Raw genomic sequence first — 72,089 nt, forward strand, 5'->3', positions numbered from 1 at the left:
CGTGCCAACCTCCTCTCTGAGCACTACTCTCATTCTCTTGAGCTAAGCCTATTCTATTGTAGTACTTTAAGTAAATTTTATATTTTCTTTTGTTATTTAACCATAAATCTTACATAATTTCTAATATTGGCTTCACCATCTCAGGCTTTTCCCTGTTAATTTGCAACAATCAGCTTTTCCCCTTTTTGATTCGTAACATTGGCTTGACCCAACGTGGTGCCTTAGTAGTAACATAAGTTATATTTTAGTTTTATTATATTTAAATATTTAGATATATTTGGTAACTGTGGCTATATACACTTATATTAGATAATCGTGTACTCAGTTAATATACCATCATACATATTGTGTAGTTTGTTAAGATACATTGGGACAGTACAATACAATCAATTTGATACATTTTAGTATATTCTAATGACTGTGGTCTGAACTTACTTTATCAATATTTGAGTATATTTTCTAAATTTAATATTTTGATATATTTGTGATTATTTTGATTATTTTAATATTTACTATATTGAATTCATTTTTTTTCCAAAATATTAATACAAATTTACATTACTATAATTCGACTTGTGTGGTAATTACTGTGGTCTTGTGTTGTGTTGTAGAGGTTCATTATTTGAAATATTCCCATTATGTCTTCATTTAAAGTAGAACATTTATTAGTTAGTGAGTTGGATTATGAACTCAAAATTAGGGGTATCAATATTGAGGATTTACCTAATGTTGATACAAAGCGCAAGGTCTTGCGTGGAGCCTTGAAACAGGAGGAGGGCAATAGGAGTTTAACTCAAATTTCTGCTGGATCGATTCCATACGAAGAACAACAGCAGGGAATATCCGTGACTCTCGATGACTTAGCTCAGAAAATAAGCGAATTTAGAGGAACGGTGCATGACAGTGAATATGGTCGACTAACTTCTCGCTTAGCACACATTTCAGGTCGTGTCCACTCGTTGAGTTGCAGTGATGAGGATCAACACTCCTTTAAAAGGTCTGTCTTGGTTATGATACTTACTTTGGAGGGTGAACTCGACTCTTTGAACCCTATTGCTTCATCCACTCCGAATGCTCCAATTAACATAGTCCCTAATTTTTCATATTCCAAACCAGTTCAAGTGCATAAATGGGGTATTACATTTTCTGGTCAAACTCAATACATTGATGTTATTTCGTTTTGAGAGCGTGTCGAATGTCTAAGGATATCTAGAGGTGTTTCAGAGGATGATCTTTTCGCTGCTTCAGCTGAACCGTTCACAGATTCTGCATTTACGTGGTTTATGAATAATAGGGGTCGTTTGTCTTGTTGGTCTGATTTGGTGCAGAAGTTGAAGTCTGATTTTCTCCCTTATTCGTTCCAGAATGATCTACTGGATGAGATCAAATCCCGTAAACAGAAACCTGGGGAATCGGTCACTATGTTTATAAATAATATTTTGGGTATGTGTAGTAAGTTAGATACCCCCTTATCTGACTCTGCAAAAATCAAAATTATCTTGAAGTGTTTGTTACCTTTCTATCATGCTTAGTTAGCCTTAGTGGATATCCACAACATCGAAGATTTGACTGATAAATGTAAAAGAATTGAAGAAACTTTGTCTTGGTCTTCACATCCTCCGACCTCATCTCGACCTACTTCAGGTCCTTCGTCCAGTCCTTACCAATTTCAAAATCGTTCATGGCATCAGAAATCTCGGGAGCGTAACATGTCAGTATTAAATTCTACTTTATCTTGTTGGAATTGCCATGAAGCTGGACACACATTTTATGAGTGCAGAAAACCAAGGACACATATATTTTGTCATGGTTGTGGGAGAGATAACACTCTCAAAAGAAATTGTTATAAGTGTTCGGGAAACGAGCAGACCGAGGCTTGTACCCTGAGCGTTTCTCAGTCTTCAATCCCATCAGGGAGTACAACCACCGTCGTGGAAGGAAATGTAGGTCAAGCAGGGCCCAGCAATTCAAGGTCAGGTCCTTCATCAGAGAAGCAATCAACAAAGCACAAACGCCACAAGTCGAATCAAGCAAAAAGATAACTTGGAAACCCAAAGCACTCCATTCTGACGTTGTTCTCAATTCTAGGGTATCTTCTCCTTTATTAAATGTTAGGTGTAATTATGTTAATAATATGGACCAGGAAACAGTTCTGTCATCTGTACCAAGTTTTGATGTTTAAAATGATAATGATAGTTCTATGTTAGTACCTTATAATGACTTTTCTATATCTAGAGTCTCTGGCTTAGATATAAATTCTTTATTAGTTAAGAAATGTAACGATAATCGACCATATCTCCAAATTGAGATTCTAGGACAATCTTGTTTGGCACTATTGGATAGTGGCTCTAATATTTTATTATTAGGTTCTCATTCATTGGAAATGTTAGATAAAGCTAACATTAGCATATTACCTATTTCCTCCCTGCAAGTGTCAACTGCAGATGGAACAATTCAGTCTATAGTAGGTAAATTTGAAACTGAAATTTTAGTGGCTAATATCAGGAGAAACATTACTTTTTATATAATACCTTCTGTACAAAATTCCATAATTCTTGGCATGGATTTTCTGAATATATTTTAGTACCTTGGATTGTTCAGATTTTTCATTGTGTATATCTCCACTGAATTTATCCACTCTTACCGTCATCCATGATTTCTCTAATTTATCAGTTTCAGAACAGAAACAATTAGAGGCCATTATGTCCAAATTTTCATCGATCTCTTCGAAAGACAAATTAGGCCGTACCTCTCTAATTTCGCACACTATTGAGGTAAATACATCTACTCCATTTAGACAATATCAATATCCTATACCTCAAGCGTGGCAAGCAGACTTGGGAAAAGAGATTGATTCAATGCTTTCTTTAAATATTATAGAACCATCGACTTCTTATTGTAGTCCACTTTGGTTAACTAAAAAGAAAGATGGATCCTTCCGAGTTTGTGTTGACGGTCGTAAGCTAAATAGTATCACTGCTGACAGGGATGCCTATCCTATCCCCAGAATCGATGTCATCTTAAGCAAACTCCGGAGAGCCAAATATATCTGTTCTATTGACTTATCCAAAGCATTTCTACAAATTCCTTTAAGTGAAAAAAGTAAGAAATATACTGCTTTTGCAGTCAGTGGTAAAGGTTTATTTCAATTTGTTACTATGCCTTTTGGTCTTGTGTCAGCTCCTCAGACCATGTGTCGTCTGATGGTCCACAATTGGAACCATATGTGTTTTATTACTTAGATGACATTATAATTGTCACTCCTGATTTTGATTTACATATTGAAATTTTAGAGAAAGTGTTTTCTCGCCTTCACACGGCGAATTTAACAGTTAATATAGAAAAATGTAACTTCTGTCTTCCTAATCTTAAGTTTTTGGGATATGTTGTCGATAGTCGAGGTTTGCAGACAGATCCTGATGAGGTAACTGCTATCAAGGATTTTTCAATACCGAAAACCACTACCCAACTACGTAGGATCTTGGGAATGTGTGGGTATTATCGTAGGTTTATACCGTCCTACTCCACTTTATTGTCATCACTTACTGACTTCCTTAAAAATAGAAAAAAGGGCCAGAGTATTACCTGGACTTCTGAAGCCGATGATGCTTTCCGGCTTATTAAAGAAGCTCTTACTAGTGCTCCTGTCATGATGTCTCCAGACTTTAATGAACACTTTTATCTCATGACAGATTGTTCCAATACCGCTTCAGGTGGTGTCCTCTTTCAGATGAAAGACGGGGCGGAACACCCTACAGCTTACACTAGTAAGAAACTCAACAAGGCTCAGAATAACTATTCGACTACAGAGCGTGAACTCCTAGCTATTATTCATGGCTTAGAGGCGTTTCGGTATTACTTAGAGGGTCGTAAGTGTACACTCATTACCGATCATCGCTCTTTATTATGGCTACATTCCATGCGTAACCCATCACAACGTTTATCCCGTTGGATTTGCAAGCTATCAGCTTTTGATTACAACATTGTACATCGCAAAGCCAATGGTGTCGTAGTAGCTGATGCTTTGTCTCGTACTTTTGATATTAATATTCTCGATTTGTCTAGTTTAATTCCAGATGCATGGTATCAAAAGATGTTGGTTAGGGTTGCTCAAGAACCGGATCGGTATCCTGATTTCAAGGTGGAGAACAATGTTCTTTACAAACATATTGTTAGTTCCACAGAAGTTTTAAGTAATATGTCGGATTGGAAAATAGTAGTCCCCACAGCAAATAGGGATGAAATCTTGTCTACATTTCATGATAATGTGACAGCAGGTCACTTTGGTTTTTATAAAACGTATAAAACGTTTAGTAGAATAGCTGAATTATATTATTGGAATGGCATGCGGTATGCTATTAAACGGTATATAGCCCAGGAATATGCCACAAGCTGGATTAATGGGTTCCTTTAGGAACATTAACTTCCCATGGCAGATGATCTCTATGGATCTTATTGGACCATACCCCCGTAGTTACAATGGGAACACATATTGTTTGGTACTCGTTGATTAGTTTACAAAATTGTTAAATTTTTAGAGGAGCAAGTCTTCTTGTTATTTGGTGTTCCACAAATAGTATCGTGCGATAATGGTCCTCAGTTTGTATCTAAGGCCTTAAAAGACCTCCTCAGAAAATACAAGGTACAAAAGATTTTTTATAACGCTGCATATCATCCACAGGCGAACCATAGCGAACGTGTGAACCGCAGGCTCACAATACATCCATTCCATAGCTCAGGCTATAAGAACGTCTGTCCATGAGATTACTAAATGTTCTCCAGCTTATCTAAATTGTGGCAGAAACGTGCCTTTATCCGGTGATTATTTTGGTTTAATTTCAGACAATTCTGTAAATCTTCCTCAAATTTCAGAGAATCTCCACCGGTTAGATGATCTTCAACATCTACCCCCTATCTTTGCCGATATCAGGAAGAAGTTGAAATCTTCTTACCTTCGATCACGAGGTCATTATAATCTGAGGAAAAGAGACTTGCGATTCTTTGTTGGCGATCGAGTATTGAAACGGAACTTCGTTAAGTCTAGCAAGGGAAATGCGATTTCTGCCAAGTTCTGTCAGAAATACATTCCTTGTATTGTCAGTAAGGTAATTCCTCCTTTAGTCTATGAACTGAAAGATAGTTTGTCTAACAAACGTATCGGTCAATTCCACGTAAAGGATTTACTGCCAGATAATACTGTCAATGATTTGGACTCTTCATCATCAGAAGAAGACGTAACATAACAACCTTGCTTAAGTTAAGTCCTCCTTTTAATTTTTTTTTGGTAATACTTGATTGGTCCATGATTAGGATTTGGATAGGATTTTGATTTGAAAACCCCGAATAAATGCTACGTTGTATTAATTTTAAATTTTGTTACTACTAAATTTTTATTGATAGTTAAATAGTAATTTTTATATAATTATATAGCAAATACTGGTACAGAACTGTTATCCTTGGTACATAGTTGTTTTCATATGGTTTGAGTATGTTTTATGTATGTTGGTTACGATTTTGATATTTGTATTGAGAAAGTTAGTATAAAGTTTAGTATTGGTCTGGAAGGTTAGTATTTTCCATTTGGTCTATCAAGCCTTAATACTATACAGTTGAGGAATACTATATAGTTCATTTATGTTTATAAGGAATCGGAAACCAGTTGATTTACTAAAGTCAACCTCCGTCAATTCACTATACTATCTAAATATTTGTTGAGATACATAGATATACAAATTGTCAAGATTACTCATCTTTGGCAAATACTGGTGTTGTTTAACGGTGTAGAACGTGGGTTCGAAACCTGTCAACCTTATCAATTAGTACCTCGATAAGAGACGGATTTCATAACTCACGGTTTTTTTGTCGTTATGATATACACATCTTCCCATATGTTAGATTGTAACGATGCCCTGATCGTTTAACAGTTCGAACCGTAGGAGTGTCAATATTTGCGCATCCACTTCTACAACGTGACGGTGAAGGGAGATTCAGAACGGCTATTTAAGGCATGTGAATAGCGAAATTAGACAGTCTTGTAGCTAGCGCTCTAGGCTCCCTGACTCGCCGGTGTAGTGAACCAGCGGGCCATTCTGGACAGAGATAGTTGCGTATTGAGGATCATACTCTGTCCCTAACCAAGCGGAATCCATCGGTATTGCGTATTGAGCATTACCGTGGATCTGCACAGGACCAACCGGGACAGAGATTTCCGTATTGAGGATCATACTCTGTCCTTAGCCAAGCGGAACCCGTCGGCATTGTGTATTGAACATTGCCGTGGGTCTGCACAGCTAAATATTTTGTTTGCGAGCATATTCGGAGCTTTCGCTGAATTGAAGCGAAAGCGAGTATATTAGTAGTACTAATTAGTTTCTTTTCTTTTATAGACGTTTGCCGGGAATTCATTCAGCGCGGGACCCAGACGGAAACGTAGAATTCATTTTATTTTTGTTTTATAAGTATACAACGTAGAATTCCTTTTTTTTTAGTTTTTATTTATTGTATATATATACTTAATAGATTTATTTTTATTTCAAACCTGTGTTTTACTGAGTCTGTCGCCCCGAAAGAGCTACCCATCACAAACTGGCGCCCGAGCAAAAATTAATAACATGCCGACAGATAAAGACACAGACTCAGTAACAGGTACGTCGTGGATAAATCGACTTTGCAAAGAGGAATTGCAGAGCGAAGCCGAAAAAAGCGGCTTAGATCCCAAGGGAACCGTCGACGAATTGAGAGCACGACTCAGAACCTATTTTAAAAATCGTGAGGAAGCTACAGGAACAATCCCAAAAGAAAAAACTTCCAAGGGAACAGAATCCGACACACTGGCCCAGGAAATTTCGGGCATCCGAAGACAATTACAGGAATTAGCAATAACGAAACAAATGGGGCAACCAGAATTGCTAAATCAAGTACGAAAGTGGAACACACACTTCGACAAGAAACATTCGGATGCAATAGAATTCTTAGAGAGGATAGACGAATTAAGCTTGGCCTACGAGATCGATAAACAAGATCTACTAAGAGCATTACCAGAATTATTAGGAGACCACGCTTTGTTATGGTACAGAAACAATAACAAAAATTGGAAGTCATGGACAGATTTCAGCGAAGATTTTAAAAAAGCTTTCTATCCCAGGGGATATTTGCTACAACTAGAAGAGGAAATCCGAAACAGAAAACAGAGACAGAACGAACCAGTAGATAGATATATCACGGAGATTCAAACATTAATCAGACGAGAAGGATCTTTTTCTAAAAACCAAGAACTCGAAAGGATATACAAAAATTTGTTACCAGAATATAAGCTTTATGCTCGCCGCCGGGATTTCGGAAACTTAGCCGAATTACAGGATTTAGCCCAAGAATACGAAGCTCTAGAAGACGAAAAGATCCGAGCAAATCAGATTTGCCGTAGAAACTGGAGACGCACGGAGCAAGCAGAGTACGATGCGAAAACGGCATGCTTTAGATGCAAGATGCCAGGTCACAGCCGTAAAAACTGCAAAAACCCATGGAAAAAGTTTTGTTCGCGTTGCGGCAGAGAAGGGGTTTACAGCAGCGACTGCTGTTTCAGGCGTCAGGGAAACGAATTACAGACTGGAGAAACAAGGAGTCGTCCCAGTCTGTAAAACAAGATTCGACTCCATTCGTTTTCGCCGTTACACAGCCAGCAAGCAATGACATTCGACTGTTCGCATCACTAAAAATAGGGCAAAGAACATACAGAGCGCTCATAGACACAGGAACTACTAAAAATTACGTCGGGGATAGAATAGCTCAGATATACAAGGACTCTCTAGATAACTACAGCGGGAGAACAAGACTAGCAAATGGAGCGTCAATGGAGCTTAACCAGAAGTTGACAATTGAATGCGAGATCGATAAGTTACAAACCCGACAAACATTCATAGTAATGCCAGGGTTGACGGAAGATGCATTAATAGGAGTGGAATTCCTCAGGAACCATTCTATCGAACTTAAATTCGATAAACATACGACCAAACAATACATACAACATCAAGAAGAGACATGTAACACTTTAAAAGACTTCACTCAAAATACGGAGTTAGAAAGGTTCCTAAGAAAAGAACTAAGGGAGTTTGAGAATATAACAGGACCCACCAACTTAATAAGACACGAAATAAAATTGAAGAAAAAGTGCGATCCAGTCAAGCAGCCTTATAGGCGGCACAATCCCGCAATGCTACAGATCATCAACCAAGAAGTGGACAAGATGTTAAAAGAAGGAACCATTGAACCCTCCACAAGTGGTTGGAGTTCACCGATTGTACTAGTTAGGAAAAAGGATAACTCGTACAGATTTTGCATTGACTTTAGAAAAGTCAACGAACTATCAGATAAGGACGCATATCCGTTACCCAGAATATCGGAAATTCTGGATAGACTTAAGGAAGCAAATTTTATATCGACCCTCGATTTGAAACAGGGATATTTTCAAATACCCCTAGAAGAAACAAGCCGCCCAGTGACAGCATTCAGCGTACCCGGAAAAGGCCATTTTCAGTTCAAAACCACCCCATTCGGACTGCATTCCGCAGGAGCCACTTTCCAACGCCTACTGGATAAGGTAATACCTGCCGATATGGAATTCGCGTTTGCCTACTTGGATGATATCGTAGTAATATCTAAAACGCTCCAAGAGCATTTCAATCACCTACATGAAGTTTTCCGAAGACTGAAAGAAGCCAGATTACAGCTGAACTTCGAGAAATGCACGTTTTGCCAGTCAGAACTCAGATACTTAGGACATGTGGTTGGAGCAGATGGAATAAAAACCGACCCGGAGAAAACCAACGCTATAACCGGACTTACAGCACCGAGAAATGTGCGTCAACTCCGCCGGTTCCTAGGAATAACATCATGGTACCGCCGATTCATAGAGAACTATTCGACAATAGCAGGACCGCTAAACATGCTTCTGAAGAAGAAGATAAGATGGAAATGGACCGATAAGCAGGAAAACGCGTTTGAAGAGCTAAAATCAAAACTTACATCAGCCCCAGTATTAGCATGCCCCGATTTTTCGAAAACATTTTACCTGCAAACAGATGCGTCGAACTGTGGACTTGGAGTTGCACTAACACAGAAATACGACGGCCAGGATAAAGTAATTGCATATGCTAGTCGAACCCTCACACCAGCCGAGACAAAATATTCCACAACGGAAAAAGAATGTCTATCCATCGTGTACGGGATAAAGCAAATGAGGCCGTATATAGAAGGATACAATTTTAAGGTCATATCAGACCATCAGTCCCTCAAATGGCTGAAGAACCTTAAAAACCCGTCAGGTCGGTTAGCCAGGTGGAGTTTAGAACTGCAACAGTACGATTTCGAGGTAATATATAGAAAGGGAGTCCTCAACAAGGTAGCAGATGCTTTGTCACGACAACCACAAGAAAACCAGAGCGAAGAACCAGAGTCGGAATTATTAGCATCAGAACTGGAATCATGCAGTTGGTACGATAATTTATATAGGAATGTACTCCAGAACCCAGACGATTTCCCGGATTTACAAATATCAAACGGGAAATTATATAAACACGTTTGGAGCAGCCGTAATTTAGCCGACCCAGAGTTTAATAACCCATGGAAATTATGTGTACCAAGATATAAAAGGAAAGATATTTTGGAGGAAAATCATGACTCGACCACAGCAGGCCACTTAGGAATTGCAAAAACAATTTGCCGAATAGCGCAAAAGTACTATTGGCCTAAGATGTTTAAACAAATTGCAGACTACGTTAGAGCCTGTACGAAGTGCCTCCAATATAAACCGTCTCAAATGCAACCAGCCGGGAAAATGCAACCGTCCACTGTAGAAAAGCCTTGGCATACTGTCTCAGTTGATTTAATGGGACCATTCCCAAGATCTGCAAAAGGAAACATTTTCTTAATAGTCGTGCAAGACCGGTTTACCAAATGGGTCGTCGCTCAGCCAATAAAAGCAGCATCTACGAACTCAATCATCGACACTCTACGATCAAAAGTAGTCATGCAACTCGGTATCCCGAAGAAAATCATCTCGGACAACGGCGCGCAATTCACAAGCGGAAATTTTAAGGCGTTCCTAAAGTCCTATAACATAAATCACATTCTAACACCGCCGTACTCACCTCAATGCAATCCAGTAGAACGGATGAACAAAGTACTGAAAACGATGATAGCTACTTACGTGGAGGATAACCATAAAGACTGGGACAAATTCATACCAGAATTCTGCTACGCCATAAATTCGTCAAGACACGATTCAACAGGATTTTCACCAGCGCTTCTTAATTTCGGAAGGGAATTAGACACAACAGAGGCGACAAATGGACAAGATATACAGGGGTATGCAGAAAACTTAAACAAGTTAGAAGCGTTAAGAGAACTAGCAAAAGTGCACATGGAACACGCTTTCGAGGACCAGAAGAAACATTACGATCTAAGACGAAGAGACTGGCAGCCACATCCAGGAGATCGAGTCATGAAAAAGGAACACCATCTATCATCGGCTAGTGCAGCTTTCACCAGCAAACTAGCGCCGAAGTACTCAGGACCATACATAGTAACGTCAGTGATATCACCAGTAATAGTAAAACTGAAATTGGCCGATAGTAGTAGCCGCAAGCAGATGACGGCGCATGTAAAAGATTTAAAACCGTGGGGAGGAAAATTGTGATAAAGATACCGAGAGGGATAGATGACATCACAAGGCTGTAGACACCATATATACAAAAAAAAAGGTATGTTACTTTTTTTTTCAAAGAGAAGGGGGTGTAACGATGCCCTGATCGTTTAACAGTTCGAACCGTAGGAGTGTCAATATTTGCGCATCCACTTCTACAACGTGACGGTGAAGGGAGATTCAGAACGGCTATTTAAGGCGTGTGAATAGCGAAATTAGACAGTCTTGTAGCTAGCGCTCTAGGCTACCTGACTCGCCGGTGTAGTGAACCAGCGGGCCATTCTGGACAGAGATAGTTCCGTATTGAGGATCATACTCTGTCCCTAACCAAGCGGAATCCATCGGTATTGCGTATTGAGCATTACCGTGGATCTGCACAGGACCAACCGGGACAGAACTTTCCGTATTGAGGATCATACTCTGTCCTTAGCCAAGCGGAACCCGTCGGCATTGTGTATTGAACATTGCCGTGGGTCTGCACAGCTAAATATTTTGTTTGCGAGCATATTCGGAGCTTTCGCTGAATTGAAGCGAAAGCGAGTATATTAGTAGTACTAATTAGTTTCTTTTCTTTTATAGACGTTTGCCGGGAATTCATTCAGCGCGGGACCCAGACGGAAACGTAGAATTCATTTTATTTTTGTTTTATAAGTATACAACGTAGAATTCCTTTTTTTTAGTTTTTATTTATTGTATATATATACTTAATAGATTTATTTTTATTTCAAACCTGTGTTTTACTGAGTCTGTCGCCCCGAAAGAGCTACCCATCACAAGATCTCCTGATGGTATAGTTAAATATAATCTTTATATTATATATATTAAACATTTTAGATGTCTGTCTTCAGTGTACTCATTTTTTTTATCAAACTATGGATCATAAGTTATGGTATTCTCACTGTAGTTAACCGTTTAGTTTATTTAGCTCACTTAGTTTAGACATTTTATAATATAGATACCTTTAATGATGTTGTGGTATAATGGACAAATGGATATTTTAGTTAAAACCTAACTTTCCCTACAAATTCAAAAATATTGTTTAGCGACTAGAGACAACTTCAATCTGCAGTTTCATTTGAAATTGGTATACGCGCGCTCTAGTCCTGTTTATTTTAGTATGTGTGTCTGTCATCGACTATTTTATGGTTAGTACGTTAATAGGGATGTCTCCAGTATCTGATTTGCTTTTCTTCTGGCTATTCTTATCCATCTGTTGTAGCTTTATGCTATAGTTACGGAATTCCAGAAGAAGGTAGTTATATTTGTCTTAATAATTTCATACTGGTACCTATACCTTCATTAGTTCATATTAATAGTCATAACCATTCTTTTTCTTAGTATGTGGAACTTGCTGGTTATGCACGTTAATCTGGGGTTTAGTAATTTTCAAGGACATGAAAGGGAGTCCTAGGATGATGAGTTGGGATTCTTCCGGATGTTCGGCCTAGTCAACGAAATATTATTGAATGCCAGATTATTGCTGTATACTAATTAAGGACTATACGACTGATTATTTTCTATGATGGTTTGACTTCATAACAGCACGTGAACTGAAGATAGGTGAATTGTCTCTCACAATCCAATGTCGTCTTAGTCATTGTGTAGTCACCTGGTACACAGTATACTTTACCCTTTGTTATAGCTTAAGGTTACGTATTGTGTAGCAAGAAGTTTTAAATAAGCCTGATTGGTCTCATTGGATATATTAAATTTGAATCTGTTATCTAGGGTAGAATCGATTTTGGATCTGGCTCTTGCTACCATTGTTTTTTATTACATTGTTACATCCGTATTAATGTGGTGGTCGACATGTTCAATTTTATTTGAGTTTAGTTGTTATATTGCGAATGGTTATAAAATCTGCCTGATTGTCTTACCTTGGATATGCAATATATATAAATCTGGTGTCCCTTTTTGAGTCAATTTGGTCTATCTTACCCATTCAGCGATAATTATCTGAGTATGTGGAGTTACATTTGGTTATATTTGGTATGTATTTTGGTCACTCCTACCTTTATTGGTAGTAGAGTGTTACAACTTCTTTTACGAGACTCTTAAATTTGTGGTTATTTTTTAATCGTTCGAGTCTAATGTAAAAGTGGAAGTTGTTATTTATTTGGTTATATTTGGTATGTATTGTTTGTCACTCCTATCTTTATTGGTAGTAGAGTGTTACAACTCCTTTTACGAGACTCTTAAATTTGTGGTTAATTTTAATCGTTCGAGTCTAATGTAAAAGTGGAAGTTGTTAGATACTTTATTTATATTTGGTGTGTGTTTTGGTCACTCCTACTTTTAATGGTGGTAGAGTGTTACGACTTCTCTTACACAGCTCTTAAATTTGTGGTTATTTTTAATCGTTCGAGTCCGGTGTAAAGATAGAAGTTGTTGGTTATTTGGATTATGTGAGTGTATATTTTGTTTGCTCCTACTTTTAGTGGTAGTTGAGTGTTTGTGGAGTTGAAGCAATTATAATATGGGGTTTTATTAAATCCGCTAGATTGACTTCAACAACTTTTGGTTTATCAGTTATTAGGTAAGTCACAGATAAAAGACTCTGTGCAATGAATTATATGTGATCAGATCAGTATCTGAGTCACTATATAATGTAGTTTAGTATTCACACTAATGTTGAATCCCACAGTGTATGATTACTGTCAATTATTTTTAGTTAGTATTTAATTATTTAAATGTGGTTTCCACAGTTAAATCAACTTAGTATGTTTTTATTCAATATTTAAAAAAAAAATTACCTTTAGCTTTTCGTTATGCCCCTAGAGGCATGTTTATAAGTAACTCAGTCCACATGTCATTTAATAGCTACAGACCATTTAATGGGTTTATTATCTTCAATAATTGGGTTCCCAGTAAGAAAAAAAAAGAAAATGGCTTTTCTTTTTTTTTTCCCGAGTTGTAGGAGATTGTAACGATACGATCGTTAATAATCTAACATTTTGAACGCTAACAAACCGAATCCCTCCATTAAGTACTAATTTGCCGCCGTTAGAGTATGGAACCCACAAAACGATCTCATATTTCATTATTATGACTTTCGAACATCGATATCGATGATAAGATAATCGATTCCCTTGTCAAAAGGGGAAAAGAATAATGTTATGGCCATTTTGTAGCAGAACTTCCTGGAGATTAGTTGTTGAGTTGGGGCTGTTGAGGCTATAAAGCATTTCTGATTTTTATTTGTTTCCTATCATCTTTTATTGTTCAGTAAATATATAACTACATATACCCCAAATTGGTGTGATATTCAAAATTCACCCTAGTGCCCATCTCAAGATTTTCTTAGGATTGATCTTACTATCTTAGGTTACTACAGGCAAGCAAACGTGCCAACCTCCTCTCTGATCACTACTCTCATTCTCTTGAGCTAAGCCTATTCTATTGTAGTACTTCAAGTAAATTTTATATTTTCTTTTGTATTGGTTACATTCCCTTTTATTTAACCATAAATCTTACATAATTTCTAATATTGGCTTCACCATCTCAGGCTTTTCCCTGTTAATTTGCAACAATCAGCTTTTCCCCTTTTTGATTCGTAACAGAAGACGACAGTAATTTTGAAGGGGATTCAACACGTTCTGAGCGCTTTACTCATGAAAAGCTTAGCGATCTTATTAGAGATTTGAACCTTTCAAAGGATTCTTGGAAGTATACTAATTAGGCATTCTACAAAAATGAAAGAAGAAAATAGAACAATATCGCTGGTGCTAAAAAACATTAAGTATGACCAACATAAGCGGGCGATCTGTGTTTGTGATTTAAAGATGATGAGCTTTCTCCTAGGACAAGGTGGCTATAGAAAATATCCTTATTTCCTGTATCTTTGGGATAGCAGGGCTAATGACCAATACTGGAGTAGAAGAAAATGACGTTCTAGCGGTGTTTTAGTTCAAGAAGAAGCTAACGTAGTAAACGAAGCATTGGTCGACCGAGAGAAAATAAGATTACTTCTGTTACATATTAAACTAAGGCTGAACATTTGTGAAGGTCCTAGACCAGAATCGTCCTTGTTTTGAATACTTGTCCAGCAAATTCCCTGCACTTGGTAAAGAAAAATTGAAAGCCGGAATATTTGATGGGCCTCAGATACGACAACTTATAAAAGATTCACATTTTACAGAATCGATGACTGAAATTGAATGTAATGGATGGTGCTCTTTTGTGAAAGTTGTGGAAAATTGTCTTGGAAAAAAATCAAAAAATTACCGGGATATAGTGGAAGAAATGCTTAAAAATTTTTACAAAAATTTACATGTCATATGAGTATTAAAATTCATTAGTCCGCTCCACAGTCACTTAGACCGCTCCCCCAGAAAATTTTGGTGACCTTATTGAGGAACAAGGGGAACGCTTTCACCAAGGTATTAACACGATGAAAGAAAGGTATTAGGGGAGATAAACACTCACATGATGGCGGATTAGTGCTTGAGTCTTTAAAGAGGCCGTCCTTTTAAAGCCTTTGCAAGAAAATCCTATAAAAGGAACTTTTTGGGTGAAGCCGAATAACAGATTTGTGCTGCAATGCTGGTTAGGTTAGATGCAAAGTTTTTTTGGTAAATATGTGTAATGATTTATGTAAGTATCTCATTGTACAATAAATATGTTACTTTTTATTCGTTTTTTGGTTATTTGATGGGTAGCAGCACTACATATATGTAGGTAGTGCTGCGTTAAATTACCTTATATGTTAAAAATATGATGTGTTGTCGTATTTTCTCAAAACAATCTGATGGAGCAAATCTGGTGGCACATTTGAATTTAGCAGATCCAAATTACCTAGAAACAGTAAAAAAAATTCCGACAGCAAGCTGTGTGTTTACCAGTGAAATATATGAGTAAATGGTAAAAATTTATAAAATTCTAAAAAAAAAACAAAAACCTTATAGATGATTAGTAAATAGATACATACCGACTGTAATTAATAATAGGTACGTAGGTAATTATTCAAATTATTTACGGTAATTATTTCAATGGTTTGATAAGTAAAGCCCTTGTATATGTTGAGATAAAGGGATTTGATAAAAGGTTTGAAAATTTATTTTAAAAAAAAACTAAAATATTTATGAAAAAATGGGACAGAATGAAATAATTAAATAAAACGAATTTTTATAATTACATTAACAATAATTAAAACTTTGGCCGTTTATATGCATTCTTGTAATTAAGTAATATTTTGTTCTTATCTGCTTTAACGTGTATAATTTACTGTTCCTGTATACGTGTATAAACCAATTATCTGATTACTAACATACATATATACAAACTTTTTCAGTATTTACGAGTATATGAACTTTAGTCAATTATGATGACAGAAACATTTACGGTAAATATGTTAAAGAGTGCCATTTTTCTCGGTTTTGTTATTTCAGTACATTCAGTAGATTACTACACTGAACGTGATGTTAACGCTTATGAAAAATTATTAAAGGAAGCATTAGAATCTAGCAAAACTTATGAACCAGCAACCAGTTCTCTAGAATATAAAGCGTTGAAATCTGGACCTCCACAAGGTGCGTCTTTATAGTCTTATTTATTTAAAAATTATTTTTTCATCCTTTGACGTTGGTTTATTTTTCATGATCATATGTATTTCAGTCATTTTAACTATTGCTTTAAACATTCAATAAATTAATGACCCATTAATTTTTGCATCTTTTAATTGTGGCACTGTCTTTTTTTAATTCTCTTAACCTAATGTTCTTCTCTATATTTTCTTTGTATAACACATAAATTTTGTTATATGTCGGTTTTTTTATATCTCTATATTTCTTCTATGTGATATGTTATATATTTTAGTTCTATATAGTCTTAAAACAAATCTTTGAAATATTTCTCCCAATATTTCACATCGATAAATATATTAGCTGTGAAATTGTGTTTCCTTTAATTTATGTCTTCGTCTTCTACGTTGATTACCAATTCATTGTTATATGTTGCTATGTTTTTCCTTTTTATTCTAATTGCATTACTGCGTATATTTACTTTATTTGTATTTTACTCTGTATTTTTCTTTAATGTGTTTCTATCCAGATCTATTGAAGTTTTATTTGTTATGACTTTTTTTGCTTCCGTTATTTTAATATGGAGTATATGGTTCTATTTAATATTGATGTCACTATATTTTTCAACATAATTTATCTGTGTCTATGTTTCTATTTTGTTTTATACTATTATACTGTAATCAATCTACTTTTCTTCTTGACTTGTTACAGAGTATTGCTTTGTGAATATTTTTAAGATTGTATCTAGCGATAATGGGATATATATCGTGTCAAATAGGCTCTTCGAAATAGCTACAGTAGTTAATTTATAAATACTGTAGGTCTATATTTATTATCGTGGTACTTTCCGTCTGCATTATCTCCAAATTTATATTTTAAGATTCTTATATTTGACGATTTTCTCGTTGTAGTTAATATGCAGATTATTGATATTAGATATTGTCACATCAATAAAGATTGTTCTTTCTGAAACATATCAAGAACATCTAATTCTGGAAGTAATTTCTGAACGCAAAATGCGCAATTCCTTAATACTAGTTCGTTCCTAAGCAACTTTCAGGAAACAGTAAGGGAATATTCTCAACTTAGGTCAAGAATATTATTCTAGGATGGTTTGGAGAAATTTGAATACAGGAATACGACTGACGCGTTTAACGTTTTTAATTATAATATAATAGTAGATGTAGAGTATGGACATGTAAGAAGAACTAGCGACAGCAGATGGATAAAGAGAATAACCGAATGGAGCCCCATAAGAAGGAGGAAAAGAGGACGACCCCGAAAATCTTGGAGGAACGAAGTAGACGACGCCATGAGTAAGAGAGGCCTAAACGATGGAGAATGGAACAACGAAGACAGATGGAAACGGTTGAGCCAGGGAAGGCAGTGAATACTGTAGAATCAATAAATATATATAATAGATGTGTTTTTTATGACGCATTTTTAGGTACCTAATAATAAATGCGATTTCAGAAAAAATAGTATGTGTACCCCGTAGTAAGGGTCCGTGTGATAGAGGTGATACAATGGACCCGTCCTAGGAGGTCTAAGTGTCTGACGGGCTTATGAGTGGATCCTGACGTGGTCTACCATAACCATAACCATAACACCGTAGTAAAAAAACTGAATCAAAAAAATATAAATGATACAGAAATATCCGAAATAAAGTTTTCATCAAAATATGCAACACAGCAGCAACTTCATTTTTTTAAATGAAGAAGAGGACAGTCTAGTAAGTTACCTTGCTACTTTCAAATTCGAACATTTGCATATGAGTATGATTTAAAGCTTGAAAAAAATGTGCCAAAGTCATCGTCGGAAAATCATTTTGCTGGAATTGAGTGGATGAAAGGTTTCTTGAAGCGTCACAATAATTTATTTTTGCGATAACCGGAGTCTACGAGTCTATTCAGAAACATCAGTTTTAATAAAGTTAACGTAGACATGTTTTTTGATAATCTAGAGACTGTTTACAAAGCGTACAAATTTACTAGTGATGGAATCGTGAACGTAAATAAAAGTGGAGTGAACACTGTTCTGCAATGCCAAGAGTAGTCGCAAAAAAAGGCTGTAATCAAGTGGGACAAGCAGTTGGAGCAGATAGAGGTGAGCAAGTGACGTTTGTTGGAATAATCATTGCCAATGAAAATGCTATTCCACCTCTTTATATCGCCCCACGAGTGCGATTTAAAGAGTCATTCCTGACGGAAGCTCTACAAGGCAGTTGGTATTGCTTCTTCAAGTGATTAGATGACCAACGAGGAATTGCTCGAGTTTTAAAGCATATTTAAAAAACATGCATTCTTCTAAGAAAAACCCTGCGTTAACACTTTTGGATAACCATAATACACATGCAACGTTAGATGTTATATTATATTGCAGAGAAAATGGTTTAGTACTCTTAAAGTTTTCTTCACATACAACCCATTGTTTGCAGCCTCTAGATGTGTGTGTGTATGTGTGTGTGTGTGTGTGTATTTGGCCCTTTTAAGAGTCATTGTGGTGCAGCATTCAACTTATGGATGTCTACACATCCGGGAAAAGATATAACAATTTTTGACATTGCACATTTAACAGCTCCAGCTTTTGACGAAGCATTTAATAGGAAAAATATTATTTCTGGGTTTTTAAACACTGTGTATTATCCCTTTAATAAAAATATTTTTTCCTCAGAAGATTTCTTAGGAGCTGAAGTTACGGAAGTTACGTGATGTATCGCAGCGAGATACCACAACTGATGATTGTCTAAATTACAGTACACTCTCTAATTCCGAAATGCCTTCTACATCAACATCGGCAAATGTTCAACCACAAGTCAACAATAATTGTCAACTTGTTTTAACTACGGAAAAAAAGTTCCAAAATTTTAATTATTCCTAATGTAAAACTTACTCCGAAACAAATTCATCCATACCCAAAGGCCGTGAGAATAAGTTCTAAGAAGGGAAGAAAGAAAAAAAATTCAACCATTCTGACCACTACACCAGCAAAAAATAGATTAGAAAATGAAAAAAGAGAAAAGAGGAAAAAGAGAAACGGGATCAGTTAAGAAAGTCTATATTGCTTATAGAAAAGAAAAAATCCAAATCCCTTAGTCTCACAGTTTTTGATGAGGAGACATGTGAAAGCGAAATTGAGAATTATTACGAACAATCAGATCATAGTCTTATGATAGTTGAGAATGAAGGTGGTAAAGATTTTGGATTGGATCTTACGAATATCGAGAATGGGGATTGTATTCTCAATAAATTTGCTACAAAAAACACTCAAATTCTTTGTTGGTTAGATCGAAAAAGAACTAGAAGAGTCAGAATTTTTATTATTTTTTTTTAATGACGCCGCGACAAGATTTTGTATTTGCAGATCAGAAGGATGGGAGTCACATTTCTGCAATCGATATTATGAGAAAATTGCCAGCTCCTGAAAAAAAAATTGGGTCAGCAAGATCCAGCCCCTTTTTTATTTTTTCCGTTAATTTTCATGGGTATAATATGGGATAATTAATGCATTATGTTAAATAAATATTAAAAATTGCACTTTGCACTTTGCCAAATTTAAATGTACACAAAGACTCACAAATATGTGAATCTTACATTGAAAAAGCCGATAGTTTACAATGAATCTCATTTTGCAGTATAAATTTGTTTTTGAAATTTGTCCACATGTGCCACCCTCACCCGTACGTGGGGTATAATAGACATCAAAGCTTGAATTTTACATGTGTTTTTAAAGTGTCAGATGGTAAATTACATTTCGAAATTTTGTTTTCTATAAAAAGAATATAAGTATAACTTAAATTTGTAATTATTAAATAAATTGAAAATAAACAAATTGTCAAATAAAAATTATTTGAGTTTATTACAATTAGTAGTAGTAAAATATAACATAGAAAATATTAATTTTTATTATTATAACAAGAATTACGTACTATAATTACATGTTGTAGGCACAAGTTCTTTTTACAAATTTTACAAAAATATTTTGATTTTCAGTCGTTACCACGAGGACATGAATTACATCTTTATCTTTTTTTTTTTCAATACGTGGGAATTGTGATTTCTTCTTTGTCGTATCCTCTTAATCTCTTCAATCTACATCTTATTTTCTTGGGAATATTTTTATTTTCTAGTCTTTATGATTGACAATCATTTAGCAAACGCATGCACAATTTTTTCAAGAATAATCGACGCCGCATAACTTTGTTATTTGTTGTTTTTACAATAAATAGCAAATGAATTTATACCTGCCACGTTCAAAATGGAAAAACATGTAAGTGGCCAATCATTTTTTGAATAAATTTTGAATGAAAATCACATGTTGTTTACGAGATATAAATAATGTCGGTTTACAACGTTCTTCGACGTCTTCCGATTTCCAATCTCCATCTCATTCTATCGTTCCATAGATCTTCCTCCATTTCTCTTTCCCTGATTTCCTTATTAACTCCTTCTCTCCAACTTCTTCTAGGCCTACCTGGTCTCCGCCTAACTCTTGGTTGCCATTCAAGAATTTGTCTTGGTATTCTATTCTCCGACATTCTCCTTACGTGTCCGTACCATCTGAGTTGTGTTTTAATGTCATCAACAATAGTATGTTGATTTCTCGGACTCTCTCGTTTGTTATTCTGTCGCGTCTGGAGATTCCCGCAAAGCGGCGCCAGAAGTCCATTTCTGTTGCTCTAAGCATTTTCTCTGTTCTGTCTTTTAGGGGCCACACTTCGCATCCATATGTTGTGATACTTTTTATTACGGTGTTGTATATTTTTCTTTTATTTTCCCTAGAGATGTTTTTATCCCACAGTACGCTGTTCAGTAAGGCTATGCCTTTCCTTCCCTGTGTATTTCGTTCCTTAATGACTGTCCTAAGTGATCTTTACTCCTAGTTATTTGTAGTCGTCACATAGTTTGATCTCTTGATTTTCCTCTTCGAGAAGGTTATGTTGATCTCCAGCGACTACATGGTATCTCGTTGTTTACGAATTTACGAGTATTAACTGTGAAGGTGTCTTTATCGGGCAAACCAGTCAACTGCTTCAATCCAGAATTCATTCTCACAAATATGACAAGAACAACGTCACTGCGCTCACAATACATGAAAATAAGGAGAAGCATAAATTTGACTTCGAAAACATAAACATTTTAAAAACCGAACAAAACAAACAGCAGAGGGAAATATACTAATCAATAGAAATAAAAAGAAATACCAACGCAATCAATGACAAAAAAGATACACAGAACCTAAATAAAATATATTTTAATCTGATTTAAATATTAATAAATATAACACCAAGTCATAGCATATCTCCACTTTACCTTTTCCGCAACCACTAACGCCCATATAAAAATAATTATATAATAATGACAGTAAACCATCAGATATCAGATATCCATTTTACTTCAGTCAATTCATTAATGTCAGTGTCCCGTTTTACGTTTTGGTAAGTTGTTTTTTATGTATTTTACAATAACTTTTTGTTCCTAATCTTGTACATTTTAAAAACTTGACAAAGGTAAAGGTTTCCTGCCGAAAAGTTGATTTCAATGGACAATAAAATCTAGTTCCAAATTTAATATTACTTGAACCTAAACACAAGAAATACTAATTTTATATTAAATATAGTACGGTTCAAGAAACTCATAAAACTCATATATATATATATATATATATATATATATATATATATATATATATATATATATTAATGTGATATTAAAAGTCAGAGATGCGCCAAACAATTAATTAGCTAATTAATTAATTAATTAAACTTATTTAAATGATGCAATTATGAATTTATCACATTATTTAATTCTCTTATCTCAGGGTTATATTCGTGCTTCAATATCTATGCTTTACATATGATAGGTAAGGTCTGAGGACTACCGGAATAATAAACATATATGATACAAAATTATATATTGAAATAAAATTCACACTCAAATATCTTAAACAAAAAATATCTCATACAATGATTATCAAAATTTTGTTCTACGTACGTGAACCTTCAAAAATTAATGTTATATACTATATAAATTAAAATTTCAAATCAAAATTGTTGTTCTATATCTCCTGATAAATATTTCTATCTTTTCTGAAGCCATTAAAAAAAAACTTTGTTGATAAAGGAAACACTGACGAATAAAAAAAAAATCTATCTCTCTGATGATGAGTTGTCCAAATCCTTGTTCCTTGTAGCCTACACTATCTATTCTTAGCAGTTCCCTAAGTAATCAGCAATCTTACAACAAATTATTGCGAGCCTCTCGTCTTCAATGATCTCCTTCAGATGCACGTATCGTTCAAAAGATAAACTTCTTCTCCTCTCGATAAACTGAATCTCTCGTTCCGGCCTGAACAGTGACTCTTGGAATATATAAGCAGAAAAGTATGAACAGTGACTCTTGGAATATATAAGCAGAAAAGTATGACTTACAATATTTTACTGGATCAGCTTCCGTCAGGATATACTTAGTCCACGAAAACTCACAAACATTCACTTCTAATGCTTACTATCATTTGGGAACCGCCAAAGAACTACGACTGTTCGTCTTGCACCCTTGGAAAACAACTGATGATCTTTTTTTCCTCTAAAATCTAGCTAAACTCTCATTCATCTATCTCTCCCACTTTTTTTCACTCTTTGCCAATCAAAGTTCGTCATATTTATCCCCATTTAGATAACAAACAAAAGTTTTTCCTACAATTATAAATTTCCTACAAACTATTAACATGCTAATCGGTTTCTACAAATTCTTAAGAACTAACGAAGAAATATAATTTCTAAATTCTACCCTATTGTCTTTATTCACTGTACAAGTCCATTTGGAAAACCCGGTCGTATTGTTCAATTCACTACGTTCACTCAAATATATTTTACAAAGAAAATAATTTATGAATATCTTAAATTTTGTTTACTACAGGTAATCCAAAGATAATGGACTTTCATTTCTTTGAAATATCTTTCATAGTTTATCAGTTGAAATATTTTGAATTATTATGTTTTATAATTTGAAATATATTAAGAGCAAACCAACATTATTTTTAATTTTACATAGCATAACAATATATATATATATATATATATATATATATATATACTTGCGTTTGTCAAAATTCTAAAATGTACAAGATTAGGTACAAGAGGTTATTGTAAAATAGATAAAAAACAACTTACCAAATCTCAAGTACTCCTGTAGTGATCCTTTCCCAAGTTAATATGCTCCTTTTCTAACTTGGGTGCACCGTACTGAAGACGACCAACAGTCAGAAATACGTATATACGGTTGCCTTCCATATTATACGCATATTCTATTATATTTTTTTCCTTTGTTGCGAGCTATGCCGATATCTTTCACCTTTGTTATATATGTATATATATATATATATATATATATATATATATATATATATATATATTTATATATATATATATATAATATATAACATAGATAAATAATAGAGTATTATAAAAATATAATACAAATAATAATAATATAATACAAAAATTGTACATACATAAATCGCAGTGTACAGGAAAATAGTACCTACTTCCTTTTTTATTATTGCTATCATAATCTCGCTATCTAGTTCGCGTTCACATCTCACTCTGACATCAGTTATTTTCTTTCTGTTTTAATTTTCTGTCAGTACCTATATAGTCTATTATGGACTTTACTTATCTACTAGGCTTTTCCCTGTATACGTGTGTATGTATGTCTTTGTGTTCGTAAAAGGTATCGCTAACACTGAGGTTATGTACTAGATCAGCGGTTCCCAAACTTTTTTGTACCACGCCCCTTTTGTTGAAATGAAAGTTTCTCGCGCCCCCACCTCTTAACAATAAATTGTATGGGCCTAGGAACAAAATAAAAACAAATAAGTATTACATAGAAAACAAAACATTTATTTATACTGCCATAAGATAAAATAATATCAATTTTCATATAATACAAAAATTATTATTAAAAGAAATATAGATGAGATGAATGTGCTTGCGTTTTCTTTATTAATATGCTTATTTGTGTCTGAGTTCTAGTAAGTGCACATCGCAAGTCACTAGCAGCATCAAGTTTATGCCTATACTTTGTTTTAATTGTCACAAGTGTTGAAAATTCTCTTTCGCATAAATAAGTGCGTGAAAAGGGCAAATATAAACGAAGAGCTTTCCGTGATAGACTAGGATACATTTGAAATATTTTAATCAAAATGAAAGTTTGTCCATTATATCAAAGTGTATTTGGCGGAGGAATCATGTTCTATTTTCAAAGTATCTTCTTGAAGTGATTCAGGCAGGGAGTCTATGTTAACATGGAACGAGTCAATTGACATTCTGAAAATACTATCGTCACAAGTGTTTGGGAAGTATTTCTGGAACTCTTCAATTAGGCTCTCCAAATGGTTTTATATTTGGATTTTCAAACTTGATCCGTCATAAATGTCGTTGAAGTGTGTTTCTTCTGAGATTGACTCTACTTTAGGGAAACTCGAATAATTGCAGGGATTTGATAACCTGCAGGGGAATATACATATTGATCGCATCAAGATTGGTAACTATATTTGAGTCTGCACCCTGCAGTTTTAGGTTAAGGCTGTTCAAAGAGCCACGCCTAGTTCATTTTGCTTTTGCTGTTCCAAGAAGGTAATTACTTCATCTCGAAGGTCAAATACCAATACAAATCTTGCCAACAGGTTTCCTTTTGAGAGCCATGGTACTTCTGTATAAAATAGCAGTGTTCTGTGATCACGCCCTATATCTTCACAAAGAGTTTTAGACAGTCGAGTATTCAACGCACTGTTTTTTTATGTAATTCACTACTTTAATACACAACTTTAAGACAGCATTCAGTTCATCTGAATAAGTTTCTGCTGCCAAGGCTTGCAGATATATAACACAATGTATCCCAGTCACATCCGCATTTTTCTCTCTTACTAATTGTACAAATTTTGAGCGAGAACCAAGCATTGAAGGCACACCATCCGTACATACACCGATCAGTTTTTGTTAAGAGAGTTCATGTTTGTCAAAAAAGTCTGACACTGCTTTCATAACATCAATAGCTTTTGTCGTGGTCTCCAACGATGTAGAAAAGAGTAGCTTGTCTTTCTTTCTTTCTTTCGTTTTCAATATACCAAACATAAACAATTAACTGAGAACGTTGTGCTATGTCTGTACTCTCGTCTAACTTAATAGCAAAAAAATGACGATTGTTTTACTGCATCAACTACCTGGTTTTGTATTTTTTCGGCCATATCATCAATGCGACGTTTTACTTTCTGGTTTCTATATAAACCAGAAAGTAAAAATCAGAAGATATCTACTTGTTTGAAGCCAAAATTCTAATTTTTACCTAATTTGCCTTCTACGATTTACAGAGCAAATCTTAAATTGCATTCCACATCATATCGAATCATCAAGTAAAGCGTTTCATGAACTGGCTTTTAATACTGAAAATACGAGTAAATTGAGATAAAGAAAAGACAGTAAAGATTTGATTTCAAATCTTTACCATCTTCTATATATCTTTATTTATTCGTATTTTAAGTATTAAAAGCAGTAGCAGTATTTGTAGTTAGAGCTAGGCTCTACTTCTAGATCATCCGACTTATTTCTCAGGATTGGTAAACATTGTTTAAAATTTTGTTTAATAGTAAGCTTCGATAACCCACACCGCCTCTAAGACCCATTACCGACCTCTAACCACCTTCAAACAAAAAAACCGTATATTGCAAAACTCAAATAATGGCAACTATTGCTGGCACTTGTAAGGTATATTAAAATAAACACGCCCAAAACCAACTGCTGATAGCACTAGTCTGACTAAAATAAAAGGTGGAAGTTGATAATCTTTGAGATACATGAAGCTCCTTCATGAAACTATTTGGAGAACAGCGGATCGAAGTAATCACACACATATTTATTTGTTAGACTGTAGAATTTATCTTTTAGTGTTATTGAAAATGTTGTGAAGCACTAACACCACTTTTTTTCTTTCATTTCATCCATTTTTCTCTACTTCTGCGCTACTTTATTAGATGAATCTTCATAAAGTTCCCTATTGCTCTGTAATGTAGATCCTAGAGAGGTACTTAAAATTTTTAATTTCTACAATCATTTCACCGTCCAAATTTTACCATTTTATTTGTAGTAGTATTATATTCTGAAGTTTCAGATTGGAGATTCACTTTATGTTCTACTAACTGTTTGTTCTTATTCCCTTACACAATTTTTTTACTAAAACTACATTGAATACCACTCTGAAATTTTGTTGTTAGTTATCTGATCCAATATTAATGAGAATAAATACAAAATTGAAATACTTTGCTATTACATAATTTGTATAAAACATCTCTCCTACAGCTACCTTAATATTTTTTTTTTTTTTCGTTAGTGTAACATATTTATATTAGTCAAACTGAGTTAGGCGTACAAAGTCTGTTGTGTCCTATAATATTTTAGTTGAAAAGACCTAGTCTTATAAAGAAGACTATCATCCTCTGCTGTAGCCCTTGCTTGAATCATCACCGTTCTTCTCAGCATCCTGTGTTTCCTAGTCTATTTACCTTAGCTTTGGTCTGCCTCGACTTCTTATTCATACCGGCTCGGCTGGGCTGTTAAAATCTTATTTATCATGTTCGATTTTGGGACTCGGTCTACATGTTCTTCCCAATGCAGCTGGTTTCGTTTAATTATTGTGATAATATCTTTTTCACCAAACTTATGCTTGTAGATATTCTACACTTCAAAGTTATATCTAAGCTTCGAATATTTTCATTTTTTCCAAACACTGATAGAAAGGATTCGTCTTGTTTGGATAGTGTTCATGCCTCTGATCCATATGTGAGAACGGGAACTATCGGTGTTTTATACAGTCTTAGACGAGTTTTTTTAGACAGACGTTTGTCTGTTTCGTTAATTATTACTACGTATGCTATGTAATCTTTAGAATCTGTACAATTGTATACTGTTTTTTATGCGCATTAAGACAAAATCAAGGATGAATATCTAAATACCCAAATTTTAAAACAGCATGCACTACTTCACCTAAAGTTTATCATTTCTTCAACACGAGATTTGCGCTGTCAAATAAAATGGATGAAAAGATTCCCTTGGTTGTCATATTCTGAATATAAAAGTAGGACATACTGTAGAATTTGCATCGTAAGGGGACGCTCGCTTAATGATGGTAAAATGAACCATCAGCGGTTTGATCAGATTATAACCGATCGTTCTTGCAAGTAGAAAAATGCACTAGAAATATTTAAATCTTATGTAAAATCAGGATATCACAAACAAAATTTGGAACTTGCGGTAACTACCTGAAAGTAATGTCTTCTCAGGTTTTTTAGTCGAGGAGCAGTTGTCTTCTGAATGAAAGAGACAGCAACAGGAAAATGGAAGAAAACTTGTTCTTATAATTAAAAAAGGAATAATTTTTTGTGGTTAACAAGAATGCCCTTTTAAGAGTTAATACTAATTTGGGACGGATCCACATTACACCAGGGTCTGAACAACTACTTTCTAAAGACAGTTTTTAGTTGTAGGTATACCTATTCCGATGAGTATCTTATTGGTAGGACCGTGTATTATATATTTGTAGCATTGCTGTATATATCTTCTATAATATTGGTTTTTAGAGAATATATTTAATTTTATGAGATTAGTTTTTACAATAGATAAGAGTTAGTCATGTTTCAACAACCAATAAAAGATGAACAAATGTCCAAATTGTCAGTTGTCGATTGTTAAAAATAAGAATATAATTAGTGGTATGTCGTGCAATTTACCCATTAATACTAAATATCTAGATATTACGCAAGAAGAGGTTATCAGAATAACTAGGTCAAAATCGATGTCACTAAGAGTCATCTGTAATAGTTGCTGTACATTCAAAGATAAGTTCAACGAAATAACTTATTAAAAGCTTATCATAGAATGTCTCCAAACTTGTTTTTGAAACTCTACGAAAGGTATGTCAGACCTCACCTAGACTTTGCAGTGTCAGTATGGTCACTCTATGTGCTTCTTCTTCTTAACATGCCATACACCAAAGTGCGTAGGCGACTATCTCATTACTAGAATTCTGTTCTTGGCGGCGTGTCACAGCTCGCCTGTATTGTGTATTCCTGTCCATGCTTTAATATTCCTTAACCAGGATAATTGTTTGCGGCCGGCTCCTCTCCTACCTTCGATCTTCCCTTGTAGGATTAACTGTGGTATTTCATATTTTGCTCCTCTCAATATGTGCCCAAGGTAACCAATCTTGCGTTTTTTAATTAATTCAAAGAGTTCTCTTTCCACGCCGGCTCTCTTAAGGACGTCATCGTTTCGAACTCTATCCACCCAAGGTATGCGCATCATTCTTCTCAATGACCACATTTTAAATGCTTCAAGTTTGTTGATAGATGTTTTTTTCAAAGTCCACGTTTCCATGCCATAAAGCAAGATGGACCATATTGACCACTTGACCATTCTGTAACGTATTTCGAAATTTAGGTTTTGATTACATAGGAGCGGTCTGAATTTCACAAAAGCTTGTCTTGCCATTTGTATTCGGGTTTTTATCTCTTGTTGTGGATCCGATTGGTCATTGATTGTGGTGCCAAGGTATTTAAAAGTTTTCACGCGTTTTATGCGATCGTCACCTATGCATATTATCGGGTTTTCTGGAGGGTTTCTGCTAATGACCATATATTTCGTTTTCAAAATGTTGATTTTGAGGCCATATTTTTTACCTATGCTATTCACCCTATCAAGTAATAACTGCTGATCTTCCAAATTATCAGTTATAATCACTGTGTCGTCCGCATAGCGTAGGTTGCTAATTGGTATGCCGTTCACCTTAATGCCTAATTCCGTGTCTTCTAATGCTTCCGCAAATATATTTTCAACATATAAATTAAAAAGCATCGGAGAGAGTATGCAGGGAGAGAGTCTTTCCTCATTAAAAAGTCTTTCTGCGTATTCTTTCCACGCCATTGCTATCTCCTCTTCTGACTCTATGTATTCGTTTCTGTCGTTGCGTATTCTTGTTCTGTGGTGGCTTTTGTGTATATTCGATATTTCTTTGATCTTCTTATGTAGTCCAAAACTATCTCCTTTTTCCTGCAATTGTTCTATTTCGTTGCACCTTTCCACCATCCAACGTTCTTTTGCTTTCTTAATTTTCTGGCGAATTTCTTTGTGTATCTGTTTGTATTTGTCTTGATTACGTTGTTGTTTATGTTGCCTTCGCTTTTCCATTAGATCCATAATTTCGTCCGTCATCCATTCGTTATGCTTTCTCTTTCTGATCTGTGTTTTAACTTCCCTGTTTACTGCCAGAATCGTTCCTTTAATATCATTGACCATCTCTTCGATATCATCATTTTGTTCTATTATTCGCATTCTTTCATTAATTTGATTTGCCTAACTCTTCTTCAGATTTTCGTCTCTCATCAGTTCTCTTGTATTTATAGGCGTGCTGGTGTTTGTATTTGTTCTCTTAATTTTTGCTAGTTTTAACCTCACATCTGCTATTAGCGGATTATGATCGGATGCAATATCAGCACCTGGATATGCTGCGATTCTTTTGATAGCGTTACGAAATCTTCTGTTTATTAAAACGTAGTCAGTTTGGTTTCTAATTATTCGATTTGGACGGTCTCCTGGTGATTTCCAAGTATATAACTTACGAGGTGGGAGCTGAAACCATGTGTTCATGACGACAAAACCGTTCTCCTGGCAGAATTCACACAGCAGGTCGCCTCTTTCATTTCTAACTCCAAGGCCGTACTCTCCAATTATGTCTTCATATCTTCCTTTACCCACCTTGGCGTTAAAGTCGCCCATTATTATGTTTATGTCCTCTTTCTTTGTTAGTCTTATTGCTTTTTCCAGATCTTTATAGAACTTAGTTATTTCTTCTTCTGACTTATCTGCTGTTGGTGCATATGCTTGTGTCACATTTATGTTTACTGGTTTGCCTGTCATTTTGATCAACATGACTCGTTCGGAAACTGGAACAAAATCTGTCACCGATTTACTGATCTTCCTGTCAAGAGCAATAGCCACTCCATGTCGGTGATGTCTATCTGTTGGGTCACTACACGAGTAATACATAGTAATCTTATCTTTCGTAAACTGTCCAGATCCAGTCCATCGGACTTCACTGACTCCCATATTATTTATTTTTAGCCGATTCATTTCCTTTATAAGGTTGTGTAGTTTTCCTGGTTCGTAAAGACTATTAACATTCCATGTTGAAATTCGTTGGATATCATCTATTTGGCACCGGAAGATTCTTCGCACCCTCTGACCATCTAAGGCCTGCCCGGGAATGAGGGCCATTGTTTTGTTTTGTTCTGCCATAATGAGATGAGTTATCCTGGGGAAAAGGTAGTGTTGTGGTATCCCGTTACTTTCAACACCGCAGTACCACAGCCATTCAAACTGTCCTAGTCATGCCTGTGGAATTCCAATAACAAGCCGGTCCAAGATAATTTTTTTGCGCCTTGCGTTAGTACTGGTGATCGCTGCTGCCCTTCACCAGGGTTGAGGACTAGGAGGGATAAATATGGAGGGTGTAGGATAAAGGTTATGGGACATGAGATTCCACGGTGTGGGATGGTAGAATATCATGAGCTAGCGTGGGCAGGGTCGCTAATCCCTGAAGTAGGTCTGTTTCCAGCGGGATCGTGAAAAGTACCCACCCGCTACCCCCTACCCACCCGCTACCCACTCTATGTGCAAAGGGACATAAATTTAATAGAAGAAGTACAACGAAGATCTAGTAAGCTACCTTTTATTTATGGAAAATTAAACTATGAAACCCAACTAAGAAAGCTCAAGTTGTCTACAATAACTCATAGATGAGAAAGAGGTGGTGCCATATCTACTTATAGAATTCTTAGGAGGGATTTTTGGGGAACATCAAACTTTTTTAATATTAACTAAGATTTTAGACAAAGAGGTCATAACTAAAAATTGAAAAAGGAGTCTTTTAAAACCGCTGACAGGCAAAACTTTTTAGTTAACCGAGATTTTAAAAAATGGACAGTTTTCTGTGATGGCATAGTAGAAGCCACTAGTTTAAATAGTTACAAAAACAAGTTTGATGAAAATTAACAGGATATTGTACCTAGTCTTATGTTAACTATAATTTTGTTTTCTTCTGAAAACTGTTAAAATGGTAAGGATATATTTGATATGATTTGTCTTCATTAGAATAAATTGTTTAATCTTATGTATACTTTATAATACAGTAGACTCCCTCTATAACGAGAACTGAAATGGCAGACTAATTACCTCGTTATAAGCGGATCTCGTTATATCCAACAACAATAATATTGTGCATACATATGAATATGTAGTTTTCTAAAACATTAACTTTCTATAGTGAAGCCATTCGGAGCAATAATATAAGATGCTAATAAATATTGTTTGAATGGCGTTTTTAAAACAAAGTTGTTTACTTTTATTGTCAATGAAATGCATTAAAACAAAAAAGAGTTATTTACTTTTACTGTCAATGATATATGTTAAAACAAAAAATCTGTATTCTGTAAATATGTATAAAGCGTATAAAGTTATTTTGTCATTTTTGACTGCTTTAAATTGTCCAGTATTCTATCTATCATATTTTCTAAAGATGTGAAACAGTTTTATGCTTCTTCATTTGCGTTTTGTCCTTGGATAAAGTTTCTGACAACCTTTAAAACACTTTCTACATCTTGTCTATTGGGACCCATATTATTAGGTGTGAATGGTCAACCCAATACAATGACACTTGTAAATCATAAATTTTACATTTCCGACTAAGAATCATAAATTGTAAGAAGTTTATTGCGGGCGGTCCGCAGTTAAAAAGGGTATTTATTTGCTATGGCCGGGCCAAAACGTAAAAATCACGTTTTGCAATCTTATTTTCTCTCGTTATAAGCAAATTTACCTCGCTATATAGGGTTATAGTTCAATAGAAATTTCACGGGACATCTAATGTACCTCGTTATAAGCGAAACCTCGTAATACCGTGTTCGTTATATAGGGAGTATACTGTATTTATATTTTTGTAATTGGCTATTATTGTAAGATTTTTTTTAAGTACGAATTCTTTTGGATATTATTTTTATTTTTGCTATGTTAGAAAATTTGATTTATATTATATTATTTAATTTAGTACTTACATATATTTTGGAATTTGGGCCACATAAGCTCTGCTTTGGCTCGATATCGTTGTATAATAATAATAAAATAATAATAATATTAAAGAAGAAAATAGGCATGTAATTATTGTAAGGACTCAAACTTTTTTTACAATATTGTATTATCATATGGTTTGTTTTTTTAACCAGGAGGAGTAATTCAAATTTACTGCCCCGTATTGCTGGTTTGTAATTGGTCCAACCGCAGGCAAATGTACTCCACTAAATTATGACAGTTTGACAATAATGACATTCATGAAATTTTAAAATTCAAAATTTATATCGACGATTTTTTGTATTTCCTGCATTATTTCTTAAATTTTTAGATTTTTCGTTTGCATTTATATAGAAAACAGTTCTTTTCATAACTATTTAGCGAGGTATTCGTGTTATAAAGATAACAATATGGATTCAATGCCAAGTACTAGTGGTAATGATCCTTCTCCATCTAAAAAACGCCGAGTTTATTTAGATCATTTATCATTATAAAAATATACAAATAAACAATAACTGATAATCCTGAAATGGAAATAACAGCTATGGCAGAGAATATTAAACAATCAGAATGCCCACTCTGCTTGAAAAAATAAGTACGCAATCTCGTTCACGCAGACGGAATCAGTCATGTTTTAAACGGACCCAGTGCTGTTCAGTGACATTTTATCTGGTGTGTATAGAAAAATTAACTCGGTTTAATTTATTTACGGCAACTATAGACATAATATGCACTATTTTATTCGTACTTTTGGTTGAAGAATAGATTAAATTATTTCAAATGTACTAAATTATTAATCTCTAAAAATTTAAATTACAGTTCTGTCGTAGCTTGTCACAAATTTCTCAATTTAAGTCTATGTTTCCGTTTAAAATATGGCGATCGTGTGCTGACAAACTTCAAAGGCGGCATCTGAGAGTGGGCATTCTGATTGTTATTTATTATGTGGCTATGGTAGCAAAAATAAAACACACAACAAGTTATTTTTGCAGAATAGTTATTGTTAAAATCAAGACTTACTAAAGTAATGTCCTAATTTTAGGTCTTGCGAATTCAATTATTTGAAAAACGTCTTCATATCAATCCAACATTTTTCATTGTAATATTTAAACATAAACAAAGTTGAATCGACCGAAATAATCAACTAAAAAAAATGTCTTCTTAGTTTACTTCCGCTGGTTAAAAAACAAACCATAGTACATAATAAACATAAACTGTGAAAATAATACTTGTGATCTCACTCTCATTTTATGTTTCATTTCAGATATTTTAAAATTAAACACTACCTTAAAAGTAAATAAAGACCTTATATTTACTCTGATTACTTTCTAGATGCTGGTGATTATGATTTTATTGTGGTTGGTTCAGGAACAACAGGATCCTTGTTAGCTAGTCGCCTCTCAGAAATTTCAGACTGGATAGTTTTAGTGCTGGAAGCAGGCAAATTTGGGAATAATGTTACTGACGTTACGGTAATGAGTTACAAAGCTACAATTATGAGTGATTTCAATTGGGGTTACTACAGTATACCACAGAGCAATACTTGTTTAGGTAAATATTTAAAGTGGTTCAAAGAATCCATCTAAGGTGTTTAGTTTTTAGGGTTTGAAGAAAATAGATGTCCGCATATTAGAGGAAAAGGAGTTGGTGGAACATCTCTTCTGAACGCCTTAATTTATACTAGAGGCAACAAATTGGATTTTGACACCTGGTGCTCAATGGGTAACAAGGGATGGTGTTATAACGAATCATTGCCGTATTTTTTAAAAACTGAACATCTCCATTGGACAGATCGGAATGCCCCAATTGATCATGCTTACCACAATTCCACAGGATTGTTGTGGGTAGAGCAACCGCTACCTAGAACCCAACATACTAAGGTTTGTAATAATAATAATACCTGTGGGAGAGGGTACTGTTGAAATAACCTGTATGAGTTTGTATCAGTGCGCGTCCCTCTGAGAATGACCGATACTCTCTGGATATTTTTAGCACCGATACCCAGAGGGTAGCAGAGGTATAATAGACGTGGAATAAAAACACGCTGGGCAGTAGGTATAAAATGCACACTCATGAAAATGGTGATAGATAAATAGGATCACTTCTGCAAATCTAGAAGGTATGTCTAGAGCCAGCGCTGAACGTGAGAGCATGCGTGACGTCGGTGGCAGGGTGTAGAGGAAGTGAGCCCTTGTCATACAATCAGCTAAAACCCAACAACAAGAACAACCACAAGGAAGCCAAACATTACCTAGAGCTCCACTCGCTGAAGGTGCTGCGCTAGAACATTAGCCGGTGCACTCAATCTGGATGACCGAAGCAGCGCATGAAATTGATTGTATATATAAACGAAAATATTTTGCGCTTCTATTACAAGGTAACAAACCTCGGTCAAGAAACGATTGGCTAGGCACAACATCTGTATGCCCAATTTTGCAGGAGTATCCAGAGATTCATATTCAAGAAGTAGTTGCAGGTCAAGTCAGCAATGCAATATATGAGCAGATTGCTGAGTACGCCACCGCTACCAAAAATAAATTCTTCTAAGAAACTAGATGAGCTATTAGAAATTGTAAATATTGAAAACCTCTTAAATATATCGTAAAAGCCCTTATCGAAAGGACTGATACCAGAACTGAAAAGAAAATGAAAATAAATCGTACCCAAGCCGAGAAAAAAATTTTGGGGCACTTAAATTTACACGACAGCTAATTATAACCAATGCTAGATATATTAAAAACACGACTTCAATTGTCATTGTCAATACTATAGTAATATTCCTTACGAACCATTTACCACTAAAAATGTTTCAAACAGTATCAAAAAAAAAATTCCTGGACCAGACGAAATTCAAAACTTTATCTGGTCCTTCGTCAAAACTTCAACTTCTATCTTTCAAAAGAATAAAATTTTTTTCTCAAAATTCAGCCAAGTAGCCATCAGGAGAGATATTTCCAGAAATGAAGAGTTTCCTATGCTAAATTCGCTATCAGGTACTTTTGGATACATATAATAAAAACGCAAGAATGGAACCTTTGGGGACTTCTGCTTTAAAAGTATATTGGATTGAAGAATAAATAAACATTTAACGGATGTTCTGGCATTAAGATAAGAAGAGATTACTTTTATAAATAGAAGCAACAACCCGATGTGCATTATTTTCGGGATCGATCATTCGTCATCGATCGATGCGGAATGATATACTTGCTCAAAGATTTTGGACATCAGGGATTATAGTCATATAATTGTGTTTAAGACTATTTCTAGATCAGATTGAATAAGAAAGCCTTTTTTCAATACAGAACACAACAAACACAACAGGCCTATAACCACTATAAACAAATTAGAAATGAAACCGAAATCAAAAATATAGAATTTGCTAGAAAATATCTACCAAAACAACACAATAGAAGTAAAAGTAGAAGAAGAACTAACCGACCCTATTAAGGCTGGCAATGGAATAAGACAGGGAGATTCCCAGAGTCATTTATTGTTCAACCTGATTATGGATGAAACAATAAAAAAGTATACCAAATGGGAGAAAAACAACTAAAAATAATGTGCTATACAGACGAGGCAATAATACTCTCTCAAACTGAAGATGATTTACAACGTATGCTGCACCAATTTAATATAACCCCAAAAAAATTTAACATGTTAATTTCCCAAAAAAAGACAAAATGCATGGTTACAACTGCAAATTTACTAATATGTAAATTGAAGCTGGAAGATCAGATAATAGAACAAGTGATGAAGTTTAAATATCTATGCATCACATTATCTAGCTACGGAAAGCTCGAAACTGAAGTGGAAGATAAAATAAATAGAGCAAACAGAGCCGCAGGCTACCTGAATGAAACAATACGGAGAAATAAAAATATCGGAAAAGAAATGAAGGGCAGAATTTACAAAACAGCCATCAGACCAATAATGACATACGCGACAGAAACACGACCTGACACAGACAGTACAAGAAGGATGTTAGAAACAGTAGAGATAAAAACACTTAAAAAAATTGATGGTAAGACACTGAGGGCCAGAGCTAGAAGTACAGATATACTACGTAGATGCAAGGTGGAGAACATCAAGAACTGGGTAATAAATAGAAGAGTAGAATGTAATGATCATACAAACCGAATGAAAACAAATGACGTAAAGACGGCAAGAGACGGTTCCCCAATAGGAAGACGATTAGTAGGAAGACAATGAAAGTGATAGAACGACAACTTATTGGAGGTACATTGAAAACAGATATGTCTATATAAAAAGAAAAAGAAGAAGCAGAAGCTTACGATATAGAATCCACCTGTTGTTAAAGCGGCATTCCTTTTCCTATTCACTTTTTTTACCTTGATTGTAATAGTTGCCTTTATTTTTAATAGAATTTTTAATGAACTTTTTATCCTTAAAATATATAATATATATATATTTAGATTAGATACAATATTTTTTAGATATTTTTAGAAGCAAATGAGCAAATGGGCTATAAAAACCGAGATTTAAATGGTGTAGATCAAAATGGCGTAATGGCTATGCAAATAAATACTAGAAAAGGCAGGAGACAGGACAGTGGAACTGCATTTATAAAACCATTTTTACACCGAAAAAATCTAAAAGTATTAACAGAAACTCTGGCTACAAAGATTATAATCCAGAATAAAATAGCAACTGGGGTTGAATATTTAAGAAATGGTGTATTATATGTAGCAAGAGCTAAAAAGGAAGTAATTGTAAGCGCTGGAACTATTAATAGTCCACAGTTATTGATGTTATCAGGAATAGGACCAAAGAAGCATTTACAAAAATTCAGTAAGTTTATAATTGGCTTAATTAACACATTTCAATAATTGTATTCATAATTTGGTTTATCAAACGGATTTGGCATCGTGAACCTGTAATTAGTATTAACTTACAATATTCTATCTGTATATATTAATACTGTCAAATATATTAGTACTTCTTTAATATACCATTAAAAGTTAAAATATAGAAATAACAGCAACTAGATTAACACAAAAAAACTTACTTTCAACCTCATTATTTAACATTGTGATAAAAGGAATAAAAAGACTTGCCAAAAATAATGCAATCTGAATGTGAGGTCTTAATTTGAGGCGTATGCTAATACCATAACGGTTAATTTCCCAGTTCGGACTTTAAGTTCTTCAGATAAATATGGTAGAAGACCAAAACATTTGATAATTAAGGATAAACCAATAACAATTTTATTAATTTATTGTTTACCACTGAAATTACAAAAAACGCAGCTGGAACATACCGGAACAGACTATAATATCGCTGTCCGGAGCAACATCGACGCAAGTAGATATTACTAAAATGCTTTTAAAGCTGATATCGTTAGAAAGCGTTTTTAAATCGGTGAAGTCATTGTAACTTAATTAATTTACTATATTATGAGAGTTTCCTTTTTTATTTGTGTTTCTAATAAACGACACAATTTGATCGGGAACGTATATCGGTCCTGATTTTTAGCTCTTTTCATAGCTTTTTCGATGATACTATCGACTATATCACCTTTAATTTGTGTATGACCTCGGATGAGATACTTGTGTGTTATGGAATTTAATTGAAACTTCTTAATTGCGTAATAATACATTGCAAGAACAAATATATTTTTTTACTAACCACAGCAGTTATCGGTAAAAATAATTATGTCAGATTGAGGATGCGTATTAGCAATTTCTTCAAGAAATGTCAGAACACATGAACTAATTTCGATTGCTTTCCTTTGTCCCAAACCTTCATGCCATATGTAACAGGTTATCTTGCCATTGCTTATTTCTGATATCTTAAAATTATTGTTCTGAAGCTATTTTTTTGCGACATCTCAAAATAATTAATATTTTAATGAGAATAAGCCACAATTGAAGTTTAAAATAAGTTTATTGACGTTTTAATTTTCACTTCGGAGATCGTTCTCAAAATACAAACATTAATAAATTAAACAGAAAACAAAATTTATTTTTGATTTTGATACCTTGATTTGTTTTAATACCGATTCAAACACGGGAAGTTTAACGAATTTGTTCTTCTAGGCCATATATTTGGCCTTTTAATTTAACAAAGCGGTAGCAGCTTTTGCTAAAAGATTGAATCTTTTACTTATTTCGTATACCCCAGAGGACAGAAAACGATATTATTAAGTCGTTTTCGTACATAGCCACCAAAGCAGGTGGCATCTCTGTACGCTAATCACTGCAGTGGTAAAGTTTTAAGAGACATTCGTTGGACTATTGACACCGATTCAAACACGGGAAGTTTACCGAATTTTTTCGCATAGGGCATATATTTGGCCTTTCAATTTAACAATGCGACAGCAACTTTTTCTAAAAGATTTAATCTCTTTATATATATATATATATATATATATATATATATATATATATATATATATATATTGTGACGATTGGGGTTTATAGAAAATAATTTATAAGTTATATACTACATAATATTAGATATAAAAAAGTATTTGATTATTTTAAATAAGTTATATACTAGAGAATTTTATAAAAATATATTTATGTGAGGGCATTTTAAGAAATTAGCATATAATAATTGTAAAAAGTTGTATTTTAGTAATTATAATGTGGTAGATAGATTTAATTGAGCCATGTGCATAGGCAACCAAAAATACTCTCGAGTGATTGACAGATAGAAATTAATCATAATTGGGAATATAAAGTGGGGTTATAATAATATATTGTTTGAATTGTGTATTTTATTAAATTAGAGTGTTAGTTACTAATTTGAATGTTTATTCTGATCTGAAAAGCCTAAATGTCAACAAATTTATCAATGGAACATTAACGAATTCTCCAGAGTGCAGAGTGTGACCATTGTTTACAGTCGAACATTCTCGAAATAATGATTATGGCGGTGGATCGAACAGATATTTTTTTCGAGAACATCTATATGGAAGTAATGGAACAAATTGGAACATGATCTCTTACCAGATGGTTCTGGAATATCCAAAAGGATATAAATACCCGTGATTTGGATTCAAGATGGAAGTTTTTAGTCAGAAGTCAAGCAGTTTATTATGAAAGTTAGTAGATTAGTTAGTGAAGTCAATTGTTCACAGTTTTAGTAATTCAGTCAAGCAGTTTAATAAGAAATATGAAAGTTAGTTGGAGATAGTCCAATTGTTTAATATAGTGAGTTAAATGAAGATTAAAAATTATGCATATATTTAATGCACTTAATGCACATTTATAATTATACACAAATAATTATTGAAGATTATAAAAGTATATTAGAAGAATATTGGATGGACATTGGAAGGAATTAAAATTATATTATGATTGGAGATTAGTATAAATCAACTTATAATAATTGGAGATTGGTATATTGAAAAGAAGAATAAATATAAATGGTGTTTGCTGGTTTGGTTGGTGGTGTATAAATGCTGGTGAAGAAAACTATATCTTAAATTGGTAGAAGCTGATAATTGGAAAAAGTAATTTCACAAAAAACAAGGATAACTGAAGTACGAAGACATTCAGTGGTGATTAGAATCTATATAGTGGAAAACAGTTCATTTAGGCATTCAGTGAAAGAAAGGTACAAAATTTTGTTAATATAATTTAGTTAGTGTCATAACAATTTCAATTTTGAAGATAGTTTGTTTAAATTTTACATTGTCTATAGAATTTAATTAGTTTTATAAGAATATCAATTTAAAGATAGTTTATTTTAAATTTACATTGGCTAGGTTAGATATATATGTGTGTTTCATAATAGTTATAATAAAGATAATTTAAAAAAGTACTTACAAACTAATTCTTTGAGAACCGCGATAAAAAACCCTATATATTATTAAAAATACTCATTGCTCATCATTCAAACAAAAAACACATCATAACAATTTGGCACCCAACGCGGTGGCTCTCTATTTAAAAGAATTAGTTTGGGAAGATAAGTGCTCTCATATAATTAAATTAATTATCAGTAGAAAAAAAAATAATAGATTTTATTTTTAATTATATTTGAACAAGTAAAGTCTCAAAATGTCTCAAGGAAAGAAAGGTACAAGAAGCAAAAAGAATGAAGAAGATGTGGAAGTAGAAACACAACCTATACAAGAGGAGAGTTTAGTTCAAGCTCCACAAGATACTGCAGAAATGAATCCAGAAAGAGAGGAAAATGTCAATATGGCAGCTTTGATGTCATTAATGATGCAGATGAACAAGACAATAGAAGAGAATACGAAAAAAATGGAAGAGAATTCAAAAGAAGTCAAAGAAGACATGAAAAAAATGGAACAAAAATTGGAAGAGAATTTTAGAAAATTAGAAAAGAAAATAGAAGATAATAATAATAAAATTGTAAAACAAATGGAAAAACAAATGGATAAAAAACTTGAAGCTGCAGAGAAGAAAGTAGCAAATGAAATAAAAAATATACAGCATGACTACAAGAAAAGGATAAAAAATGAGAGGACAGAAGTAAAGAGGATTATTCAAGATAATAAGATAGATATAGAACAGAAAATAGAGTTACAGAAATGTAACTTAGAAGTAAAAATTAACGAAGACAGAAGAAACACAGAAGAAAAATTAGACGATATACAACAAAATATCCAAATAAATAATAATCAAATAAGAAATATGGAAACAGTAGAATACATCGGTGGAGTCTAATATTGAGTAAATACTCATTTGAAATCAAATACATTTCTGGAAAATCCAATATAGTGGCAGATGCTTTATCAAGGTTAGAAAATACATCACAAAAAGGGCAGCGAACAATAAAAATTGGATTAAATCAATTAGTAGAAAGTACTGGATTATATTCTAAAGAAGAAATTATAAGAGATCAGATCAATTTGAGATAAAAACAAAAAGTCCTTAGGAAAGATGGAGTATATTATAAAATAATAAATGGCATAGAAGTATATGTAATAACTAGAACTTTAGCAAAGAAAATATTGAAAAATTTACATAACAATTATATGCATATTGGTTCAAGAAAGCTATGGATGCTATTTAGGGACAATTATTTTGCAAAGAATGACATAAGTATAGCAAAAGAAATTACTACCCAATGCCCAATATGTCAACTAAACAAAGAAAAGAATTTCAAAAACCAGAACACATATAAATCTAATGTTGTATATGAAAAACTAAATACAGTTTCCATGGATTTTATTTCAAATTTAGTTCTCAGTCCAACAGGAAAAAAGCATATACTAGTGATAGTTGATTTATATACAAAATTTATTAAACTATATCCCTGCTCCAGAACAAATGTTAAAACATTAAAATTATATATTAATCAATTTTTCGAAGAAATAGGACCATTTAGAAATTGCATAATAGATAATGCTACATATTTTAACAACCAAAAATTTCGGGCATTTTGTGAGAAAAAGGGAATCAACATTCATTTTACAAGTATCAGACATCCTCAGGCAAATCCTGCAGAAAGATATATTAAAGAAGTTATAAAATATTTAAGGATACTGTGCCAAAATCAACACGAAACTTGGCAGCAACATATACCACAAGTAGAGTATTTTTTAAATAATACACATAATTTGAATACAGAGGAAGTACCAGAATATTTAATGTTTGGCCATATAGGAAACAGAAAGTGGATTAGTGAATATAATCAGGATATGTTAGAACAAGTAATGCAGAAAGTGAATAACCGAATTAGGAGGAAAGCTGAAAAATATATCAGAAGACAAAATCGAAATATAAAAAAACCAATCACATTTCAAAAAGGAGACCTAGTGTTAATTCGTTCACTTAGAAAAAGTAATGTTAAAGAAAACCGTTGTAAGAAATTACAACCAATGTTTGAAGGTCCATATACAATTGAAAATCAGAATGGACTAAATAGTTATGTGTTAATAGATGCAGAGAACAGACTAAGAGGCATATTTCATATCAACGACATTTTTCAATATCATGAAGAGATTGAATAATGATTTCTATACCTTTAACACAAATATAATAACACTAATAACTTACTGATATATCCATTTTATTCAATAGACTTGATTTGTTAAATGGTAGATGGTAGATTTCATTATTTTGAATCAATTTGACATCATACTTGTTGAATTTTGTATATATGGAAATTAATTTGTACCCTAAAAATCATAATTTGGGGTTAGACACAAAATTGATACTATAATTGCTATAAAAATGTCTTTCTAATATAATAAAGTAAAAAAAAAACTTACCAATTTATATTGATGAAAGTTATTTTGAATGGAAATAATTCCTAGATTTTGTCTATAAACAAACAGAACACCATATCGATTATATTTTTAATTAAGGTTATATTTTATTCTCTCCATTTGATATGACAGTTTGACCATAGAATAGCCGAACTGTGATCCGTTGTTCTTTGCTTTGACATAGACAGCGAACAGGGATGTATTTAACACATTTTAAATAAAAAAAAAAATTGAATTATTAATTTATTAAATTTAATAAGGTATGAGAAAATTAATATTTAAAGAAATAATAAGTAAATTATTTATTTTAAATATTATTTTTGGGGTATTGTGACGATTGGGGTTTATAGAAAATAATTTATAAGTTATATACTACATAATATTAGATATAAAAAAGTATTTGATTATTTTAAATAAGTTATATACTAGAGAATTTTATAAAAATATATTTATGTGAGGGCATTTTAAGAAATTAGCATATAATAATTGTAAAAAGTTGTATTTTAGTAATTATAATGTGGTAGATAGATTTAATTGAGCCATGTGCATAGGCAACCAAAAATACTCTCGAGTGATTGACAGATAGAAATTAATCATAATTGGGAATATAAAGTGGGGTTATAATAATATATTGTTTGAATTGTGTATTTTATTAAATTAGAGTGTTAGTTACTAATTTGAATGTTTATTCTGATCTGAAAAGCCTAAATGTCAACAAATTTATCAATGGAACATTAACGAATTCTCCAGAGTGCAGAGTGTGACCATTGTTTACAGTCGAACATTCTCGAAATAATGATTATGGCGGTGGATCGAACAGATATTTTTTTCGAGAACATCTATATGGAAGTAATGGAACAAATTGGAACATGATCTCTTACCAGATGGTTCTGGAATATCCAAAAGGATATAAATACCCGTGATTTGGATTCAAGATGGAAGTTTTTAGTCAGAAGTCAAGCAGTTTATTATGAAAGTTAGTAGATTAGTTAGTGAAGTCAATTGTTCATAGTTTTAGTAATTCAGTCAAGCAGTTTAATAAGAAATATGAAAGTTAGTTGGAGATAGTCCAATTGTTTAATATAGTGAGTTAAATGAAGATTAAAAATTATGCATATATTTAATGCACATTTATAATTATACACAAATAATTATTGAAGATTATAAAAGTATATTAGAAGAATATTGGATGGACATTGGAAGGAATTAAAATTATATTATGATTGGAGATTAGTATAAATCAACTTATAATAATTGGAGATTGGTATATTGAAAAGAAGAATAAATATAAATGGTGTTTGCTGGTTTGGTTGGTGGTGTATAAATGCTGGTGAAGAAAACTATATCTTAAATTGGTAGAAGCTGATAATTGGAAAAAGTAATTTCACAAAAAACAAGGATAACTGAAGTACGAAGACATTCAGTGGTGATTAGAATCTATATAGTGGAAAACAGTTCATTTAGGCATTCAGTGAAAGAAAGGTACAAAATTTTGTTAATATAATTTAGTTAGTGTCATAACAATTTCAATTTTGAAGATAGTTTGTTTAAATTTTACATTGTCTATAGAATTTAATTAGTTTTATAAGAATATCAATTTAAAGATAGTTTATTTTAAATTTACATTGGCTAGGTTAGATATATATGTGTGTTTCATAATAGTTATAATAAAGATAATTTAAAAAAGTACTTACAAACTAATTCTTTGAGAACCGCGATAAAAACCCTATATATTATTAAAAATACTCATTGCTCATCATTCAAACAAAAAACACATCATAACAATATATATATATATATATATATATATATATATATATATTCTTCTTCTTCTTCTTAGTCGTTAACCTGATGCAGGTATCGTGATATCATGAAGCTATTAGCTAAATTTCCCAATGTTCCTCCACGTTTTTCTATCTTCTGCCATTCTAGCACATTCTGACAATGGAGCGCCAATGGTAGCAACAATATGGTCCGTGTATCGTGTGGGAGATCTACCTCTATTTCTTTTGCCTTCTACTTTTCCCTGGATGGTAAGTTTTTCAATACCATTTTTTCGAAGCACTCGTCCAAAATAGCTTATTATTTGTTCTGATATTTGTGTTCTTAGACTTTTCTTTATGTTTAGCTGGTCCAGTATGGATTCATTTGTTGTTCGGGCCACCCATGGTATTCTCAGCATTCTCCAGCAGTACATCTCAAATACATCTATGTTCTTGTTGTCTTTCTCAGTAAGGGTCCAGCATTCCGATGCATAAGTAAAAACTGGAAAAACTAGACTTCTTACTAGTCTCATTTTTGTATCGGTAGTTATTTCATGGCTTTTCCAATTTTTGTTAATTTTGCCATAGCGCTTTTTGTGATTGCTGACCTCCGCTTTATTTCTTCAGTACAGCCTCCTTTGTTGGTTATTAATGAGCCCAGATGAACAAATTTATCTACAACAGCGATATTGTTTATCATGACCAGATGATTTTGATTGTTGTTAGCTTTGTCAATTATCATGATTCTCGTTTTATCTCTGTTTATTTTAAGGCCCATCCTTAAGCTTACGTCTTCTATCCGTTGTAGCAGGTGAATCAATTCAGCTTCAGAACTAGCGAGGATAGTAGTATCATCTGCATATCTCAAGTTGCAAATCTTCTTCCCGCCAATGGTGATGCCACCGTTCCAGTCCTCAGTAGCTTTCCGCATTATCCATTCACCATAGATGTTAAATAGAATTGGGCTTAGTATGCAGCCTTTGTACGCCCTTTGTGACCCTGAAACTATCGGTTAGTTCCCCATTTATTCTAACTCTGGCATAATTGTTATTGTACAGGCTTTTAATTAGCAGTATCAGATGATTGGGGACTCCCATTTCAGACAAAACCTGCCACATTTTACTCCAGTTGACCAAATCGAAAACTTTACTATAATGTATGAAGCACAAATATGTTGTGATGTTGAATTCTCTGGATTTTTCTACAATCTGCCGTACGTTTAAAATTTGTTCTCTAGTACCACGTCCGGGGACGAAACCTGCTTGTTCCTCCGCAATGTTAGGTAGTAAAAAGGGCTTTATCCTCTCGAGAATTATGTGTAAGAGTATCTTACTGCAATGCGCAAGTAGATCAATTGTGCGATAGTTGCTACATAAATCTTTCGCTCCCTTTTTATGTATGGGAATATATAGTGATTGTGTCGAGTCCTCAGGTCATTTACTTGTCTCCCACACTCTTTGACAAATTTGATGTATTATATCCACTCCAACGTCATCTAGGGCCCAAATCATTTCAATAGGTATGTTATCTGGACCGGCAGCTTTCTGACTTTTTTGCCTCATAATTGCTGCTTCAACTTCACCTTTGAGTACGTCAGGTTCCTTCGCAAAACTGGCATCTTCTTGTTGTGATGGGGCGTCTGTACTTTCCTCCATCATCAGTCGTCCACAGTATTCTTTCCATCTGTGTAAAATATCTTTTTTAGAAGTGAGTAGAGTTCCGTTATCATCTTTGATAGCAAGGTAGTTTGGTGTAAAGGAACGTGTTATCAGCTCTATTTTTTTAAACATGTCTCTGGTCTCAGTTTTGGTTTTATGCCCTTCTATTTCCATGCAGATTTTGTTCAAGTGTGTGTTCTTGTCCTTTTTGCAAAGTCGTTTTATTTGACCGTTCAGCGCTTTATAGGCCTCTTTATCACTTTCACTGTTCAGTCCTGTGGCTTTTAAGCACTTCCTCTCCTGTATTTTAGTCCACGTAGAGTCTGTTATCCATTGTTTCCTTCTTTCTTCTCTATCACTCTTAATGTTTTTCGCAGCATTATGCAATATGGATTTTGTCCATATGCTATTTGAGGACTCTTCTGGATTTAATGATTGTTTGAGGTCATATAGCTTTTGCATTGCGGCTTTTTTGTACGGATCGTTATATCTTAGATGCCATTTAGTTGTTGTATTTCCTGTTTTTATACTGTTTCTTAACTTCATGCGGAATTCAGCTGATAAAAATTGATGGTCGCTATTACAATCTTTTCCTGGATAGGTCTTAACATCCTTAACAGTGCTACTCCAACGGGTTTTTACCAGTATAAAATCTATCTGATTTCTGTATCTATTGCCTGGTGATATCCAAGTGAATAGTCATCTTGGGTGATGTTGAAAGCCTGTATTAGTAACAAACAGGTTGTTGTCTATACAAAAGTGTAGCAAGCGTTCTCCTCTGTCATTTCTTTGGCCAAGTCCATATAATCCGACGGTCTCTCGCAAGTAATGATCTTCTGTAGTTACACCAATTTTAGCGTTGAAATCGCATACGACTGCTGTGATTTCTCTACGTACTATACAATGTTTCGATCTCTTCATCGTGAGCTTCGCTTGTTGGGGCATATGTTTGTACTATATTAAGATTAACTGGACTGGCATTCATTCTGACAACAATTATCCGATCGCTGACGGTTATGTATTCTTTTACGGAGGTTTTAATGGCATTATTTACTATCACTGCCACGCCATTCCGAGATTCGTTATCATTGCCGGAGAAATAAATATCATTGTCATTTTTTGACGTATAATGTCCTTTATCCTTTCAGTGGGTTTCAGATAGACCTACAAAGGCATAATTGTGTATCTCGTTTTCCACAGTAAGCGCCACGCGACTAGACACACGGTTACCTAATTGCTTGGCTTATTTGATCCACTGGGCTAATCCGGCCCGCTCTCACATGTGACGTCAGCCGTCGTCGATCACAGATAGGGCATGGCATTTCATTTATGACTGATTTCTGCGGAGAATTAAGTGGGTAGCGAAACTATTCAGAATTGTTTTTCCATTTAAAAAAATAAATTTTTAATTATGGAATATTCAGCTGCGGAAAAAGTTCAAATTGTCAAATGGTATTACCAAGGTAATACGCTTCGACAAATTCGGGAGTTATTTGCCGATGCATTTGAAGACCGTCCAACTCCTGCATTAAAAACGGTATCGCGTGTGGTAAATAATTTTGAAAGGCAGGGATGCGTCAACCCTCGCAGTCACAAGCGTGATCCTGTTTTTGATGAAAATCAGGAACAGAAACAAATGATGATTTGTGCGTGTGTCAATGGAAATCCTACAATGTCCTGCAATGAAGTTGCTGAGGTAGTAGGCACAAGTGCTACTACAGTTAGAAGAGTTTTGAAGAAAAATGGTTATCGATCATATAAAATCAAAAAAAGTCATGAAATATTTCCTGAGGACAATATTCGACGCATGTTGTTTTGTGAAACAGTAATGGAAAAGGCTAACCATGACGATAATTTTCTCAAAAATATTGTTTTTACGGATGAATCGACATTTCCATTACTAAATCGTCATAATTCATCCCGCGTACGTTATTGGTCTCGGGAAAATCTACATCGTTTTTTCGAAGTGCGAACACAGTATCCCCGAAAGTTAAACGTATGGGGTGGAATTTTGGGAGATAATATGATTGGACCATTCTTTATAGACGGAAACCTAACTGGAGCAAAGTATTTGGACCTACTACAGCAGCAAATTGTTCCGGAAATTCGTAGAATTGCTGGCGACAGATTTGATGACATCTGGTTCCAACATGACGGGTGCCCTGCACATAACAATTCTTTGGTGCGGCGATATTTAGAGATTACCTTCCCAAATCGACTAATATGCGGAAGACAAGGAACTATCTTGTGGCCGGCGAGATCACCGGAATTGTCACCCAATGATTTTTCCTTTTGGGGACACGTCAAATCATCCATTTATAGTCATGACAGAGCTACTAATTTGGAAGAACTTAAATTAAAAATTGAACGTGCGTTCCAAAATATTAGCCCTAACACGCTTGCTAATGTACGGTCAAGTTTTTATGACCGTTTGGGTTACTGCCTTGCCCAGGAGGGTGGACTTTTTGAGCATATTTTGTAAATATTTTGTTTGTATTATTTATTTATATTTATGTATTATTTTATATTTCTTAAATTATATTTTTAGTTTGGAAGAATTTCGTTGTTTTTGTTTCAAAAAATAAACTTATCAGAAAGCCCATTTTCATATTTTTTGGATTAATTACTTGTAATTTAGTATAAAATAAATCACATCGAAAATATTTTTTTTTTTATTAAAATAGTATAAAGTACACATATTTTACAATACAAACTTTTGAAAAGTATCATTAATATTTGACGCATTTTGTTTTGTTAAATTGACATAAATAATTATATTAAATTAGAATTGTTTTTCTGATAGGTTTTAGGAGTAAAATAATATCAAAACAAAACATAATTCATAGCACTTTTGTTTACAAATACTCGACCTGCATTGAACTGAATTAAACTAACTAAGCAAGTTTTGCTAGTCTCATTGTTTACTTTTCTCGGCTGTCCCCTTTTCGGCATAAACAGTGCAACAAGTGTTTCGGCCCAGGATTGTATCAGCTCAATGTGCCCGTGTGTCTACTAGCGTGGCGGGTACGGTATATATATATATATATATATATATATATATATATATATATATATATATATATATATATATATATATATATATATATATATATATATTGATATGATTAGTGTTTATAGAAAATAATTTATAAGTTACACTACTAGATAATATTAGATATTAGAAGTATTTGGTTATTTTAATAAGTTATATACTAGAAAATTTTATAAAAATTATTTATGTGAGGGCATTTTTAAGAAATTAGCATATAATAATTGTAAAAAGTTGTATTTTAATGTTGTAAATATATTTAAGTGAGCCATGTGATTAGGCAACCAGATATACATACTTTTGAAGTGACAGATAGAAATTAAGAATTATTACGAATATAAAGTGGGGTTATAATAAAATGTTAGTTTAAAATGTTTAATTCATAAAGTTACTAATTTAAGTGTATATTCTGATCTGAAAAGCCTAAATGTCAACAAAATTATCAATAGAAAATTAACGAATTCTCCAGAATGCAGAATTTGACCTTTGTTTACGGTCGAACATTCGGGAATAATGGTTATGTCTGTGGATCGAACATATACTGTTTCCAGAAAATTCAGACATGTGTTTAATGGAATAAATCGAACATGATTTCTTACCAGATGGTTCTGGAAGATTGAAAAGATATAAATACCCGTGATTTGGATTCAAGAGGGCAGTTTTAGAAAGCCCATTCAGTTAGTCAATCAGTTATGAGTTACAGTTACTATGATGGCCAGTTTTAGTATGAAAATTAGTTAGAGGCAGTCAATCAGTTACAATTGTTCAATATAGTGAGTTAAATCAAGATTAAGAAACAGTACAAAGAAAATATTATTGAAGATTAAAAATTATGTATAAATGATGATAATGGAAGAAGTATTAATTGAATATTAAAATTAAATAATATTTTTGGTGATTGGATATTGACATATTGAAAAGAAGAATCAAATAAATGCTGTTTGCTGGTTTGCTTGGTGGTTTATAAATGCTGTGAAGAAAAATATCTTAAATTGGTGGAAGCTGATAATTAGAAAAAGTAATTTCACAAAAACAAGGATAACCGAAGCTGAGAAGAAGACATTTGAGTGGTGATTATAATCTATATAGTGGAAAACAGTTTATTTAGGCATTCAGTGACAGAAAGGTACAAAAATTTGTTAATATAATTTAGTTAGTGTCATAACAATTTCAATTTTGTAGATAGTTTGTTTAAATTTTACATTGTCTATAGAATTTAATTAGTTTCATAAGAATTTCAATTTAAAGATAGTTTATTTTAAATTTACATTGGCTAGGTTAGATATATATGTGTTTCATAATACATATAATTAAGATAATTTAAAAAAAGTACTTACAAACTAATTCTTTGAGAACCGCGATAAAAACCCTATATTATTAAAAAAACACTCATTGCTCATCATTAACAAACAATACATCATAACAATATATATATATATATATATATATATATATATATATATATATATATATATATATATATAAATTAAGGAACACTCGTCGAAGAGTGGTGGGTTTTTCGGTCAAGACAAAGAAGCTACTTCATCTATTTATTTGAAAACGTTTCGCTCTCTAATCAGAAAGCTTCATCAGTTCATCTCAAAAAAATATGTAGCAGTCAATGTTATAATATGTAAAGAAGCTTAACATATTGGACATTAAATGGTTAGATTGTATAAACAATTAATTGAAACTAAATATAAATTACAATTTGATACAAAAATAGAACAGCAAAAGGCCATGTTGTTATTCTACATGTAATTTTAAAAAAATGTGTAAAAAACTTATGTAAAAAATAAGTATTTGTAGAGAACTAACAAGATCATAAGATCATACTTCCAACAGTATAATATTAATTTAGTTTTATTTTTACTTTAGGTAACATTATTGAAATGATTAAGAATTAATTATTATATACATATTATTAAAGATGTAATGAAGTTATCACAAAAAGCTTCCAATACTTTCAGGAGGCACCCGGCAAATGGGCCATTTGCCGGGTGGAGTTAAAGCACCTTAAGGAGTATTTGTGAGTGTATAATGGACAAACCTGTCATTATTTTTCTTAAAGCCTAAATTCTTACAAACCTCTTGTATGACATCAGAGCAATTTTTTAGTTTGTATTGAATAGATAGTGATCGTCTTTCTGTTTCAGTGTTTTTATTTCTTGTTCGTTTAACATCAACCTTATCATATGATGTCAAAATGAAATGTCTACGTTTAGACCACGTCCTGCTTATATATATATATATATATATATATATATATATATATATATATATATATATATATATATATATATATATATATATATGATATATGTGTGTGTGTATGTATGTATCAGTGTATACAGTGATCCCAAAAATATTGCTATAATCTAATTTGATTTTATATGTGACAGTCAAATTTTAATAGATGTTTAATAGATGTTAATAGTTAGCAAATGGTACCTTTTTACAGTCACAGTTTACAGTTTTCTTTAAATTTTTGTTTGATGTAACTATTCAGAAATATAGTTAAAGTAAGAGTATTAAAACTCAACTGAAAATAAACTAGACTCTAAAAAATTTATAAAATAACTAATTTTTAATTTTTTTTTGTAGAAATACAAACAATCCAAGATCTGGAAGTGGGAAGTGGTTTTTCGGATCATTTACAAGTTTATGGTATGGTTTATTCGACTAATCTTACAGAACCAATAAAGACACTTAGAGAAGCAATTGCTGAATATTTAAATAACGGTACTGGATATTTAGCTGAAGCAGTATCATCTCAGGCTTTGGGTTACTATAAAACTATACTGGAACCGGTTGCGGGCTATCCAGATATGGAAATGAGCTTTTCCGATACTAATCTAACGTCTGACGCTCTCTTTCGCTTTATGAAGTGGAAATCAGACATATCTGCCGCCACAAGTGGAATCAATGCCGCCAGTTCCTTCCAAATTTTTGTAACTCCCTTACATACAAAATCATTAGGCACTGTTAGGTTGAAGAGTGCCAGTCCTTTGGATTATCCTGATATAGATCCCAACATACTATCAGATCCTGAAGGACATGATCTAGAAAGTGTTTATGCCGGAGTACAATTAGCTGTGAATCTCATAAATCAGGGTCCATTTAAGAAAATAAATGCCACATTACAACAAAAACCGATAAAAGAATGCAGACAATACCAGTTCATGAGTAGAGAATATTGGAAGTGTGCTAGTAAATACATCGTCTGTCATAATAATCATTCTGTCGGTACATGTAAAATGGGTCCAAATCCAAAAAGAGGTCACGTAGTAGATAACAAATTAAGGGTACATGGAATTAAAAGATTACGAGTTGCCGATGCTAGTGTTATACCTCTTTCTACCTCTAGTCATATCAACGCAATTTGTTATTTGATTGCTGAAAAGGGAGCAGATTTTATAAAGGAAGCTCATGGAAGGTTAACCCCGAATATTTAGTTAATTATAATGATACTATAAAATAAAAAATAAAATTCAGTATTTTATTTAGTGTATAATTTTTTATATCTGATTACGTATCGCATATATGGTCGAAACTATATCTATGTTTCCAATTTAACTTAACGCTACATTTAGGTACGTAACAATTGATCATCATCATTCTCTTTGTTTTTATCCCTATCCTTATATTAACGTCTAACGTTTCATATGCCTGATTGATCTTAATCTATTCTTTCTTATTTTGGTATCAACCGGTGTCACCCTTAGACTTCCCCTAATTACAGATTCTTAATTTTATCCTTTTTTGTAACTCCACTTATCCGTTTAAGCATTCTTATTTCTACCACACATGCATTCGTTTTTCCTCTTTTTTTTTAAATTTTCAATATTTACTTCCGTATATTATAGCTGGTCTTGTGGCTGTTCTTTAAAATTTTACCTTCAGGTTCAATAGAATTTTTCTATTACATAACACACCACTTGCTTTCCACTGCATCCATCCAACTCTAAATCTACTGCATACATCTCCATCTATTACATCATTACTTTCTAATATCGATCCCAGGTACTTAAAACTTTCACTTTATCATTTTACTATCCAATTATATCATTTTAATTGTAGTAACTCGAACTTTAAATAAATATTTTAAATACTTTTATTTTTTCTTACTAAGTTTTAAACCCGTTTCCTCAAGAGATTGTCTCCACTGTTCTAGTTTTTACTCTAAGTCACTTTCAATATTTCCTACTAAAACTACATCATCAGCACGCATTAAGAATTGGGGAATGTTACTCTGTGGTTTTGCTGTTAACTAATATAAAAATAATCAGATTAACTAAAGACTAAGCATCCAGCCTTGGTGCAATCCTACTTTCACATTAAATTTATCAGTTTCTCCGACACATATCGTAACACTACTTACTACTCCCTTATACATGTCTCTCGCAATCTTTACATATTCGCCGAGGACTCCTTTCTTATTGAGTATCCACCACAGAATCTCTCGAGTAACCCTATCAACTGATCAAGATCAATAAATATCATATGACCATTTTAGTCTGGTTCTAACCTTCTAACGGCAAACAAGTATGAAAGAAATAATCAGTACAATAATTACCTTATCATCCTTATCATACTGGTAATGGTAATGGTAATTATTTCGACACTAGAAAACTTAAATACCACAACCGGAAAAAAGGTTTGTGTTCGTGTCTAATGTTGAACAAATTATTTAATAATAAACTAATATACACTTACTACAAATTAAGGTATTAGTAGGGGAGCCAGGAGCAAAATATAATTTTTATTATATAAAATTTAGTTCCATTGAAAAGAAATATATAACACCGGTCACAAAACCAACACAGTTCTCAACTTTATTGTTACCGCAACAAAATATACAGCTAGCACCATGTTTCGTTTAACAAATTCCGAACACTTTAAGACCACAAGTCCAGATAGAATCACAACCAATAATATATCAAGATTATTACCCTGATAACCCTCTACGCCAAACTATGCAACAAGCATAATCGCAAAGTTCTCAGATGCAGTATTCCATTAAGCGCAACAATGAACAGACAGTGAAAACAACTCATGATGAAATGCAAAGTCACACAGCCCCTATCCGGAAAAAAATGAAGTCCAGAAAATCCAATAAGACACTTACGTCAAAAAACATTATCTGATTTTGTTCAGAAAACAAATCCTTATAACTAAATAGATTAGACGATTTATTCATTTAAGTGGCTACTATACTTAAATCATTTAAGACGAATCATTTATGTGGCTACTATACTTAAACTGGCAATATGAAATGCCAACGGTATGGTTCAGCCAAAAGTTAAAACAATTTTGAATTACAAACAAACAAGCAAATTGATATAATGCTTATTTCCGAAACGAACTTAAAGGTAAAAATTACTGGAAAATGCCAAACTATAAATTATATACCACAAATAATCCAAATAATACTGCACACTGAGGTTCCTCCATAATTATCAAAAGCAGTATAAAACATTACGAACTACAGGCAACTAAAATACCTTCTGTGGGTCACAAACATAGTAATTGAAGACTGGAGTGTGCCAATCGCTATATCGTCATTACACTGCCCTCCCAATCACATATTAAAAACAAATCAATTTTCTGAATTTTTTAAATCACTTAGATCGAGGTTCCTAGCCGGTGGTGATTACAATGCAAAACATCCTTTTTGGGTTCTCTAGATTGATGAACCCACATGGCAAACAACTACTTCAGTCAAGTAATATTAATACCCTCAAAAGTAACATTAATAATAAATAAGTAACATTAATACCCTCTACCGGTGAACCTACATAGAGGCCAACAGAGAAAAGAAAACTTTCAGATCTCCGTGATTTCTGTATAACCAAAGGTGTAGAAAATAATCACCTAACAACTAAATCATGCTTCGACTTAAGATCCGATCACTCGCCAGCATTTTTCACCCTGTTTTCTGAAATAATTTATCTAACTAGACCTCCCAAGCTGTATTCATCAGAAACCAATTGGACTTTATTTAAAGAAACAATTACTAACAATTTTAACATAAACTTATGTCTATAACAGGAAGTGATATAGATACTGCTGTAAATCATCTCACTAAATGTAAACAGAAAACGTGCTGAGAATCACCCCACCACCAAATAATAAACGCAACAAGGAGTTTAATCCCGAGGCGATTACACAAAAAATTGGAAAAAGAGAAAAAAATGCTAAGTAATCTAAAAAATATATTAGTAGTTATCACCATTAGAAGCTGCATATTACACTATTTGAAAGACTACCCAAAAATTGTTACGACCACAACAACATATACCACTTATCAATACAAGTAACGGACATCGGGCACGCACTGATGACGAAAAGGCAAATATATTCCTCCAACACCTGGAAGTTACCTTTACTCCATTTCTTTGGAGTTATAGTTATATATATATATATATATATATATATATATATATATATATATATATATATATATATATATATATATATATAGCTATAATACCAAAAGTCTCTGCCTATTAAACATTTTAGGCAAACCGAAAATTGACGCAATATTTAATACTAATAAAAAGAAAGCTCCTGGTTATGAGCTCATTACTGAATTTGTCTTGTATCATTTACCACAAAATGCGATGCTTTTTTTAACTCAAATCTACAACGTGGTATGAAGATTAGGATATTTTCCTTCACAATAAACAATGGCTCAAATTATTTTAATCCATAAAATAAGCAAACCCTTGGTATCCGTAACTTCGTATAGACTCATTAGTTTATTACCAACTCTTGATAAAATTTTTGAAAAACTAATAATAAACAAATTGAGTTCTTTTCTAAAAGAAAACTGCTTAGTTCCTGACTACCAATTTGTTTTTCAAAAATAATACACTACATTTGAATAAGTGCACAGAGTTGTTAATATCATAAACGAGGAGTTGGAGAAAATCCTCTATTATTCTGCAGATTTCTTGGACATCACAAAAGCTTTTGATAAAGAGTGGCATACAGGTTTGCTGTATACAGTATAAACAACACTATCGTCTGAATACTATAGAATATTCAAGTCCTACATAACAGACAGATATTTCCAGATAAAATAAGATACGGTAGTAACAACTTTGAGACCTACTTATAAACTCTGGCGTACATTAAGTACGCCTTTAAGTATGTATATCGATTGTATACGGCCGACCTACCCACTTCTGATCAGTGTTCCTTGGCAACATTTACTGACAACACCGTCCCACATAAATTCGATCGAAGATTCCAGATGGTTACAAGTCTAGTTAAACAACATTCAAATGTGGTTAAAAAATGGTGAATAAGGGTTAACGAAATATGAATTAGTCGAGGCATTGAAAGCACTTAGACATGTAGGTTCCACGGACTAGACCAGATACCGCCCAAAACGGTAAAGGGTCTAAGACACGCGTAACCTGGGAGGCATTTGGAGCATATGAATGTATTGCTTGAAGCACAGACATTTCCTGAAGTTTGAAGGGCATCAAGATTGGTACTGCTTCCCAAAACTGGGGAGAAATATCACCCGATATACCTCCTCTCATACATCGGAAAGTTGTACGAGAGGATGATGCGAGAACTGATTGACGACACGATTGAGAGATCAGGAGGTTTATCCTTCAGGAGACAATTTGGATTCTGCAAAGGGAAGAGCACAGTTGACGCAATTTTGAGTATAATCGAGGCATTGCACAACATTGGAGATGAACAGAGAAAGATCATGGTTGAGAAAGTCATGCTCGTTGACGTAAGGGCTAGAGTCCCACAGGGATCGGTCTTGGGTCCGACGTTATAGAACCTGGCCTCTCATGGGGTCATGAACTGCGAATATGGAGAAGGTATTACCCCCTACGCTTTTGCAGATGATTTAGTTGTTTTGATAGTAGTGCGGGACGAGCCTAGATCTCCTATTTCGGTTAAGATATACGAACAACGTCGTGAAAGACTAGATGACAGATCACAGACTAGAACTCGGAGCAGAGAAGACCGAAGCCATTATTCTAAAGAGTAAACGGAAAAGACAAGGGATGGAACTCCAGTGCGCAGGGGTACTACTGACATCAAATAAAAGCGTCAAATATCTGGGAGTGACACTACACCAATATGGCGGATGGGGGAGCATGTACGGGTGGTAGCTCAGAAGGCAACGAAAAGTGCGGGTGCGATGGGGAGAGTGATGCCTAACATTGGAGGACCCAAATTAGAAAGGAGAAGGGCCTTACACGGTGTTGTGCAATTAATCATTCTTTACGAGGCACCAGTCTAGAGTGAGACGATAGATATACCGACCTACGAAGGGCTCATGATACGAGTAGCCAAAACAAATCTAATGCAAATAGCATATGTCCACAGGACTGTATCTGTGCGGCCTTGTGGACTATCACGGGTTGTGTTCCTCTGCATGTATTATCAGTAGAAAGGAGATATCTCTATGAGAAAAGAAAATATTTGACAGTAGCCATAAAAAGGGAAGAAAGAGAAATATCAATAGAAAGATGGCAAGTAGAGTAGAACAACACAAAAGATGTTACTCAGTAGACCAAGATGCTGATCCCGAGCCTAGGGGACTGGGTGGACTATGGCCACAGGCGACTGGATTACTTCCTGACGTGCTCACAGGACATGGGTGTTTAGGACATAATATTCATAGATTCAGAAAGACAGATATAGATAGATGATTATACTGTGAATATTCTGACACTGTTACTCACACAATGCTGGAGTGTAATAGATGGACAATGGCAAGAAACAGAATGTGTAGGGAAATAGGTATGAACCCTGTAACTGTAAGAGAGATGATCGTGAAGATAAGAGGAAGTAAGGAGAGATGGAATATTCTACATAATTAAATTCGAACAGAAATTAAAACGAAAGAAGAAGAGAAACACCAGCTGGATCAACGACAGAGATAAGATATAGATAAGAGAAGGTAGTGCTTCGAAAGTGTCGTCAGTATTACAGCGGCCATCTCACTTTAGAAGTACGGTACGTGCCACAGTATACTGCACACAAGTAGGAGAGGGTGGTTTTAGTTGATAGGCAAGGTAACAGGAAAGAATCTGTTTGCAGGAACTCCATCTTCTAAGTGGAAATAGGCTCGGATGTGCTCTTCTACCTTAAATCCAACACACGCCAGTCATCCTTAGAGATGGGTTAACCTGATACGGTTTTTAGAAATTTCCACCCTTATAGAAAAAAAAAGGGTTAATGAAAGTAAATCAAACCGTGTAACTTTTTGAACTAAACGTCTGACATGTCGAACTGTACAATTACTGGCTACTTGAACGAAGATCTGAACTATGACTAGAAACTAAATTATTAATTTATAAACTACATCTAAAATCCATCTGGACCTATGGCAATCATGCAGGGGTTCCAATCGAAGGTACTTAGGCAGATTGTTAATGCACCATACAAAGTCCCCAATAAAGTCATACATCGTGATCTATCAGTGAGTTTTGTGCGTGAAGAGATAGAAAAGTATAGTAATATGCATTTTAAGCGGTTAAAAGTTCACCCAAATTCTACGAATTTGCGGTCGGTAAAACCAGCGGTAAAACTACTGGATAACAGCAGGGAAGTGAGAAGACTTAAGAGACTTAAACCCTTGAACTTACCAGATAGATTTCATAAAAAATTGTTAAGAAGATATGAAAAAATTTTAAATATTAATTTTAGTTAAATTTAAGTAGGAAAGTACCAGCACTGGCGGGTGATCCTCGCTCATGTTAATGTTCCTGTTTGTAATATCAAATATGATTATTGTACAAACTGGACAGATTGCAAATCTTTATTTGTTCATCTGCCTTAGATAAAGCCAAACTGATTTTCGGATATGTCGGTTATTTCACGTATCCGTCTATCAATTACTCTCTTCCATCTTAAAATGGTGTGACTAAGTAGTTTTATGTCCCCGTAGTATGTGTATTGTTATATATCTCCCTTGTTTTTGTAAACAGTTACTAATACACTGCTTCTCCATTCGTCTGGCATTGGTCCAACTTTCATAATTCTATTAAATAAACCTGATAGCTAAATTGTTCCTATCTCTCATAATACTCTCCACACTACTTTCCCGGGAACATCATCTGGTTCAAATCCGTTTTCTTTCTTTATTTTTTCATATGATTAAACAACTTTCTCGTTTAATATTTTGGTGACCGTTACTGTTACTGACTCCTTTAACTCAACCGGTTTTCTGTCAATTTTTTCATTTAATAAACTGTCAAACTACTTCGACAGTTTATTAAATGGAGAATCAATTAAATTACTCTTTTTAACATCCTTTTCATGAATTAGTATTTTATTATTTTCATCTCGAATACATCTAATCTAATTAAAATGTTTTGTTTTCTGTGATTTATGTTTATCTATATTATATTTTATTTTATCTTTCGCCTTTTCTGCCTTTCTTGGTGTCAAGTTGATCGTATAGATTTTTGTATGCTTCTGCTTTAGCTTTTGGTACTACCACTTTCGCTTCCTTTTGGCGACCGTATAGGTTTGAATATCTGAGTCCGACTTATTTTCTTGCCACTGATTATATATAATTTTCTCTTCAGTTTTATTTTTTGTTGTACTTCGTTTGACCACCACTAAGTCTCTTTATTCTCAAACTTCTTTCCTGGCGTTTTTGCAATTATTTCAATAGCAATATCTCTAATGATACTCCCAAATTGTATTAGAGCTTCCTTTTATGTTATAATAACACATTTTTCTACTATTCTTGTCATAAATAGATCTTCTTTTTCATTTTTTAACATACGCTACTTGATTTTTTGTATTTTCTCTGCCATTTTGGTTTAGTTTTGCTTTTTTACTTTGACGTCCTGCACGAGCAACTGAAGTTGTTAGCCTTATATTCATGTATATCTTTATTTCCCGTCATAAAATAATCTATTTGGGAGTAATTTTGTCCTCTTTTGTACGTAATAAGTTGAGTTTTTTTCTTTTCAAAGAATGTGTTAACAATCACCATATATAAGGCTGTTGCTAATTCAAGCATTTCATCTTTAGCTTTATTTCTAGTTTCAAAGCTTAGTTATCCATATATCACGTATTAATCGGAATACAGTTTTAATATATCTCTATCTTTAAAAAAAATACATTTTTAGAGAAGAAACACAAATATTTATGCTATCCGTGATTTAATACTTCACCTTCTACAAAAATAATTACATAAATTTGGTTCTAAAAGTTAAGGGTGTTTTCAAATATATTTAAGTGGTACCAATGTTTCAGATGCGATTACTCATGAAAACAATGGAAATCCAAGGATGGTATATATGTAGATATTATCAAATATACGATAAACAGAAGAAAATCGAGCTAATAATGATTCCTAGTTTACCAAACTGTAGGTTTAACAACATATTTTTTCATTCCTAACTTTCCCAGTCCCAGATGGGGTGAGTTCTCACCTCACGTTTAAGTTTTGTTCCTATATTTTTTGTTATAGTCGATTTTTCCTGGAAACGTACTCCGTTATATTATTCTTTGTACTGTTCAGTACTTGGTCAGTCAGAAAATAGTCGCACCCAGTAAACGAATTTTTAAATTTATTTGAAAATCAACAATGATGATCCAGATATAGCCGAAGAACAATACGGATTCGTATCAAGAAAAGGAATGCGGGAGCAGATACTGAACACTAGATAGATACAGTGCACTCTACCTTGAACGGACAGTAGTCGTTCCGCATAAAGTGTCCATTTAAGTGAGGTGTTGAAGGAAAACAATAAATATAAACATATAATATAAGTAAAACAAACATTGCCGTCCACAACGCTGATATCAGTGACTCAAATAAATGTTAATAGCGTTCAGATGGGTAGGCTGAAGGAGAATCTTTAGTCCATACCCAAAGACCAAGAAGTGGCCGATCAATACTCGATCGCAGGAATGGAAATAGACGGTGGGCTCTGATCAGTGTTCATAGACCAGGGTAGAAGTTACTTCAGATCGAACTTACTTCTCGTCGTTTTTCATGGCATTTCCTGGACACTCTCGTCCAGTGTTTCATCTACAGCGGGCATCTATGATAGTGGTTTGTTGTTAATGGGAGTGCGGACATACAAAGAGCAGTCCAATTCCCATCTACCATAAAAGTTTCGTTACTATCGTATATAATCAGTTTTAAGCAGCTGTCTGCCGCTACCCAATTTTTACACCATATCTGGTTACCCTCACTTAGTCTAGCCTGCATGTACAGTCATTCACCAGAGTGTGACACAAGGAGCTATAAGTGAAAGTTGGCAGGGTTTGTGAGCCGTCTCAAATATTTCTAAATAACGTAAGTTTATTAGGTTTCATGCTGTGTACTGCCAAAAATGTTTAAACAAAGGACGCATTTATTGTAGTAGTGGTTTTTCTGTATTGATTGTAGTAGTGGTAAATCTAAAATATAGGTATTCTTGCAAATGTTTTTTTGATTTTATTTTCGAAACCATGGTCGACTGTGCATTTTTTATGCTTTATTATTGTCTAATACTGGCTTATCTTCAGTCAGAAATCTATCCATAGTTCTGTATAAATGTACTGCCTTAAAATGTACGTAAATATCTTAGAAGAAAACCGCAGCATTTATACAAGCTTGCTCCGCTGTCGAGCAAATATGTAATATTCTTAAAAAATTAAAACCACGGTTGAAACTTCTCATAGGGACGATAAGCCACGGAGATGTTTCATATCGGTCGTTAATGACAGAGAGGAGATCAGAAATATTTGGGTAGCATTGTACGTCTCCGAAAGACACTAGTTTACATAAATGGGATGTATCTGAGCGGCACTGTCAAGTTTTAATAATTTTACCTATTCACGTAATTTGCAAAAATACATTATTTAAAAAAAGATAATATTTAAATTATTTTCTAATTTTAAACTTAGTTCGTCATTCTAAGTTATCTTCTAAAATTATTACCTTACTGACTAGATTACCAAAAGTCATAAAAACTAAGTCAATTTTTACTTCAATTATACGACCTTTTGACTGTATGAATATTATATATTATTAAGAGCGGATAAAATGCACAGAAAATCTTTTAAAAATGCGCATTTTAATGCACATATTTTAAAATATGCAAATCATATTTAAAATATGCAGATGATGCAAATTGTTTGGTTTAATATTTGAACCATATTTAGAATATTTAAACACTAAAACTACTTTTTGAGGATTTAAAATTATATTTATTGATTATAAAGAATTAATTATTACAACAAAAAAGCAGATTAAAACGTAAAATCTAAAATATGCTTATATAATTTTACTATATAATAAAATAGATACAATGAAATGAGTTTACTATAATATGTTTTTCAAAATTTTCTACAAGAAATGTGATTGTCTCTTATCTGGTAATATATGTTTATATAAGGAAAAAGCTTGGGTCAACTAAAGTAATGGGCGCAAATTTTTAATGCGCCAATAAATGTTCTTTAATTATATGCAATTCAGAAAACTCACCTAAAAAAGTTTTTGAGACATTTTTCAGTATTTCAAATCCTACATTATTTTTAAAAGAATTTTCAAATTTTTGTACAATTTTTGTTCCTAATGGGTCCTTTTACATTTTTACAACTTATGTAAAACTTTTGAAACAAATCAACGAAGTAGATCAAAGGTACAGAATTGATGTCCAATTATAAAATGGTATTGGTTATAAAATTAGAATTTACTTTAATTAAAATAAGTTAGTTCTGCAATTGTTTATCTTTAAATAATTACTGTGCATTTAAAACTGCCTGAGAAGAATCACTTATGTCGAGACTTAATTATATTAAAGTATCATAATGTTTGGCATATAAACTGCTGCATTAAGCCAAGTTTCCCATCGCGTTAACGCATAACAGGCTGAGGTAGCAATAATAGATCTGAAAGTTTTTTCTTATATGATTAAATTCTCAAAGGAGCTTTGAGCAAAACTTTCACTTTGAGAAAAACTAATGGGAAGTCACACCCGCTTATTTGTTCTGCTACTCTATTAATTCCATGTGCCAAATATATTACACGAATTAGATTCTGGTATTTTTTTTAATTTGGTCCTGGTTTAAGCATATAAGTTACTGCAGTCAATAATAAATTTAAAAACTTTTCCTAGGCACTATGTTGGGTAGAAAGCAGTTTGTAAGTATCTGTATAAACCTGTCAATTGTTCAGTTATTCGTTTTGTCAAGTTGCTTCGATCATATTAAATAAGAAATTCTTGAATTATTTTCCTCTAACACTCCAATTAATAAATGTAGCATATACGTACGTATATATTTACCATAAGAATCTATAGTTTCAATAACCATAATGAAAAATTAATTGTCACCAATAAATGTCTTTACCTCCAGCATAGTTTCCTTATACATATACAGTATCGAGATATTTTTTTCTCACAGTAGACTGTTCAGGTATAATATTCTCTGCATAAAACTTCATTGAACTGACGTTATTCCTTGGTTTTGGAAGAAAAAGGCAGCAAACAACATTTTAACGACTGCTGCGATGTCCTCGATTGAAACTTATTCGTATGTTTTGTACTCTTAAGGTGTTGGTTCACAATAAATTTTTGGCTCACGTTAATCTGGAACAACAGAGAATGCAAATTATTTTTAGAAAACCACCACTTTCTATATAATTTCCAAATGTACGATTTAATAATATTAGAATAATCTTAATTAGCAGGGTTAATAAGATAAACAGTTTCTTTTATAATACTTTTCCTATCTAATGCCTATAATTTACAATCATTTAGAGATATTTCAAGTTTATTTATGGCACTACTCCTCTTTTTATTATTCATCTTACCTACACATATACAATGTAGGTAAAACTTTATGTTATGTTATGTATGTTAAAAATTAAAAAAACTTACCAGTTTCGTACATACGGTGTAAAAACTTTATTGCCAGGAGTGTGATTGCGTCTCTCACTTTCAATACTGAAGGAGGTTCTACGAGGGTATTGGTTTTGGCCTTTGGGTAACGCATTATTTTTCATTTCAGTAATAAGTAGTTCTTTGAAGTGCTCAAATCATGTGCGTGTACTGCGTTACTGGTACTAACTATATATCCATTTTTGTCGCTACAAATCGTGAGTCATGGTTTTCCAAGGTCCGCTTTTTCTTCGATGCACGTGTTTTTTCTTAGTGATATCTTCACATTCATCATCATTTGCGTGGAGTGAGTTCTTCTGGTCCTAGGAAATCATCTGCCGTTTTCTTAATAATTCTTCTACATATATTTCATTGCTCGCTAGCTGTTAAATTCTCATCTATTATGTTTTCATTTTCAAGGTAATTTTCTAGTATACGCGACCCTTTCAAGCGTTTGAAATTATAACGATTGCTGTACTTGCCTTTATATATATATATATATATATATATATATATATATATATATATATATATATATATATATATATATATATATATATAGATTGATTTCGTGTATTTTGTTTTAAATAGTTATACAAGGTGGCAATCTAAACAATAACATTATCAGAAACTATCTTTGAAAAACCTAGCGATTATTTAATTTTTGATTAAAAGGGGACATATTTTTCCGGTATTTTCGATTATTTTACTTTCACCTTTAAGCCAAGATAAAAATCATCTCAACATGTTTTAACAGTAATGAGGGTCAAACAATATATTGTTTAAAAGATCTTGTAATTTCCTATAAAATATATTAGTCTTTAAATTTTTAGGTTCAATCCAATACTTTATTTTCTTTATTAAAAAAACTGTTCAAATTTAAAAAGGTAAAAGAAATAATAAATTAGACTTACTCACAATCAATTTAATTTAACTATCCAGACATAGGATAGTTAAATTAAATTGATTGTGAGTAAGTCTAATTTATTATTTCTTTTACCTTTTGAAATGGACTCACACAAGCAACACACTCATGATTTGTTAAAATTTAAATTATATTTACCTTAACTTGTTGAACTAGTACACCAATGGTTCAAATTTTAATTTATTTCATAGCTTTCGTTTTTTTTTTGGTCAGATTTGACACAATAAGTAAATGATATGTCACTTGTCAATATCAGTTGTAAACAGTAATTTGTAGTCTTTGAAATTGTATTATTATGGTTCATTCTATTCTGGAAAAGGTAGATATTGTTCCAATATGAAAACTCAACAATTTAGTGTATAACATTAAGATAAATACGACAGTAAAAAGAACTTTTTTTTTAGTTTTGAGTGAAATAAAGCGACTGAAGTTAATGAAGTCAGTAAAGTTGCAGTATTAGGACATGTTCACCTAGATTCCATGTTAAGTACGAGAAAAGTAAGAAAGCTGAAAGGGTGATTATGACCGCCGCGCCGTTTACAGTTTTGTGGAATAATCAGTGAGCGAGCAGTGATCGATCCACAGTTTGGCTTTAATATTTTTTTTCGATAAAGGCACTTTATTTTTAATGAAACTGTAAATCGTCACAATTGCTGTTAGTGATTGACTGTTCGAAAATGACCAACGATAGGATAAAGATCATTTAACTTTTAAACAGTACGGCGATCTTTCGCATTATGCGTTACTTGTTCGTCAATATTTATATCAACATTTTCTACGACATTGAATTGGGAAAAGAGACAGCATACAATTGACTACTCGGTTACCAGATTTGTCTCCCTTGGATTTTTTTTGTAAGGACACCTAAAGTAAATTCTATAGGACACTGCCCGTATCTATGGAAGTTTTACGTCAACGAATTATCAATGTATGCCTACAAATCACTCCACAAATGTGGCTACTTTAAAATTTGGAAGAATGAATTTATGAATGAAGAATTTACCATTTGGTGAACTAAAAAATAAGAGACAATCAGCTTAAATATTAATTTAAAATGTAGTTTTTTGTTAATAAATCCAATAGAGTATTGGACAGAATTTAAAAATTTTAGGACTAATGTGTAGGTAACTGAAAGGTCTTTTAAACAATATTCTAGCTGACTCCCATTTGTCATTATAAAATGTTGAGGTGATTCTTGCATTGGTTTAGGTGTGTATGTAAAATAATTAAAACTACCGGAAAATAATTGTTTCATCTTTTTATATGTTAATTAATTGTATTAGTTAGCTATTATATATGTAATTTGTAACGTTCATTTGGTAAATTTATTTTTCCTAAAATATCTTTAAAGAATTCAAATATTAGTTTTCAGACATTTCTGTAGAAGTTCGACAATTGTAATTGTTATCTTCAAATTTTCATCTTTAAATGACAATAAAATTTTAGATTAGGTTAGAATTAAGCTTGTTATTCTTTGTGAATAAGTTCCGGTAATTTTGTTGCTTGAGTTTGGAGAAGGATATCATGAAATAGTTGTGCGGCCTTGGAAATTACCCAAATTGAAAAGTTAAAATTTTAGATGTGATACTGATTTTTACTACCTCCCCCTCCAGAGACATTTTGTTATCCATTTACGTAACTTAAAACATTTTTGTATCAAATACCAAGTCAAACATGAGCATGTAAATATCGCTATAGCAAACAGTAAACGATCTATTCGACTTTTGTCGTATATTAGTTTAAATTATTAAAGTATTATTATTTGCAATTATATCTTATGGCAAACTAGTCGGTAGTCAAGACAATAATGTTTCCCTTTAATCAAAAATCGACCAGTCTCTGTGTTTTTCAAAATTGTTGTCGTAGTTCCTAATATTGCTTCTGTTTTGTTTTTGTCCGTCCTGTATAATCTTCTTCGTCATCTTTGTATGCCGTGTTTATTTTCAAGCGTTGGATTTAATCATATTAACAATCTAATAAAATGTTTCTCGGTCAGCAGCTAAATACCATTCGACCTGTCCATTGTCTAATGTTACGTAGTTACGACAGCTGTCTTCTTCCAACCCAGCGCTTTCTTTTAATTTTGCCTTGAATGATCAAGCGGAGTAAGCTCTTATTATATGACCGAAGCATTGAACCTTTCTCATTTTGATCATGTTGATCAATTCTTGCCCTTTATGCACGGTCTCCAGCACACATTTGTTAGATATGTGTGCTGTCCACGGAATTTTAAGCATGCGATGCCAACGGTAACACTACATCACACTTATCTATTAAGATTTTTTATTTTTGTTGTCAGGTTGTACATCCTTCGACGTAGCACTTTATTACTCTTAGAAGTATGGTCAATGACAGATTCTACGGTACAATACAGAAGTTTTTCAAGCTCTATAATCTAATAACCTGTAATCAAGTGGTTAATTACGGAATGTAAACAAAAACCTTTTAGGAATCGCGAGTTTTAAATCATGAAATTTTTGTTACTTAAATAAATTTTATGATTAATTCAAAATCTTTTTCACAAATAAAACACATGTTGTGTCAGTCATTTCCCGACAAGTCTGATATTTCTCCGACCAGACGATCTCCCCTTCGGCGAATTTAGCATTTAATGTGATTACTTAAAGTGACGTATTTTCATATTTTATGTTGTGAATTTTAAATCTGGTAAATATTTAATACCCGCAATTCTAATAAGTTTGGTTAATTCTTTACATATAGGATATTTGCACACTTTATATAAAATAAAGGTATTTAATTTGATAATAATTGTTTTAAAAAAACAAATACCATGCAGTAATAAAAAGCTAAGTATAAATAAATACCTGTGCATAGTTTGTAGTTATTTTCTTCCCCATCCTACTTCGACATAATCACATTTAACCACTTAAAACCTATTGTAACAAATCGCTCTATTCGACGTGCGGTAAAATTATTATTTTTTTAGAAAAGTTAAATCGTATTTTAACATACTATGTCTCAACTTACCTTCAAGAATCTCAACTTAACCATATTTAACAGTAGTGTTAAATATTTTTAAAAACTGATTTAAACATATTACTGTCTAAGATATTATTTACCTAGTTCAAATATTACTGTCGGTAAACATTTGGCAACGTTTGGCAAAATTTTGTAGAAACCTTTTTACTTTTTTTAAATTTCAGAAAAATTGCTCATCTCCATCTTTGTCACCGTCCCAAAGAAGGTCCGTCCTATTATCAACTGTGATTATTACCGGCTTATAAGGACAATGAAGTTATGTATTAAAGGTCTTCTAATCTTCTTACAAAATATAAATTAGTACCAGACAAACGTAAAAGTGAAACAGCACATACGCAGTTCGGATTCCACAATGATTTTAAAACCAGAGATTTGGCTTTAATATGCGATAACAAAGATGCACAGATGTTAACCATGATGCTTCATTGACTATAATATGTTAGCTTTGATAATGTTAAGCACGAGAAGCTACTGCAAAATCTTGCAAATACTATAGATTGATTATTAAGATGTTCAAATATCTAGATTATACTGGGGTCAAATGCTAAAAACAAAACTGGAAAGCTCCCTGTCGGAGGAAATAAGTATTTAGAAGGGTATACGACAAGGATGTATTCTCTCGACAATTTTTTCCAATATTTTCCGTGAAGTATTAGATTAGTCAGCAAAAATAGCGATAAATGGAGTTCTTGTTAACCACATCGGATCTGCTGACGATATAGCTATTATAGCAAAAAAACTTGGAAGACCTCCATAAACTCTTTGATAAAGTATCTATGGTTAGTAAGACGCATGGTTCACATATCAATATCAGGAAAACTAAAATGATGCTCGGTTAAAAAAAATTAATAACAATTACAGACAATTAGTTTTTAGTGGACAGGTCATTGAGCTGATTTCGCGGTACAAATATCTTGGAACTGTTGCCAACTAGACTAGCCTACATTCAGAAGAAATTCGTTTACGCATTGAACAAGCGCGAGCTGCGTTCGTCAAAATGAGAAAGTTCTTGCTTGGGCATGAACATAGAAGAAAATGAACATGGAAGTATTGCGAGAAATGGGCAAAGAATACGAAATAATAAATATAATTAAAAATAAGAAAGTAATAATATCTAAGACACTAAATAAGGAGACAACGGTATGAAATACTAACGATAAAATTACAGGGAAAGATAAGAGAAGGACGGAGTATACGAAAAAGGAGAGTGCCATGGTTGGAAAATTTAACGGACTGGTTTAGATGTAGTTCAATGGAATTTCTCAGAGCAGTGGTAGATAGGTTAGAGTAAAGGTAGTGAATATTATATCCAACCTCCTATTGGAAGTCGACATTTAGGAGAATAAGAATACTTCTTTTTTTAAGATATAGAGATAATACACTGTAAGATAATATATTGTAGATGGTAAAGAGACTGCGTACAAAATGAGTATTAAGTATGAGTTACCTGAAAGATTTGTTTAAGTTACTGACATGGAAATAGAGTAGACTCTCTCTTAACGGACACCTTTTTTGGCCCGAAACCTCCACTATACGGACGCTTTTTAAAACAAAAATTATTCGGAGATATCTGAACCTGTACTCTTTAATACCATTCAACGGGCACTTTCAACAACGGTCGGGACCAGTGAATGATAACATTTTTTCCAAATATTTCCTTAACTATGCAATTTACTTAATCATCAATCATATCAATTACGGAAATAATTGTTTTCTCATTCCGATACTAATAACGGATTATTGTATTTATGATACTATTCTTATCGATAAGGACGACTCAGCGATTCCTCGCGGTTCTAAGACATATCTAAACGATATAACTAAACAGTTATCCTCCAATACAAATATTTATAAACAAAATAAATTAGTTACATAAACACATTCTAAATTAGTGATACACGTATTTTATATAAATAGTTGTAATTTAAACATTAATTGTTTAAAGAATCTAATTTTTATGCCTATTTATTTATTGTGGGATAAAAACTACATTTATTACTTTAAATTAATACATATCTCTACTAGTGATATTTGATATAACTGTTGACTTTATATCAAATACTTACTTACACCTGAATAATAATTAATACTTCCTATTAAGGAATACAAATTTGTTAAAGTTTGATCTTTCTACGTCACATTTAACTGTTTACAAAGCAAGCAAAATAATAAATTTTATTAATGTCGTTTGTCAGATGCAAGAAATGCTGACAGCAGGAACATTGCTGGTATAATAACGTCGATAAATAAATTGTGTTTTGACTGGAATAAGAATTTTAACCGAAATCTCTGTAGACCATATTTCAAAACTCAATTAGAGTTGGTTTAAAAATTTTAAGTTTAGATATTTATTTTTTTCATTTAACGGACACCTCTCTTAAACGGAAACTTAATTCGGAACGACTATTGTCCGTTCAAGAGAGAGTTCACTGTACTAAACTTTTTTATAACATTTTTATACAAATAAAGATTAAAAATTTCCTGAATTATGTAGAGATAAAAAGGAAAACACAAACAATACAAATAGAGAACATACAATTCTACCAAAATAAGTAAAAAGCAAAACATATTTAGGGATAAAGTATTTTTTTTATTTTGTGAGTAATACCATTGTTTAAATAGAACTAGTTAGCCAACGCAATGTATAAATTTGTTTGATTCTAATTGAGACAGTCACTAGATGTCACCACTCTTTCTGTCTCAATAGATTTTAATATACCATTGTTTGTTTGATATACGTTATACTAGATGGTGCTATGTTAAAAAGTTAAAGACTAAACTAAACGTCCATTTTTGATCCATTGAATTAAATTCACCAGCGTTGCAATATTTCACTGACATAGTAGCAACAGATTTGCTTACAAATAAAAATAACAAAAAACAGACCATGAATCGGTATTGATTTAAAATAGAGTTATTACTATCAACTAGTAAATATCGTGTCAACTAAAATTGTACATAAACGTACTATGGGTTCTAAATCTTCCTATATCTAAATAAGTTTAAAGAATTTAAATATTTTATTTTATTTGGAAGTGTATTACAAAAATTTGGTCCGAGGTAAGTAAAACATTTTAATTCTATGTGTTTAAAACAAAAAACATTTGTATGAGAAATGAAAAAATTAGGTATTTAGAAATAAATTTTAGCGGATAATACATACATTCGATAATATTTGAAAAAAGTGATTTTAAATTAAAATAATGTTACTTCCATAATAAATAAATCGTTTTTTACAGATGGCTGGAAATATTTGTTGTTATTACAAATGTGGTTTATCATCATACAAAATTCATGGTTTAAGAATGTTCAGATTTCCGACAAAAAATCTTTCGGCTTGTCAAACATGGATATTACACTCTGGTAAGTAAATAGAAACTTTTTTTATATTCTTTTATTTTACACCGTTTCCGTTACGTAATTAACTTAAAAAATTTTTTTTTTTTTTTTCATTCATCATTTGAATTTTACGTTTTCGTTGGTATTATAATTATTATGATATAATAAACTTCGGAAAAACAAATTAGTGAATAAATATCAAGTTAATAAACAAACAAAATATTAGATATTTAAATATGTATTTCTTTAGCTACCTATTTTTAGTTATTGTAGTGAAAAGTAGAAATAAGTTCATCTTTATCGGAGAACTAATTTATACACCAGTCCATCTGTAAAAAAATCATTGATTACACGTAAAAATCTTATAAAGATATTTGAAGGTTCTAAAAGGTATACGAGTGTTAGTTAATAATAAATCTGTGAAGACATACAGGTATTTTGGTTTGTTTTTGTTTAAACAATTTTAAAAAGTGAGAGGTCATTTTTGCTTATAAAACGTTTTTTATCCAGTTTAGAGAAAAATAGTTAAAATAAAAATTGTAGATCTCAAAAAGTTCTTCCTTTTGTGAGTTTCTAAATTAAAATATATAAAGAATTCACCAAAATAGTTGCAAAATACCCTTGATTTTGCAGAAATTTATAAATTTTAATAACTTTGTTTTTGCATAATGGTATGTAATGTAACTAATTAAAATAGTGACGATTTGTTTATCATGGAAAGCGATTATTTAAACAACTTTTTGTTGAGCTACCCCAGTTAAAAAAAAAATTATGTTTTTTTTTTTTTTTTATTTACAAACTCGCATCAGCCTGTAAGGCTATTAGCGAAAAAAAAAGAAAAAGTAATAACAATAATTGAACAGTGTAACAATTAAATTTTGTATAAATA

At 32.9% G+C, this 72,089-nt stretch overlaps 1 protein-coding gene across 1 annotated transcript; it reads left to right on the plus strand.

Moving 5' to 3' along the window:
* The first annotated feature begins 15,989 nt into the window (after positions 1-15,989).
* Positions 15,990-52,572, plus strand: LOC140439802 (glucose dehydrogenase [FAD, quinone]-like). The gene is made up of 5 exons (XM_072529946.1): positions 15,990-16,227; positions 33,722-33,940; positions 33,992-34,269; positions 36,844-37,198; positions 51,671-52,572. The coding sequence occupies exons 1-5, from the start codon at positions 16,020-16,022 to the stop codon at positions 52,519-52,521; spliced, it is 1,911 nt and encodes a 636-aa protein (XP_072386047.1). The 5' UTR covers positions 15,990-16,019; the 3' UTR covers positions 52,522-52,572.
* Positions 52,573-72,089: the final 19,517 nt, after the last annotated feature.

The sequence above is a fragment of the Diabrotica undecimpunctata genome, chromosome 4 (assembly GCF_040954645.1).
Source record: "Diabrotica undecimpunctata isolate CICGRU chromosome 4, icDiaUnde3, whole genome shotgun sequence".
Lineage (NCBI taxonomy): Eukaryota > Metazoa > Arthropoda > Insecta > Coleoptera > Chrysomelidae > Diabrotica > Diabrotica undecimpunctata.

Bases quoted from the DNA above. Each gene is read 5' to 3' on its own strand.
- LOC140439802 (XM_072529946.1), top strand. From the start codon at position 16,020: ATGATGACAGAAACATTTACGGTAAATATGTTAAAGAGTGCCATTTTT. The intron at 16,228-33,721 runs GTGCGTCTTTAT...ATTACTTTCTAG, and splicing joins GAAATCTGGACCTCCACAAG to ATGCTGGTGATTATGATTTT. The intron at 34,270-36,843 runs GTTTGTAATAAT...AATATTTTTTAG, and splicing joins CTAGAACCCAACATACTAAG to ATATTTTTAGAAGCAAATGA.